The 72,089-nt window shown below is 47.5% G+C and overlaps 1 protein-coding gene across 1 annotated transcript; it reads left to right on the top strand.

The window, feature by feature from the left end:
• The first annotated feature begins 22,741 nt into the window (after positions 1-22,741).
• LOC140724170 (uncharacterized) lies at positions 22,742-39,577 on the top strand. The gene is made up of 8 exons (XM_073038655.1): positions 22,742-22,970; positions 23,658-23,729; positions 24,987-25,106; positions 28,905-29,021; positions 34,748-34,963; positions 38,585-38,729; positions 39,168-39,232; positions 39,508-39,577. The coding sequence occupies exons 1-6, from the start codon at positions 22,904-22,906 to the stop codon at positions 38,632-38,634; spliced, it is 642 nt and encodes a 213-aa protein (XP_072894756.1). The 5' UTR covers positions 22,742-22,903; the 3' UTR covers positions 38,635-38,729; positions 39,168-39,232; positions 39,508-39,577.
• The last annotated feature ends 32,512 nt before the right edge of the window (positions 39,578-72,089 follow it).

The following is a 72,089-nucleotide window of genomic DNA, read 5'->3' on the forward strand; positions in this document are numbered from 1 at the left end:
CCCTTCCCCGTTCATGTGGAATTCTGTGGAGGAAGGGGGAGAGTTGACGTCTGGTGATTCAACACCCAACCCCCTCCTCCGGATATAGATCTGTCGGTTCTGATCCTGTTCACTGCTCTGTGTGGACAGGTCGGTCTTGCGGTTCCATACCACTGTCTCAACACCACGTCCCTACTCCCTCCCCTTCAACCTCTCCCACTTCTCTGCCCTTCACTGCTCACCATCTGAAAACGAACACACACACAATCTCTGAAACAGACATATAATGAAGGACTACTGGAACGGCGGGGTGTTGGGGATGGGGAGAGGAAAGCAGCTTCTGAACCCCGAGTGTGTGAAGGAACCGGAGGGAGGGAGCTTCTATCTGTGCCTGATACTGGGTCTGGGTTATGGGGCGATGTGGCGTGAATTTATTCATTGTTTGAAATTCTGTATCAGTGTAATGAACCGGAGCAGAAGGTGCTTACCTCGGAGTAAAGAGGTGGCCAATCGCAGCGGACATTGTTCGAGTTAGAGGACTTATCCAATTTGATGTTGTAAGGAGAAGAGACTCGGGTGATCGAAGGCGCAAAACTATTGGTAGATTTGTTCTCAGTTAATTGATTGTTTCGTTTATAATTACAGTTAGAAAGAGCAGTGAGCATTCCTGCAGGAGAGTTGACTGCTTGCCTTATGGGTTGTGGGAGGGCATGGAGACCTCCAGAGTCTCTGCCAGCTTCACCTGTAAGAAGGTCATCCAGCTGCACCTTCTATCACACTGCGTTACAGAGTTCGAACTGGAACTGTATGAACTCGGGATCATTCGGGAAGCTGAGCGAGTGATAGGGAGGACATATAGAAATGTATTTACACTCAAGGTGTAGGATACAGGCATCTGGGTGACAGAAAGGAAGGTGAAAGGGGTTAAACAGCCAGAACCAGTGCAGGGACCCCTTTTGGTCAATAACAGGTACCACTTTGGATACTTCTGGAATGGAGGAGCGAGGTGCAAATGAACAAGCAGGGGAAAGTCTCACCGGTCAGGTCCCTGGCACTAAGTATGGTTCTGTGGATCAGCAGGGAGGCGGGTGTAATCTGACGAGTTGTAGCGATAGGGTTGTCTTTGTTAGGGGAACGGAAAAGAGGTAGTGTGGACGAGAACCAGATTCCTCGATGGTATGCGGTCCCCAAAATACCAGATTGTTGCTGGAATTGGGGAGCATGCCTGATGAGGTTGAATTAACTCGATCTTTTCTCCTTGGAGCGACGGAGGATGAGCGGTGAACAGATAGATATGAACAAGTTAATGAGAGGCATTTATTGTGTGGACAGTCAGACCCCTTTTGCCATGGCTAAAATGGCTAGTACAAAAGCGCATTGATTTATGGTGCTTGGGAGTATGTACAGAGGAGTTGTCAGGGAAAGTTTTTTTCATGTAGAGTGGTCAGTGCGTGGAATGGGCTGTCGGCGGCGCTGGTGGAGGCGGATACGATAGGTACTTTTGAGAGTCTCCAGCCTGGCTGCATGGAGCTTGGAAAAATAGAGGCCTATGGGTAAACCCTAGGTCGTTCTAAGTTAGGGACATTGTTCGGCACAATTTTCTGGGCCTAAGTACCTGCATTTTGCTGCAGATCTTTCTGTGTTTCTGTGTAGCCTATTTTATAGACACCAGTACATAGAAACGAAGAGGGAGCCGTTTCTGCAAACCTATGTATGTGCAGGTGTGGCCAAAATTAAAAAAAGAACTTGCAGTTTAACATTAGGTTTGGAATGAGAACTTCAGATATGTGTATCACTAGATTCTCTTCCACTGAAGATGCAAACTCCACAGAAGAAACGAATTTCAATTTAAGTTTCATTGTAATTCCATCACACGGGACTGCCCATGAATTACAGCCAGGACCTGGCTTTTAATTGCAATACCAACAGTCCCACATGGCACAAAGCACACACAATATGTATAAAATAGAAAGATAGCAGGCATATGTAGGATATCAAGAAAACTCTTTCACGCATTACGTACATGCGCGCGCGCGCACACACACACACACACGCACACATACACACACACGCTCACACACGTAACACACACACACACACACACACACACACACACACACACACACACACACACACACACACACACACACACACACACACACATTTATGCAGCTTGAAGCCCCTGGGCAATTTGAATACACGGTGATCTACAATTGTTCACAAAGAGATTGTCTTCTGCCGGGCAAACAGTAGGGGGCAGCACAGACTCCTGCCTGAGGGCAGCGCCTCACCGCCTCCATCTTGCGCAGCTCCTTCATTTACTCTCCCATGAGCAACCCTCTCACTTTACACCCGAACTTTATTGGAACTAATGTACGAAAGACCGATGAGTTCAGGGCAGGGATCGATGGCTGGAATTATGATATTGTAGACGTTAGTGAGACGCCGATCCAGGCCGGGCATGAGCGTCAGCTCAACATTCCCGGTTTCGGTTGAATTTGTCGTGATGAAGCGGGAAGCATTCAAATTTGTGGGGCATCTTTACTAGTCACATGGGATTCATTGACAAACTCAGAGAGAGAGGGGTTCATATGCCTCTTTGAAGGGATGTTAAAGTGCAGGGCATACAAATAGATGGTTGTTGTGCAGTGAGAAGTGATTTAGCTCAATTGGCATATCACAACATTGTGGGCCGAAGGGTCTGTTCTGTTCGGTGATTTACGTTCACTGCTCTGCGGGAGGGACAAAAAGACAGATTTAAACTCATCGAGTGGGCAGATAAGTGGCTGAGGTAGATCAAGGACTTTGACGATAGATTGCGAAACACAGAGAACAACCACTTCACAGACAGCATAGGCAGTGAGCGAGACACACAGCTGTCACTGTGACACCTACACACCCCTCACCATGACATGGACACAACCCCGACCGGACGCTAAACGACCCCATACAGTGACAACCACACGCATCTCGCCGTGACTCTCTGCGAAACAGCGTTGGAACTTGAACTGAATGAACTCGGGATCGTTCGGGAAGCTGAGGGGGTGGTAGGGAAGACATATAGAAAGGCATTTGCAACCACCGTGTAGGGTACAGGAAACTGGGTGACGGAAAGGAAGGGGTTAAACAGACAGAACCAGTGCAGTGACCCCTTGAGGCCAACCCGCTCAATAACAGGTAGACCTCTTTGGATATTTCTGGATGGGAGGAAAGAGGTGCAAATGACTAAGCAGGGGAAAGTCTCACCGGTCAGGTCTCTGGCACTGACTATGATTCTGTGGCTCAGCAGGGAAAGGAGTGAAATATGGCGAATTGTAGCGATAGGATTGTCTTTGTTAGGGGAACGAAAAAGAGGTAGTGTGGACGAGAACGAGATTCCTCGATGGTAAGCTGTCGTTACCGTCACCAGTATATAGGTAGAGAAAAGGGTCTCCAAACTTAATTACGTGCAGGTGTGGAGAAAATTAGAAAAAAGACATTCAGTTTATAATGTGGCTAAAGTGTTGTGGGTGGAGCGTACATATTATGTATAAAATATCAAGATAGCAAGCATATGCAGGATATCAGTGAATACATTCACGCATTATGTACACACACACACACACACACACACACACACACACACACACACACACACACACACACACACACACACACACACACACACATACATCACATTTATGCAGCTTAATGTCACTGGGCATTTTGAATGCCACGGTAATCTACAATTTTTCACAATAGAGACTGTTCTCTGCCAAACGAACACTGGGGGGCAGCACAGACTCCTGCCTGGAGGCCGCGCCACACCGCCTTCACCTTGCTCAGCTCCTTCATTTCATCTGCCATGAGCAACTCTCTCAGCTTACACCTGAACTGGACTCGAACTAATATCCCACTGGTAGGGTTTGCCATCGGAAGGGGAGAGTGGTGGTATAAACTAGAGTTGCAGGGATATGTAAACAAGAACGCCATTGCAGATAGTTGAGTGGTTATTCGGACAGATGTGAGGATTTCTGAAAAAGTCAGGAAGCAAAAGGTTGAGCCTGCTGGGACTCATGTTCTGAGCTGCGTACGTTTCAATGCAGGAAGTATTGTTTGAAGGGCAGATGCGCTCAGGTCAGGGTTCAACGCCTCTAAGCCTGACACGGCAGATATTAGTGAGACTAGATTGCAGGCGGGACAGTACCGTTTGCATAAGCTATGAACCAGACACACAACCCTCACTGTGACACGGAGATGTTCTTCAATTGGACACTGAAAGTGTTTCGGTGTCACTGCCACAAACCACATCTGACATGAACACGCCCCTCATCGTGACACTGACACACTGACAGGCTCTGCACCACAGCAGGAACTCACCACTCAAAGATACCAACACAGAGTCAGGCCCTGCACTGTAACTCGAATGCAGTCCTCCCCGCATGCATAAAACCCTCCCTCTCCAAAACCACTCCCCTACTCCTACACCATTCCCAGTCACCGTCGCACCGACTGCAGTACACCACTCCCGTCTCCGCCACCCATCCCTCGCCTACAAGTAACCCCGTCTCCGTGAGCAACAACCTCTCCTGCACAACACACACACAAAATGCTGGTGGAACACAGCAGGCCAGGCAGCATCGATAAGAAGCACTGTCGACGTTTCGGGCCGAGACCCTTCGTCAGGACTAACTGAAAGGAAAGTTAGTAAGAGATTTGAACGTAAGTGGGGGAGGGGGAAATGCGAAATGATAGAAGACCGGAGGGGGTGGGATGGAGCTAAGAGCTGGGAAGGTGATTGGCGAAAGTGATACATAGCTGGAGAAGGGAAAGGATGATGGGACGGGAGGCCTCGGGAGAAAGAAAGGGAGAGGTGGGGGAGCGCCAGAGGGAGATGGAAAGCAGGCAGTGTGATCGCAGACAGAGAAAAAAAAAACAAATTAATATGTCAGGGATGGGGTAAGAAGGGGAGGAGGGGCATTAACGGAAGTTAGAGTAGTCAATGTTTATGCCATCAGGTTGGAGGCTACCCAGCCGTTAATGCCCCTCCCCTGCTTACTCCATCCCTGATACATTTAGTTGTTTTTTTTCTCTCTCTGTATTACACCTCCCCCCGTTCCACGGGATATCGATCGCCAGGATCTGAACCTCTCCACAACTCTGCATGCAGAGGCCGGTCACGTGCTTCCACACCACTTGCATCAGTGCTTGCATTCTCACCACCCTTTCCTTGGCCTCCTCTCTCCTCCCCTTCCTTCCTCTAACGGCAGCACACAATCCTCTCACACACACACACACCATCTCCGAGAGACACACACCATTCAAGACTACTGGAAAGCCAAAAGGCTGGGTATTGGTGAGTGGGGAGAAAGGAGGAGCGAGAGGGCTGCGCACTTCTGGTGACTCCGGTAGGTTGTGTTGCTGTGGTGCGGGAGGTACTTCACATGTCTGAGTCCGGGAGTGTGATGGGATAATATTTAGGCAGCTTCGCTGGTTATCCGACCCAGGAACTGCGTGTTTGGACGGTGTGGACGAGCTTCACTCTGTGTGTGATCCCGGAGTGCGTGTTGAAACAATATGGAGAGAGTTGCACTCTGCGTATGATCCCGGAGTGTGTGTTGAAACAATATGGAGGGAGTTGCACTCTGTGTATGTTCCCGGGGGTGTGTGCTGGATCGTTGCGGAGGGAGCGTTACTCAGTGTATGTTTCCAGGAGTGTGTGATGGGATTTTATGGAAGGTTTCTCACTCTGTCTGTGTCTCCTGGCCAAGGGTCAGTGGATTTCGGCGTTTAAACAGACTCAGATCAGAGATAGGGAGCAAGAAAATGGTGCCTCACACGTTCTGCTCCAACGGCTGCAAACTGAACACCCTTTCTGTGGCCCCACTCTCCTCCCCTTCCTTCCTCTTTTCTCTATGATTCTTTTTTATTTGTAATATATGTTATATTGAAGAAAGGTCACTGTACAGAATAATAATGGATTACATTTTCCTCCATTTTGCTTTTGTATCTTACCCCTGAACAAACTTCCCCTCACCCGCCCTCCCCGAATATACAATGACAGCTAATGTATTTACAATACAACACTTCACAAATACAAGTACGGACATTTCACAGCCACACCCCCACACTACTTCAAGACGAAGCCCCACACACATCTACAACATCTCAGATGATCCAGAATACACTCATATTACAATTCATCAACCACCCTGTGAGGTAAACCATATGCGTGTTAAAAGGGAAGCAACTTCCCAAGTACAATCAAATGTCCTCAACTAGTAGGTAATTCCTTAAGACTCCCAAAGTAGGACAAGAAGGGCCCCCATTTCGAATAGAACTTTCCCACAGACGCCTTCAGTGTGAATTTAATCTTTTCTATTTTTTGAAAAAAAACATTCCGTCCTCTAACCAAGCAGCGGCAGATTGGGGAGTGGCAGATTTCCAGACCAGCAAGATTCTCCTACGGGCCAAAAGCGATGTAAGTGAAATGATATCCAACTGGTTTGCTTTTAAACACAAAACTTCATCTGCCAGATCAAATAAAGCTATAAGCGGGCAAGGTCTCAGTGTCAGCCCCAAAACCTCCCTGATAATTTTACAAACCAGTGCCCAGTAGCCATCAAACCGAGGGCAAGACCAAAATGCATGCACTAAACCAGCCGGAGAGCAGGAAAACCTGTCACAGCCAGCGTCTGTCCCAGGATATATGTCAGCACGCCTGGCTTTACTTAAGTGTACCCTGTGTAAAACTTTAAAATGTATGAGCCCGAGTCTAGCACATGAAGACGAGGAATGAACCCTATTCAGTACTTTTGCCCAATATCCCTCAGCCAGATCCACACCAAGGTCATCCTCCCACCTGGTCTTTGTAAGGTCAGGGATTTAGCTTCTAAATTAAAGGACAGGACCTCCACCCGTCCCAGTGTGCCCAGACCTAGGAAGACCATACAGTTTAGCACGTGGCTCAAGCTACGGTGCAGATGGGAGGGCGTCAAATTTCATTGTGTTTATTCCAAGGAACGTGAGATCTGTACAGAAGAGAACATAGTCAGTTTACGTATAAACTGGAGTGCAACTGATATCCTAGCCAGAAGGTTTGACAGCACTGTGCATGAGAGTTTTTGGGAGAGTTGCTGAAGTCGAATTGCAGGGAGGATGGGATTCAGAGTTCGAGAGCAGACAGCGGATATGTTTCTCAGCCCAGTTTTGCATCTATCAATGTCCCGGTGTAACTTCTGACAGCCCGCCACTCTATCCACAACACCTCCAAACCTTGTGTCATCAGCAATCTTAATAACCCATCCCTTCACTTCCTCACCCAGGTCATTTATAAAAGTCAGGAAGAGTGAAGGTCCCAGAACAGATCCCTGAGGCACACCGCTGATCTCCGTCCTCCATGCAGAATATGACCCGTCTACAGCCACGATGGGCGACCGCTTCTGTGGGCAAGCCAGTTCTGGATCCACAAAGTAAGTCCCCTTGGATCCCATGCTTCCTTAGTTTCTCAATATGCCTTGCTTGGAGTACTTTAACAAATGCTTTGCTGAAATCCATATACACTGCATCTACTGTTCTTCCTTCATCAATGGGAATGAGAAAATGAGGAATAAGAAATGCATTGGCATGACATTGGAGCTACATTGTAGACCTGCGAACAGTCTGCTGGAAGAGGAGGAACAGATCTTCAGAGAGATCGCAGTCTGTTAGAACCATAGAACCATAGAATATTACAGCAGAGAAACAGGCCTTTAGGCTCTTCCTGGCTGTGCTGAAACATTTCTCTGCCTAGTCCCACTGACCTGCAGCTGGACCATATCCCTCCATACACCTCTCATACATGTACCTGCCCAAGTTTTTCTTAAATGTTAAAAGTGAGCCCGCATTTAACAATTCATCTGGCAGCTCATTCCACACTCGCACCACTCTGTGTGAAGAAGCCCCCCCCCCATGTTCCATTTAAACTTTCCCCCCTTCACCCTTAAACCATGTCCTCTTTTTTTTCTCACCTAGCCTCAGTGGAAAAAAACCTGCTTGCATGCACTCTATCTATACCCATCATAATTTTATATACCTCTATCAAATCACCCCTCATTCTCCTAAGCTCCAGGGAATAAAGTAATAACCTATTCAACTTCCTCTGCAACTCAGATTCTCAAGTCCCGGCAACATCCTTGTAAACCTTGACAGCCTTTCACGCTTATTAATATCCTTCCTGTAAGCTGGTGATCAAAACTTTACATAATACACCGAATTCGGTCTCACCAATGTCTTATGCAACCTTCCAATACCACTCCAAATCTTATACTTAATACTTTAATTGATAAAGGCCAAGGTACCTAAAGCTCTCTTTACGACCCTGAGTACCAGTGAAGCCACTTTTACTGAATTTTGTATCTGTATTCCCAGATCCCTCTGTTCTACTGCACTCTTCAGTGCCCTACCATTTACCTGGTGTGTTCTACTTTGGTTTGTCCTTCCAAAATGCAATGCCTCACACTTGTCTGTATTAAGCTCCATCTGCCATTTTTCAGTCATGTTTTCCATCTGGCCGAAGTCCCTCTCCAATCATTGATGCATCAGCAAATTTGTTGAACCAATTTACGACATTTTCAACAAGATCATTGATATAGATGACAAGCAACAATGGCCCCAATACTGATCCATTTGGCACACCACTAGTCACAGGCCTCCGCGCAGAGAAGCAATCCTCCACGACCACTCCCTGGCTTCTCCCTCTCCGTCAATGCGTAATCCAATTAACCACCTCATCATGTATACCTAGCGACTGGATCTTCCTAACTTATTTCCCATGCGGGACCTTGTCAAAGGCCTTACTGAAGTCTATGTAGACAACATCCACTGCCTTCCCTTCATCTAATTTACTGGTAACCTCCTCGATAAAATCCAATAAACTTGTTAAACATGACTTATCACAAACAAAGCCACTGAGACTCTGCCTAATAATTCCCTCTATATCCAAAGACTTGTAGATGCTATCTCTTAGTACTCCATCCCATAATATACCTACACAGACGTCAGACTTTCCGGCCTATAATTTCCCGGATTACTTTTAGAGCCTTTTTAAACAATGGAACAACATGAGTTCTCCTCCAATCCTCCGGCACCTCAGCCGTAGATACCGACATTTTAAACTTATCTGCCAGGGCCCCTGCAATTTCAACACCAGTCTCCTTTAATGTCCGAGGGAATACCCTGTCAGATCCTGCGGATTTATCTACTCTGATTTGCCTCAAGATAGCAAGCACCTTCTCCTTTTCAACCTGCATATGTTCCATGACTTCACTACTTGCTTTCCTTAATTCAATTGATTCCATGCCAGCTTCCTTAGTAAATGCACATTAAAGAACATTTAAAATCTCCCCCATTTATTTTTTTTCCATACGTAGAGGACCACTATGATCTTTAAGAGGACCAATTTTATTCCTTTCTGTCCTTTTGCTCTTAACATAGCTGTAGAAGCTGTTTGGATTATCCTTTACCTTGATTGCCAAAGCAACCTCACGTCTTCTTTTAGCACACCTGATTTCTTTCTTAAAGAATGTTTTTTTTTTCACTTTTTGTACTCGTCAAGTACCTTATTTGCTCCCTGTTTCCTATACATGATTTATATCTCTCACTTCTTCTTTATCAGTGTACCAATATCCATTGAGTACCAGGGTTCCTTATTCGTATTCAATTTGATTTTATTCCTGACAGGAACATAGAAACTGAAAATTTCCCATTTGAAGGCCTCCCACATACCAATCACATTCTTGCCAGAGATCAACTTGTCCCAATCCACGGTTTTACATTCTTATTTCTTCAAATATGGCTTTTTTACAGTTTAGAACTTCAGCCCGAGGACCAGATCTGCCTTGTACATGATCAAGTTCAAACTAAAGGCGTTATAATCTCTTTAACCAAAGTGCGCCCCTATACACAATTTCGTCACCTGTCCAAACTTGTTTCCTAATAAGAGATCTAATATTGCATCCTCTCCAGTTGGTATCTCTATATAATGATTTGGGAAAATTTCCTGAACACATTTTACAAACTCTAACCCATCTGGACCTTTAACAGTATGGGAGCCCCAATGAGTATGTGGAAAATTAAAATCGCTTACTCTCACAACTTTTTATTTCCTGCTGTTGTCTGCTATCCCTCTGTAGATGTGCTCCTCTAATTCTCGCAGACGATCGGGTGGTCTATAATACAACCCATTTAATGCGGCCATACCTTTCCTGTTTCTCAGCACCACCCATATGGCCTCGGTAGACAAACCCTCGAATCTGTCCTGCCTGAGCACAGCATTAGCATGTTCCCTGACTGGCAATGCCACCGCCACACCCACCCTTCATTCCTCTGCCTCTATCACCTCTGAAACATCGGAACTCTGGAACGTTGAGCTGCCAGTCCTGCCCCTCCTGTAGCCAAGTTTCAGTAATGTCTATAATGTTGTAATTCCATGTGTCAATCCATGCCCTCAGTTCGTCATCCTTTCCCCCAATACTCCTAGCATTGAAATAGACACACCTCAGAAGATTATTACCACCACACACAACCCTTCTATTTGTGACTTTGCATGAACTTTTAACATCATATATTTTTACCGCAGCTCCGCTACCTACCCCGGCACACTATGTGCCAGCCCCTTGCAAATATGGTATAAACCTTCCCCAATAGCACTAAAAAACATTCCTGCAAGGATATTGATCCCCTTGTAGTGTAACCCGTCTCTCTTGTACAGGTCCCACCTGCCCCAGAAGAGGGCACAATGATCCTGAAATGTAATCCTGCCGCTGGACTAGTTCCTCATTCACGTGTTCATCCTCCAGAGCATCCTACTCTTACATTGATTGGCACGTGGCATTGGTAGCAATCCTATTACTACCCTCGAAGTCCTGCTTTGTCACTTCCTACCAAGCTCTCTATACTCAGTCCTCAGGGCCACGTCACTCTTTCTTCCATTTTCATTGGTACCGACGAGAACCATGACATCTGGCTGATCACCATCCCACTTCAGAATGCTGTGCACGCGATCGGAGACATCCCTGACCCTGGCACCCGGGAGGCAACAAACCATCCGGGAGTCTCTGTCACAACCACTGAACCCCTGTCTGTACCTCTAACTATCGAGTCCCTTATCACTACCGCTCTTCTCTTCGTCCACCCTCCCTTCTGCACTGCAGAGCCAGACTCAGTGCCGGGGATCCCGCTGCCGCAGCTCGTCCCAGGTAAATCACCCCCCACAACAGTATCCAAATCGGTATATTTGTTGTTGAGGGCAATGACCACAGGGGAACACTGCTCTGTCTCATCTTTCCTCTTCCCTCGCCTGACGGTATCCCGATTACCTGTGCCCTGCTCCTTTGGGGTAACAACCTCCCTGAAACTACTATCTATAAACTCCCCATTCTCCCGAATGATCCGGAAGTATTCTTGCTCCAGATCCGGAAAGCGGTTTGTGAAGAGCTGCAGCTGGATGCACTTCCTGCAGGTGTCGCTGTCAGGGACACCAGAGGTCTCCCTGACTTCCCACATCCTGCAAGACGAGCATTCCAAGATCCTGCCTGGCATTCCCTCTACTCTAAACGCACAAATCAAAAATTACCGGAACCTATCCTCACCTCGGGGTGTTCACGCCGGAGCCTGTGAGCCAATGCCATGCCACTCTGCTCCTTCTCATTCCATTGCCCGCTCTCAACGCTGCCCGCTGTATATGGCGGTCTTTTTTAAAAAAACCTTTGGCGCTCTACGTCACGCACCTACACAGTTTAGTCTCATTTCCCCGAGCAGTAAAAAACAAGATTTCTCTCCGAGATGCCTTTACTCCTTCACTCTCAGCCTCTTGTTTCGGTTTATAAAAGATGTTGGGCTTCATTGCTAGAGGGATTGAATTTAAGTATAGGGAGTTTATGCTGCAACTGTACAGGGTAGTGATGAGGACGCACCTGGAATACTGCATGCAGTTCGTGTCTCCTGACTTGAGAAAGCATGTGCTGATTTTGAAGGCGGTGCAGAGGAGTTTCACCAGGTTAATGACACAAATGAGGGGGTTAGAATAAGAGTAGAGATTGTATCTTCTGCTACTCTATTTGCTGGAATTCAGAATAGGAGAGGAGATCCTGTAGAAGCAGATAAAACAGGAAACGTGAGGGATAGGATAGAGGCAGGGAATGTTTTGCCTAATAGTAAAAACGAGCTGGATGAGTGGAGGGATGGATTAGCAAGTTTGCTTATGACACAAAGGTTGGATGTGTTGAGGATAGTGTGGAGGACTGTCAAAGGTTACAGCGGGACATTGATAGGATGCAAAACTTGGCTGAGAAGTGGAAAATGGAATTCAACACAGATAAATGTGACGTGGTTCATTTTGGTAGGTCAAATATTATGGCAGAATATAGTATTAATGGTAGACTATTGGCAGTGTCGAGGATCAGAACGATCTTGTGGTGCGGGTCCATAGGACGCTTAAAACAGGTTGACTCAGTGGTTAAGAATGCAGATGGTTTAGTAGCCTTCATGAATCGTGGAATTGAGTTTAGGAGCCGAGAGGTAATGTCACAGCTATTTAGGACTCGAGTCAGACCCCACTTGGAGTACTGTGCTCAATTTTGGGTCGCCTCACCACAGGTTGGATGTGGGAACCATAGAAAGACTACAGAGGAGATTTACAAGGACGTTGTCTGGATTGGGGATCCTGTCTTATGAGGATAGGTTAAGTGAACTCGGCCTTTTCCCCTTGGAGCAACGGAGGATGAGAGGTGACCTGATAGAGGTGTATAAGATGTTGAGAAGCAGTTACCGTGTGGGTAATCAGAGGGTTCTTTTTTTTTTCCCAGGGCAGAAATTGTTGCCAGAAGAGGACACGTTTTAAGGTGATGGGGGACAGGTACAGAGGAGATGTCATGGGTAAGTTTTTTTTTACTCAGAGAGTGGTCAGTGCGTGAAATAGGCTACCGGCAAAGGGGTTGGATGCAGATAATAACTGTTGCTGAATTTGGTGCTGTGGCTCCACAGGCTCCTGTACCTCATTTCCGATGTCTGAGGGATAATAACTGTTTCTGAACCTGGTGGTGTGGCTCCTGAGGCTCCTGCACCTCCTTCCCTGCAGTTGAGGTTGCTAAAATAGTCCTGAACATTTCGGTGTGGGTCTTGAGACTCTTGAGAGATTCCGCCCTGATGGTTGAGCGTTAGTAACTGTTCCTGAACCTGGTGATGTGGGTTCTGAGGCTCCTGCACCTACTTCACGGTGGATGAATGGTAATAACTGTTCCTGAACCTTGTGGTGTTGCTAACGACACTCCTGTAGCTGCCTCCAAGATGGTTCGGAGGCAATAACTATTCCGGAACCTGGTGGTGTGGGTCCTGAATCTCCTGTGCCTCCCTTCCGAAGGTTGAGGGGTAATAGTTTGTACTGATCCTGTGATCTGGGTCCTGATGCTCTTGTTACTACCTCCTGATGGTTGACTGTTTGTAACTGTTCCTGAACCTGGTGGTTCGGTTCCAGAGGCTCCTGGACCCCTTCCTGCCGGTTGAGGGGAAATAACACTTCCAGAACATGGGTCAGAGAGGCCTGTGGCTCCTTCGCCAATTTCCTGATAGTTGAAGTTTAATAACATGCCCTGAACCGGGTGGAGAGCGATTAGAGGCTCCTGTACCTTCTATCTGGTGGTTGAAGTATAATAACTGTTGCTTAACCTAGTGGTGAGGGTCCTGAAGGTCCTGTAACTCCGTCCTGATGATTGCAGTGTAGCAGCTTTTACTGAACATGATGGTGTGGGTCTTGAGGCTCCTGTACCCTCCTCCAGATTGTTGAGGGATAGTAACCGTACTTGAATCTGGTGGTGTGGGTCCTGAGGCGCCTGTAGTTCCTTTCCGATGGTTGAGCCGTAATGACTTTTTCTGATCCTTGTGGTGTAGGTCCTGAGGCTCCTGTAACTCCCTACTGATGGTTGACTATTTGTAACTGTTCCTGAACATAGTGGATTGGTTCCAGAGGCTCCTGGAGCTTCTACCCGATGGTTGAAGTGTAATAACAGTTCCTGATCCTGTGGCGTGGGTACTGATGATCGTCTTACCCTCTCCTGATGGTTGACTGTTTCTAACTGTTCCTGAACCTAGTGGTTTGGTTCCAGAGGCTGCTGGACCCCTTTCCTACTGTTTGAGGCGGTCTAACTCTACCGGAACATTCTGGTGATTGCTCTGGGGCTCCTGAAACTTCCTGATGGTTGCGAGTTAATATCTCTTGTTGGAGAGCGATCCGAGGATCCTGTACCTTCCTCTGAAAGTTGAGTGGTAATAGCTGTTCCTGAACCTGGTGGGGTGAATCCGGAACCTCCTGTACCTCCTTCCTGATGGTCAAGGGGTAGTAACCATTCCTGAACCTGGTACTATGAGCCCTGATGGTCGTGGAACTACTTCCCGATACTTAATTGTGAATAACTGTTCCTGAACCTGCTGGTGTGCCTCCTGAGGCTCCTCTACGTGCGTCCTGATGGTTGAAGGGAAATAACGGTTCCTCAGTTTGGACTGTGTGTCTTCAGGCCAGTTATCTACAGTGATCGATTCTGTTAAAAAAAATGGATGGTTGCAGGGTAATCTCACGTCAGTGATGGTACCCGTGACTATTTATATCAGCGATGACATGACGTCTTTCTGTGGGTTCAGAATTTCTCTGTCAGCAAATCTCAGATCGTCACTCACTGTTCTCTGCTCTCCATTTACAGAACAATCTTGTAGACAGGGATGGATCAACAGGAAAGGCGCTTGTTATCTCATCAAACCTCACGTTGAGGCGAAGAAAGAATGTTGAAACAATGGTTCAAAGCTGCTGGAAATGAGCTCAATCGAGGAAGAGGTTTGTGCCAGACCATGTGAGGATGGCTCCACACTGTCCGGGGCCTGACAAAGTGAATCTCCCTCCACACCTTCCCGTCACACACTCCCGGGGTCAGACACAGAGTAAATCTCCCTCCACACCGTCCCATCACACACTCCCGGGGTCAGACACAGAGTGAATCTCACTCCACACCGTCCCATCACACACTCCCGGGGTCAGACACAGAGTGAAGCTCCCTCCACACCGTCCCATCACACACTCCCGGGGTCAGATACAGAGTGAATCTCCCTCCACACCGTCCCATCGCACACTCCCGGGGCCGGAAACAGAGTGAATCTTACTCCACACCGTCCCATCACACAATCGCGGGAGTAAAGACAGAGTGAAGCTCCCTCCATATGGCCCAGTCAGACGCTTCCCTGGTCGGACACAGAGCGAGGTCCCTATATAATGTCCCATCACAGACTGCTGAGGCCAGATTAGGAGAGATGCTCACTGCACACCTTCCGATCACACTCTCCCGGAATCACACATTGCCTGAATATCCATCCACATCATCCCAACAAACACATCCGGTGTCAGACACAATGTGAAGCATTGTACACACCGTCCCAGCACTGACTCCCGAAGCAGGCAATGAACGAAGATCCCACCACATCGTGCAATCACACACTCCCGGGGTCTTACTGACTGAAGCTCCCTGCACACCGTCACATTCACACACTTCCCGGGTAAGACACAGAGAGTAGCTCCCTCTGCACCGTCCCATCAAACACGCTCGGGGTCTTACTGAGTGAAGCTCTCAACGCACCGTGCCATCACACACTTCCGAGTTCATACAGAGTGAAACTCCTTCCACAACGTCACATTCACACACACTCGTGATCAGACAGTGAACGAAGCTTCCTCCGCACCGACCCATCACACACACCCGGAGTCATGCACGAACGAACGCCCCTACACAACATCCCATCACACTTCTCATCGCACTTTAATGGGATCAGACAGAGTGTGAAACTCCCTCTGCACTGTCCAATCACACCCACCCGGGGTCCGACAAGAGTGAATCTTCCTCCACACTGTCCCATCACTAAAGTAGAATTGTTGGGAGGTGGAAAACGAACTGAAGTGACTAGGGAAGAGGAGGTTGTTTTACAGATAGAGAAAGCTTGGAGACAGTGCGAGATGGAGGACAGGCAGGTGATAGAGAAGTGACGCGCTCGGACCGAAGGTTTGAGATGCGTCTGTTTTAACGCAAGGAGTGTTGTGAACAAAGCGGATGAGCATAGAGCGTGGATACGTACTTGGAAATATGATGCAGTGGCCATTACGGAGACTTTGATAGCTCAGGGACAGGATTTGTTAATTCAAGTGCCAGGGTTGAGATGTTTCAGAAAGGACAGGGAAGGAGAGAAAAGAGGTGGGGGGCGTGGCACTATTGAGCAGAGTTAGTGTCACGGCTGCAGAAATGGTGGACACCATGGAAGGATTGTTTACGGAGTCTCTGCAGGTACAGGTTAGGAAAACGAAGGGATCATTAACTACACTGAGTGTTTATTTTCTGGCCGCCTAATAGTAAAAGGGATATCAAAGAGCAGAGAGGGGAACAAATCCCGGAAAGCTGTAATAATAACAGAGTTGTCGTGATGGGAGATTTTAATTTCCCAAATATCGATTGGCATCTCCCTAGAGCGAGGGGTTTAGATGGGGTGGAGTTTGTTAGGTGTGTTCAGGAAGGATTCTTGATACAATATGTCGATAAGCCAACAAGAGGAGAAGCTGTACTTGATTTCATATCGGGAAATGAACCTGGACAGGTGTCAGATCTCTCAGTGGGAGACAATTTTGGATATAGTGATCATAATTCCATCTTCTTTATAATGCCATTGGAGAGAGATACGAACAGACAAGTTAGAAAAGCGTTTAATTGGATTATGGGAAATTATGAGGTTATCAGGCAGGACATTGGAGGCTTAAATTGGAAACAGATTTTCTCAAGAAAAAGTACGGATGAAATGTGGCAAATATTCAGTGGATATTTGTGTAGAGTTCAGTACTGGTACGTTGGAATGAGAGACATGGAAGTTATGGTAGGCTACTAGAACCATCGTGTACAAAGGCTGTATTAAATCTAATCAAGAAAGTAACGGAAAGCTTACAAGAGGTCTTCACATTCCCACATTCACAGTCACATTCGGATATGTTTATGCATGGCCTCCTCTACTGCCACGAGGAGGCCAAAGTCAGGTTGAAGGAGCAACACCTGATATTCCGTCTGGTTAGTCTCCAGCCCCTTGGTATGAGCATCGAATTCTCCAATTTCCGGTAATTCCCTCCCTCTCCCGTCCACCATGCCACTTTCACTCTGCCTGCTCTTCCAGCTGCCTGTCACCTCTCTCATGGTTCTGCCTTCTTCTACTACCCATAGTGTTTCCCCCTTTCATTCATTCTTCACATCTCCGGCCTATCCCCTCTCTGCTTCCACTCCCCCAACACTTGATCTTTCCTCTGATTGGATTTTCACCTGGCACCTTCCACACTCTCCCCACCACCTTTATAGGGTCCCTGTCCCCTCCTTCTTCAGTCCTGACGAATGGTCTCGACCCGAAACGTTGACTGCTCATTTCAACGGATGCTGCCCGACCTGCTGAGTACATCCAGCCGGTATGTACATCTTACAAAATGTCTTATAATCTAGAAGATTATAAGGCTAACACGAAGAAGCTCTAAGAGAAAATTAGGACAGACAGAAGTGGCCATGCGAAGGCCTTGGCGAGCAGGATTGAGGAAAACCCTAAGGCATTCTTCGAGTGTGTCAGTGGAAGGGGATAAAACGTTCACCATTGGGAAAGTTTTTATGGAACCGGAGGAAATAGCAGAGGTACTGAATGAATACTGTACTTCAGCATTCACTATGGAAAAGCATCTTAGTGATTGTAGTGATGGCTTGCAGCAGACTGAAAAGCTTGATCATGTAGATGTTATGACAGAGAATGTGCTGGAGCTTTTGGAAAGCTTTAAGTTCTATCGGTCGCCGGAACCGCACGAATTGCACCCCAGTCTACTGTGGAAGGCGAGGAAGGAGACTGGTGAGCCTCTGGCGATGATCTTTGTATCATCAATGGGGACGGGGGAGGTTCGGGGGGATTGGACGGTTGCAGATGGTGTTCCTTTATTCAAGAAAGGTTTAGAGATAGCACAGGAAATTATGGACCAGTGAGTCTTAACTCAGTGGTCGGTAAGTTGATCGAGAAGATCCTGAAAGGCAGTATTTATGAACATTTGGAGAGGCAAAATATGGTTAGGAATAATCAGCAAGCCTTTGTCAAAGGCAGGTTGTGCCTTACAGATCCTGTGCTGCGCTGTAGATTTTTTTTCTTTTAATGTTTTCTTTTCTTTCCTGTTTAATGAAACAATAACTGGGGGGCAATGCAAAACGTCTTACCATTAATACTATATTCTGCCATCATATTTGACCTGACAAAATCAACTACTTCACACTTATCTGGGTTGGACTTCTTCTGTCACTTCTCAGCCCTGTTTTCTACGATGTTAACATCCCGCGGTGACCTCTGGGAGCCCAACACACTATCGAAAACACCTCCAACCTTAGTGTTATCAGCAAAATAGATAATCCATCCCTCCGCCTGCTCTTCCAGGTCATATTTAATAGGGCAAACAAATTTACTGCCTCTATCTTATCTATCCCTTTTCATGGAGATAGAGGGCTTTATGTAAACTTAGTAGTATCTGATGTACGGTCATGTGGGGCACAACTTCCTGAGCTGAAGTTGCTGCTGGTTTTCTATTTTTTCTATATTTCTAAAGGAACTTATAAGCCAGTTAGACTAAGGTCAGTGATTGGGAAAGTTTTGGAGTCTATTAATAAAGTTGAGTTAAAAGTTGGGATGCACTTGGTGACTCATATATGTTATTCAGATTGGTTTCTGTCAAGAACTATTGCTGGCAAATCTGTAGGAGTTATTTGAGGAAGTAACCAGCAGCTGGACAAAGGACAGGCAGTTGATGTCATTTACTGGACTTCCAGAAGGCGTTTGGTAAAGAGCCATGAATGAGTTTGTTTCACAAGATAAAATCCTCTGACGTTACAGGAAAGACGCTGGCATGGAGAGAGGAATGTCTGAGCACATATCTGTAACTGAGTGAGTGGAATAGATGGCTTTTTGGCAAAGTTTGCCGATGAAACGAAAATAGGGGTCAATACCATTAACAGCATCATAGTACAAAATTCCTATCTAACGGTCTGTTAAAAAACCCCATTGAATCCGCCTCGACCACCACCACTGGAAGTGCATTCTCGCTCTGTAGCAACCCACCACTCACTGTGTAAAAAAACATTTCTCCGACACCCCTTCTACCATCATCCAATCACCTTCAAACGATGACCCTACACCTCCAGAAAAGATTTATTATCAGTCGCAAACAATGTGAAGCAACGGGAGGACGTCGAGGGAGTTTCACTCTGTGACTGACCCCAAGAATGTGTGATGGGACGGTGTGGAGGGAAATTCACTCTGTGTCTGACCCCGGGAGTGTGTGATGGGACGGTGTGGAGGGAAATTCACTCTGTGTCTGACCCCGGGAGTGTGTGATGGGACGGTGTGGAGGGAGATTCACTTTGTGTCTGACCCCGGGAGTGTGTGATGGGACGGTGTGGAGGGAGATTCACTCTGTGTCTGACCCCGGGAGTGTGTGATGGAAGGGTGTGGAGGAAGCTTCACTGTGTGTCTGACCCCGGGTGTGTGTGATGGGACGGTGTGGAGAGAGATTCACTCCGTGTCTGACACCGGGGGTGGGTGATGGGACGGTTTGGAAGGAGATACAATCTGTATCTCACCCTGGGAATTTGTGTCGCTGGACGGTGTGGAGGGAGGTTCACTCTGTGTCTCACCCCGGGAATGTCTGTGATGGGACGGTGATGTTGCAGCTATAGTGTAACCTTGTCAGCCACAACTTGCAGTACTCTGCTCAGTTCTGGTCACCTCACTACAGGAAGGATGTCGATACCATGCAAAGTGTGTAGAGGAGATTTACGAGGATGTTTCCTGGATTGGGAAGCATGCCTTAAGACATAGCTTGAGTGAACTAGGCCTTTTCTCCTTGGAGCGACAGATGATGAGAGGTGACCTGATAGAGGTGTACCAGATGATGAAAGACATTGATCATATGGATATTTTTTTCTCCCAGGGCTGAAATGGCTGACAGTAGATGGCACAGTTTTAATCTGCTGGGAAGCAGGTACAGATGAGATGACAGAGGTAAGCTGCAATTTTACACAGAGAGCTGTGAGTGTGTGGATTGGGCTGCCGGCAGCTGTTGTAGAGACGGATTCGATAGAATTCTTTGAGAGACTCCTGTGCATGTACATGGAGCTCAGAAAAATAGAGCGCTACGTGTCACCCTACATAATTTCTAAGGTAGGAATACGTTCTGAACAGCATTCTGGTCCGACATTCCTGTACTACGCTGTCGGTTTTTTTTTTCTTTTAATGTTTTCTGGTTTTGTTTTTCTGTTTATTGAAACTATAACTGGGGGAGAATGCCAAAAGTCGTTCCATTAATACTATATTCTGCCATGATATTTTATCTGCCAAAATGAACCACTTCACCCTTATCTGGGTTGATCTTCATCTGCCACTTCTCAGCCCTGTTTTCTACCCTATCAACGTCATGCAGTAACCTCTGGGAGCCCTACACAATATCGAAAACACCTCCAACCTTAGTGTTGTCAGCAAACTTGCTAATCCTTCCAGGTCATCTTTAATTGGGCAAACAACTTTCCTGCCTCTGTCTTATCTATCCCCCTCCATGGTGATAGAGTGCTTTATGGAAACATAGTAGTTTCTGATGTAGGGACATGTCGGCATAACTTTCTGAGCTGAAAGTATTTTGCTGTAGGTTTTCTATTTTTTCTATATTTTTAAAGGAACTTATAAGCCAGTTAAACTAACGTCGATGATTGGGAAAGTTTTGGAGTCTATTAATAAAGTTAAGTGAGGTTGCGAGAAATTTGGTGACTCATGAGGAAATATGTCAGTCAGATTGGTTTCTGTCAAGTTGGCAGAATCAGTTATAGTTCTTTGAGGAAGTAACCAGCAGCTGGACAAAGGACAGTCAGTTGATGTCATTTACTGGACTTCCAGTAGGCGTTTGGTAAAGAGCCATGAATGAGTTTGTTTAACAAGATAAAATCCTATGACGTTACAGGAAAGACGCTGGCATGGAGAGAGGAATGTCTGAGCACCTATCTGTAACTGAGTGAGTGGAATAGAAGGCTTTTTGTCAAAGTTTGCCGATGGAACGAAAATAGACGTAGTGGTCAATACGATTAACAACATCATAGAACAAAATCCCTATCTAAGGGTCTCTTAAAGGGCCGCATTGAATCCGCCTCGACCACCATCACTGGAAAGGGCCATAAGGATTAAGGAAACTTAACGAATACTTTGCGTCAGTATTCACTATGGAAAATAATCTTGGTGATTGTGGCGAATACTTGCAGCTGACTGAAAAGCTTCAGCGTGTAGGTATTAAGAAAGACGATTAGCTGGAGATTTCGGAAAGCATCAAGTTTGGGCGTCGCCGGGACCGGAAGTGATGTACTCCAGGCTACTGTGGGAGGCGAGGGAGGAGATTGCTGAGCCTCTGGCGATGATCTTTGCATCATGAAGGGGGACGGGAAAGGTCCCGGAGTATTGGAGGGTTGCAGATGTTGTTCCTTTATTCAAGAAAGGGTTAGACATAGCTCAGGAAATTATTGACCAGTGGATGCCGAAGATCCTGAGAAGCAGGATTTATGAACATTTGGATAGGTATAATATGATTAGGGATAGTCAGCATCGCATTGTTAAGGACAGGTCTTACTTTACAAGCCTGATTGAATTTTTTTGAGAATGTGACTAGACACATTGATGAAGGGACGCCGGTAGATGTAGTGCATATGAAGTTCAGCAAGGCATTTGATAAGGTATCCCATGGGAGGATTATTGAGACAGTAAGGAAGCACGGGATCCAAGAGGGCTAGTGAAGGGGTAAGTGAAGCGGGTGTGGAAATATGAGGGAAGAGGAGGAAAGAAAGCGGTTAAATCGTTAAAACAGTGATAGTGTAGAGGGGAGAGGAAGGGGAGCGGGAAGCTGCGTGATAGGGAAGCCGTGGAGGGGGGTGTGGTGAAGCCTGTGGGCGGCGATGGTGGAAGAAGGAAGTTAGCTACTGAGGGAGACGAAAGGAAGAGGAGGAGTTGGAAAGGAAAGGAGTAAGGTGTGGTGGGAGAGAACCGGAAGCCCGGAGGGAGGATGGGAGGAGGGGTGAAGACGGGGCGGGGAAGATGGGCCGAAGGAGAGGAAGGTGGACATTGGAAAGGGTCGGGGGAATACAGAAAGCACCTGTGAGTGTATAAGCACATCTGCGTGTCAGGGCGACAGGAGTGTTGGGGGAAGAATAATAAGAGAGGAGCAGATGGGGGAGAGTGTTGAATAAGATAATGCGGAAGAGGAGACAGTGGGGCAAAGGTGGGCGAGAGGAGGTAGAGATAAAAGACAGGGTAGAGGACGGGAGGAAGATGGGATAGAAAGTGAGAGAGAGAATGTTGGGAGGGAAAGTGCTGCCTTGTTCCATCCTGATCTCACTCTCTTGGCTCCGTTCACCGACCCTCTCTCCCCAATCACTCTCCAACTCTCCGGCCTTCATTTCTCCAAATCTCACCCTCTCCGCTCACTTTTCCCCATCTCCATCACTCCTTTCTCCCTGTTCTCTCCACATGCAACTTCTCTCGCTCCCTTCTCCCGAATCTGTCTATTGGCACCCACCTCTCTATCTCTACCCGACCCTGAATCCTCCCCGCTTTCTCCCCACTCTCATTACTCTTCTCCTCAACCACTCTCATTTCTCACGACCACCCTCTGCAACACCCTCAATCTCTCTGCTCCCCGCACTTCCTCCCCCTGCTCTCGGTTCCTCAATTCACAGCTCTTCATCCGGCGTTGGTTGGTACCGGTCCAACCCACTTGCTAACACAGGCTTCCTCTGACAACGGTTGCTTCCCCTATCTGAGTTCAGAGACGCAGAGAATCCTCGGCAGGATGGACCGGAACGAGAGTCACATGAATGTGAAGTTGGGAAAAACGGACTCACGGTCTCCTTCCCGAGGTGAGTGCGGCAGAGAGACAGGAGACAGCTCTATTCTGCAGCTTATTCCCGGTGTGTGTGATCGGACGGGTGGAGGGAGTTTCACATTATGTCGGCCCGGGAGTGTATGATGAGTGAGTGTGGAGGGCACTTCACTCTGTGTCTGACTCTAAGAGTGTGTGACGTGACAGTGTGGACGGAGTTTCACACAATGTCTGACCACAGGAGTGCGTGGTGGGATGGTGTGGAGGGAGCTTCACTCTGTGGCTTACCCCGGGAGTGTGTGATGGGACGGTGTGGAGGGAGATTCACTCTGTGTCTGACCCCGGGAGTCTGTGATGGGACGGTGTGGAGGGAGATTCACTCTGTGTCTGACCCCGGGAGTCTGTGATGGGACGGTGTGGAGGGAGATTCACTCTGTGTCTGATCCCGGGATTGTGTGATGGGACGGTGTGGAAGCTGATTCACTCTGTATCTGACCCCGGGAGTGTGTGATGGGACGGTGTGGAAGCTGATTCACTCTGTGTCTGACCCCCGGAGTGTGTGAAGGGACGGTGTGGAGGGAGATTCACACTGTGTCTGACCCCGGGAGTGTGTGATTGGACAGTGTGGAGGGAGATTCACTCTGTATCTGACCCCGGGAGTGTGTGATTGGACTGTGTGGAGGGAACTTCAGTCTGTCTCTGACCCTCCCTGTTCTGTCCCCAGCTGAACCTGATGTATCGTACGCGGAACTTAATTTCAAAACCCTCTCGGCGCCCCGGGTCCGGACAGATGGAGGTCAGTTTCATCTTTGTTAGTTTGACCCTGTTTAGCTGACGTGTCCAATCCTGTCGAGAGATCTCAGGGAAAACGTACAGTCACACTAATGATTACTTGTTTGAGCATAAGACGCGGAGGGAACGCGAGGGAGAGACGATGGGTGGGTATACTTTGTGGGAGGGACGGTGGGGAGTGTGCCGTTAGGTGTGAGCGCCCAGGGAGGGACAGTATAGAGGGAGCGCCGTAGGATGTTTTGAGGAGGGTGTGCTGAAGGGTCGGTGAGGAGAGCTAGCATTGGGTGTGCCGTGTGGGGGAAGGGGCGCTGAGGAGCGAGTGTTAAGGGGAAGGGTGTGCGGAGATGAGTCAGCGCCGCGTCCGTGTGGTGAGGAGGGACGCAGTGGGAGAAACGTTGAGGAGGCGCTGTATAAATCCATAATCGCTCTCTCACTTTCCTTATCCCCACACTCTTTCCCCTCTTTCCCCTTCTCTCCGCTCCCTCACCTTCTCACATACTCTCCGCTCTCCGTTTCTCCCCTCTTCTCTCCCCGTTTTCCCTACTCTCTCTCACTGTCCCCATCTCTTCGCCCTCTCTCATTGGCCCCCTCCCTCCCGTCCCTCCTCTATCACAGTCACTGTCTCTACCACTCTCGGTCTCCCTCGCGTCCTTTCCATCTCTCTCCGCTCCCTCTCATCCTTCCCCGTCCGCCCCTCCGGTCTTCCAACCTGGCTCTGTCCCTAAGTTTGCCCCTGAAATCCCCTCACGCCCTCTCCTCCTGACTATCCATGGGTCATGCCCTTTCTCCTACGCTGCCTCCCCTCGCTCTTCGCTCTCTCTCTCAAGTTTTCTTCTTCTCGCTTCTCTATCCCTCTCCCACTTTTCTTCTCTCCTCACACTCTCTTCTCAATCCCCCTCTTTCTCCCTCTCTCACACCTCTCCCTGCCCTCTCACTGTTCCCGACTCTCTCCCCTGCCCCTCCCACTATTTTTCCGCCTCTCTCACCCCGTTCTCCCTTCCCATTCTTTCTCTTACATCTTCTCGTCCAGCACCCCTGTCGCTACCTCCCCCTCTCTGTCCATCGCTCTCCTCTGCTGCCCCCGTGAGCCTCTCGACTCTCTACCACTCTCCCTGACCCTCTCGAAATCTCACCCATTCTCTCTCCCTCACTTGCTTCTCTCTCTCTTCTCTCACCCTTCTCCTCTCTCTTCCAGACAACCTCCCCCACTCTCTACCGCTCTCACTCTCTTGCTTATCTGCTCTCTCTCTCTCTCCCCCAGACGGTCTGAACTCCACCTACTCAGATCTGAAATTTCGGAAAGAGGAACCCAGCATTGATGAGGATGTAAATCCTCCCATTGCCTCGGGACCAGGCGGGTTGTCAACCACTGCACAAACAGGTCAGTGATGACGTCAGCCTGGAGGGATCACGTGTCATACTCGCAATTGTCCACGTTTCTAATGCATCTGCTCTCGACCACTTCCTCTGTCTCTCATAGACTGACCACCATCTGGGTAATAAAACGTTGTCACTCGGCACCCCAATTAATCCCTGTCTGTGAGGTATATCAATGATCTGGATGAAATTGTAGATGGGTTTGTTAGAAACATAGAAACATAGAACACATACGTCACAATACAGGCCCTTCGGCCCACAAAACTGACCGCTCATGTCCCTACCTTAGAACAACCTAGGCTTTACCCTTAGCCCTCTATTATCCATGCAGCCATTAGGAAGGCTCTTTAAAGACCCTTTCGTTTCCGCTTCCACCACCGCCTCCGGCAGCCCATTCCACACTCTCACCACTCGCTGCGTAAAAAACTTACCCCTGACATCTCCTCTGCATTTACTTCCAAGCACCTTAAAACCATGCCCTCTCTTGCTAGCCATTTCAGCCCTGGGGAACGCCTCTGACTATCCACACAATCAATGTCTCTCATAATATTATACTGCTCTATCAGGTCACCTCTCATCCTCCGTCGCTCCAAAGAGTAAAGGCGAGATTCACTCAAACCTCCTGATGAAGGGTTTCGGCCCGAAACGTCGTCACTACCTCCTCCCATAGATGTTGTCTGTCCTGCTGAGTTCTGCTAGCATTTTGTGTTTTTATTCACTCAACCTATTCTCATCAGGCATTCTGTCCAATCCAGGAAACATTCTTCTAAATGTCCTCTGAACCCTTTCTATGGTTTCGACGTCTTTCCAAGGCGAGCAGAACTGAGCATAGTACTCCAAATGGGCTCAGAACAGGATCGTATAGAACTGCAAAATTACCACTCGGCTCTTAAATGTATATAAATACTCTGCAAGAAATTGCAGATGGGTGGGTTAGTCGCTTTGCTGATGATACGGCCAGAGCGGAGAAGACCGGCAAAGTATTCAGTGTGACACAGATCAGTTACAGATATGGTTTGGAGACCGGGAGTTGGATGGAGTTTAACAGGGACAAGCCTAAAATGTTGCACCTTGCTAACTCAAATGAAAGAAATGACACACTATCAAAGCCAAGACCCTGAACAATGCTGCAACATAGAAACATAGAGAACCGGCCCTTCAGAGTACAATGCTGTGCTGAACATGTCCTTACTTTAGATGGGCAGAGGATCTTGGGGTCCATGTTCACAGCTCAGTGAACGTGGCTGCACAGTTTGATGGGATGGTTAAGAAGTCCGATGGCATTCTTGCGTTTATTAGTCGGGACATTGAGTACAAATGTCAGGGAGTTACGTTGCAACTTTATAAAAATCACCATCTCGGATGAATCAGGGGTATTGTATACAGTTCTGGTCTCCCCATTATCGGAAGGATGTCAGGGCGTTGGGGAGCTTCCGGAGATGTTTAACAGGACTCTGCCGGGATTCGGTGGCATGTGTTACAACGAGAGGTCGGACACCTGGGTTGCTTCCTCTGGAGCGGAGGAGGCTCAGGGGAGATCTGTCTGATCTCCAGAATCCGTTAGACACCTGTCAGACTTTACCAAGTTAAGGAATTTGAAATTTGTTGAGGTACCAAAAGGCACTCGTGAGAACACACTTAGAGTATTGTGTTCAGTTCTGGGTTCCTCATATATTCTGACATTAGAGAGGGTTTAGAGAAGATTCATGAGAATGATTCCAGGAATGAGAGGTTTGCTGTATGAGGAACATCCGGCAGCTCTTGGTCTGTACTCCCTGGGGTTCAGTAGGATAAGCGAAGATCTCACAGAAAGTTACGAATGCTGAAAGGCTTGAACAGACTAGATATGGAAAAATTCCTTCCGTTGGTAAGGAATTCTAGGACAAGAGGGCAAACCTTTAGGATTGAAGGACGTTCTGCTAGAACTGAGCTGCGGAGAAATTACATCAGTCAGAGGGTGGTGACTTTGTTGCCACGAGAAGCTGTGGAACCCAAGTCATCGAGTGCATTTAAGGCCGAGAAAGATAGGTTCTTGATTACCCAGCGTTTCAGAGGGTCAGGGCAGAAGGCAATGGAGTGGGGATGACAGAAACAATTAGGTTAGCCCATGATTGAATAGTGGTGCGGTGCCGATGGGCCGAACGGACTACTTCGGCGACTATCTCTTATGAAACATAGAAAACCTACAGCGCAATGCAAGCCTCTTAAAATACCTTGTCTTATCCGGCCTCATCACAGTTGCCGACCGCTAATTCCACGCACTGACCACTCTCTGAGTAAAATACTTACCCCTAACATCTCCTCTGTACTTATTCCCCAGCACCTTAAACCTGTGCCCTCTTGTGGCAACCGTTTCAGCCCTGGGCGAAAAGCCTCTGATTATCCACACGATCATTGCCTCTCATCATCTGGTATACCTCTATCAGGTCACCTCTCATCATCCGTCGCTCCAAGGAGAAAAGGCCGAGTTCAGTCAGCCTATTCTCAGAAGGCATGCTCCCCAATCTAGGAGACACCCTTGTAAATCTCCTCTGCACCCTTTCGATGGCTCCCACGTCATTCCTGTAGTGAGGCGACCAGAACAGAGCACAGTACTCCAAGTGGGATCTGACCAAGGTCATATATAGTTGCAACATTACTCTGTGCTCCTAAATTCAATTTCACGATTGAAGAAGTCCAATACACCATATACCTTCTTAACCACAGAGTCAATCTATGCAGCTACTTTGAGCTTCATATGGACTCGGACCCAAAGATCCCTCTGATCCTCCACACTGCCGAGTCTTATCATTAATGCTATATTCTGCCATGATATTTGATCTACCAAAATGAACCTCTCACACTTATTGGGTTGAACTTCATCTGCCACTTCTGAGAACTGTTTTACATCCTATCAATATCCCGCTGCAACCTCCGACAACCCTCCACACTATCCACATCATCTCCAAACTATGTGTCATCAGAAAACATACCAACCCATCCCTCAACTTCCTCATCCAGGTCATTTATAAAAATCGCGAAGGATAAGGGTCACAGAACAGATCCCTGAGGTACTCCACTGAGGACCACCATGTACAATGTGATCCGTCTACAACCACTCTTTGTCTTCAGTATGCAAGCCAGTTCTGGATCCATTAAGCAATATCCCATTGGATCCCATGCCTCCTTATTTTCTCAATTGGCCTTGCATGGGGTACCTGATCAAAAGCCTTGCTGAAATCCATATACACTAGATCTACTGTTCTTCCTTCATCAAAGACTTTAGCCACATCCTCACAGAAATTTAAACAGGGACGTATGGCCCGACCTGGCCTTGACAAAGCCATGCAGACTACTCCTAAATATTTTATACCTCTCCAAACGTTCATTAGTCTTGTCTCTCAGGATCTTCTCCATCAACTTACCAACCACTAAGGTAAGACTCACTGGTCTATAATTTCCTGCGCTATCTCTACTCACTTTGTGTAATAATGGAAGAACATTTGCAACCCTCAAATCCTCCGAAACCTCTCCCGTCCCTATTGATGATGCAGATATCATCTCCAGAGGCTCAGCAATCTCCTCCCTCGCCTCCCACAGTAGCCTCCTTTATATTTCGTCCGTTTCAAGCGACTTATCCAACTTGAAGTTCTCCTAAAGCTCCAGCACATCCTCTTTCTGAATAGCTACATCGTCATGCTTTTCAGTCTGCAGCAAGTATCACTACAGTCACTAGGTTACTGAAGTGAAGTATTCATTAAGTATCTCCTATGGATTTATAAAGTATATATTATGGTCTTATGGTTGTATGGTCTCTCCGCAGCAGCACAAGAGCAGGAGTCGAAAGTGAAGATCGGAAATAGATCGCAATGTCTGATCTGGCTACTCTGCCTAGTTACGTCCGCCCTCATCGTGATAGTGGCCGGTCTCTCGATCCATGGTGAGTGGAACGGTCTACTGATGGAGTCAGACCGTAAATAAAGAGAGTGGAATAATTCGTTATTTGTAAAACACCACAGTGACATCAACACATCGCTTACCGTAACACCGCCTAAAAACCGCTCACAATAGGGAAGAAGGATGAGGTCCTGAATTGTGAGTTTCGGGTACTAGGCAGAAGGGTGAAGAACAGGATCTCAGGGGTAGTGTTCTCTGGATTGCTGCCTCTGCTACGTGATACTGATGAGAAAAACTGGAGGAGATGGCAGTTGAATGTGTGACTGTGGGTTTGGTGCAGGGGGAAAGGTTTTTGATTTTTGGATCATTGGGATATCTTCTGGGGAACGTGGGACCTCTACAGATTGGATGGGTTGCTCCTGAACTCGAGGGAGAGCAATATCCTTGAAGGTAGGTTGGCTATAATGTTTCAAGAGGGTTTAAACTAATTATCGAGGAAGATGGGACCCGGAGCGATAGAACAGTGGAAGAAATGCATGGAGTAAAGGATAGAATCAGAGAGGACAGGAAAGTTTTTAATTGGAGAAGGGCAAATGTGAGGCTCTAAGACTAGACCTTGCGGGTGTCAATTGGGATGATGTTTTTGCAGTGAAATGTACTGTGGACATAGAACCATAGAACCACCGAACATTACAGCACAGAAACAGGCCATTTACCCCTCCCCCCCCACCCCTTGGCTGTGACGAACCATTTTTATGCCTAGTCCCTTTGGCCTGCACCTGGACCATATCTCTCCATACACTTCTCACCCATGAGCCCGCATTTACCACTTCACCTGGCAGCTCATACCAACTCCCACCACTCTGTGTGTGAACAAGCCCCCCCCCCACCATGTTTCCTTTAAACTTTCCCCCTTCACACTTAACCCATGTACTCTGGTTTTTTTCTCCCCTGGCCTCAGTGGAAAAAGCCTACTTGCATTCACGCTCTCTCTACCCATCATAATTTTATATAACTCTATCGAATCTCCTCTCATTCTTCTACCCTCCAGGGAATAAAGTCCTACTCTAAACCATATAACCATAAAACAATTACAGCACGGAAGCAGGCCATCACGGCCGTTCTAGCCAGTGCGGAACGCTTTTCTCACCTAGTTCCACCGACCTGCACTCAACACATAACCCTCCATTCCTTTCCTGTCCATATATCTATCCAACTTTATTAAATTACAATATCGAACCCGCCTCTGCCACTTTTCCTGGAAGCTCGTTCCACACAGCTACGACTCTCTGAGTAAAGAAATTCCCCCTCGTGTTTCCCCTAAACTTTTGTCACCTAACTCTCAACTCATGTCCTCTTGTTTGAATCTCCCCTACTCTCAATGGAAAAAGCCTTTCCAATTCAATTCTTTGTATCCCCTCATAATGTTGAATACCTCTATCAAGTAACCCCCCCCCCCAGCCTTATACCTTCCAAAGAATAAAGACCTAACTGTTCAACTTTTCTCTGTAACTTAGGTGCTGAAACCCAGGTAACATTCTAGTAAATCTTCTCTGTACTCTCGCTATTTTGTTGACATCTTTCCTATAATTCAGTGACCAGAACTATACGCAATACAAATTTGGCCTTATTAATGCCTTGACAATTTTAACCATACATCTCAACTGCTATACTCAATACCCTGATTTATAAAGGCCAGCATACCAAAAGCTTTCTTCACCAACCTATCCACATGAGATTCCACCTTTAAGGAACTATGCACCATTATACCTTGATCACTCTGCTCTACTGCATTCCACAATGCCCTACAATTTACCATGTATGTCCTATTTTGATTATTCCTCCCAAAATGTAGTACCTCACACTTATCAACATTAAACTCCATCTGCCATCATTCAGCCCACTCTTCCAGCTGGCCTAAATCTCTCTGCAAGCTTTGAAAACCTACTTCATTATCCACAACGTCACCTATCTTCGTATCATCTGCATACTTACTAATTCAGTTTTCCACCCCATCATCCAGATCATTTGTTGCAAAATTGTACCCAGTACAGATCCCTGAGGCACACCACTGGTCACCGGCCTCCAACCTGACAAACATTTATCTATTACTATGGTCTGGCATCGCCCATCCCGCCACTGTTGAATCCATTTTACTACTTCAATGTTAATACCTAACGATTGAACATTCCTAACTAACCTTCCGTGTGGAGACTTGTCAAATCTATTCAACCTTTCTTTGTAACTCAGCTTCTCAAGTCCTGGCAACATCCATGTAAACCTTCTCAGCATTCTTACCTTATTAATATCTTTCCTGTAATTCGGTGACCAAAACGTCACGCAATACTCCGAATTCTTCCTCACCAATGTCTTATATAACCTCATCATAATGTTCCAATTCTTATACTGGATAATTTGATATATAAAGGCCAATGATTCAAAAGCTCTCTTTACAACCCTATCTACCTGTGCCGCCGCTTTTAAGGGAATTATTGTATCTGTATTCCAATATCCCTCTGTTCTACTGCTTTACTCAATGCCCTACAATTTACTTTGTATGTTCTACCTTGGTTTGTCCTTCAAAGGTACAATACTTCACTCTTGTCTGTATTGAACTCCATGTGCCATTTTTATCAGCCCATTCTTTCAACTGGTCCAAATCCCTCAGCAAGCTTTGTAAACCTTCCTCACTGTCCACTGCACCTCCAGGCTTTGTATCATCAGCAAATCTGATGACCCAATTTGCCACATTATCATCCATATCATTGATGACAAATAAAAATGGACCCAGAACTGATTCTTGTGGCACAGCACTAGTCATACGAAATGTGGTCGATGTTTAGGAATCTCTTGCAGGATTTTAGTGATAAATTTGTCTCGGTGAGGAAGATAACGAATGGCAGGGTGAAGGAACCATGGGTGACAAGTGAAGTGGAAAATCTAGTCAGGTGGAAGAAGGCAGCATTTTGAGGTTTAGAAAGCAAGGAACAGATGGGTCTATTGAAAAACAATGGGTAACAAGAAAGGCGCTTAAGACGTGGGTTAGGAGAACAAGAAGGGGGGCATGAGATGGCCTTGGCGAGTAGGGTAAGACATTCTTCCGTTATGTGAAGAACAAATGGAAGACAGGAGTGAAGGTAGGACCCATTAGAGATAAAGTTGGGGAGATGTGCCTGAAGACTGTGGAAGTGAGCGAGGTCCTTAATGAATACTTATCTTCGGTATTCACTAATGAGAGGGAACTTGATCACGGCGAGGACAATATCAGGGACGTTGATGGTCTGGAACATATTGATAGTAAGGGAAACGAGGTGTTGGAGTTGTTAAAATTTATTAGTACGGATAAGCCTACGGGGCCTGTCGGAGTATTCCCCAGGCTGCTCCACGACGCGAGGGAAGAGATTGCTGAGCCTTTGGCTGGGATCTTTATGTCCTAGTTGTCCACGGGAATGGTAAAGGAGGATTGGAGTGAGGCGAATGTTGTCCCTTCGTTCAATAAAGTTAGTAGGGATAGACCGGTTAATTATACACCAGCAAGCCTTATGTCTGTGGTGACATAGCCTTATGTCTATGGACATTTAGAGAATCATGGTCTGGGTATTGACAGTCAGAATAGCTTTGTGAAGGGTAGACCGTGTGTAACAAGCCTGATGGATTTATTTGAGAAGGTAACCACGCAATAGGTGAGGGTAGTACAGTGGATCTGATATACATGGAATTTGGTAAGGCATTTCACAATGTTCCACACGGTAGGCTTATTCAGAAAATCAGAAGGCATGGAATACAGGGATGTTTAGTCAGGTGGATGCAGTATTGCCTGCAGAAAGCAGAGGGTCGTGGTGGAGGGACTACATTCAGATTGTAGGGTTGTGACTAGTGGCGTCCCACAATGATATGTTCTGGGACCTCTACTTTTCGTGATTTTCATTATTGCCCTCGATGTGTTTAGAAAGGTGGGTCGGCAAGTTTGCAGCCGACACAGAGGTTGGTAGTGTTGTGAATAGATTAGATGATTGTCGAAAATTGCAGAGAGACATTGATTGGATGCAGAAGTGGGCTGAGAAGTGGCAGATGGAGTTCAACCCGGAGAAGTGTGAGGTGGTACACTTTGGAAGGACAAACTCCAAGGTAGAGTACAAAGTAAATAGCAAGACACTTGGTAGTGTGGAGGAGCAGAGGGATCAGGGTGTACTTGTTGCCTCAAAGGTTGCCTCAAACTTATAGGGTGTTAGATTTCATAAGTCGAGGGATAGAGTTTAAGAGAGGCGATGTGATGATGCAGCTCTATTAACACTGGTTAGGCCCCTCTTGGAGAACTGTGTCCAGTTCTGGTCGCCTCACTACAGGATCACATACAGCATGCATTGTGATCAGAGATTAAGGGAGCCAGGGCTTTACTCTTTGGAGAGAAGGAGGATGAGAGGAAACATGATAGATGCATACAAGATATTAAGAGGATTAGATAGAATGGACAGCCAGCGCCTCTTCCCCAGGGCCACACAGCTGACTACAAGAGGACATGGCTTTAAGGTAATGGGTAGGAAGTTGAAGGGGATATTAGAGGAATTTCTTTTAATTCAGAGAGTGATTGGTGCGTGGAATGCACTGCCTGAGTCGGTGGTGGAGGCAGATACACTAGTGGAAACATAACAGACTACTAGATAGGTATAAAGAGGAATTTAAGGTAGGGGGTTATATAGGAGGCAGGGTTTAAGGGTCTGCACAACATTGCGGGCCGAAAGGCCTGCACTGTGCTGTAGTATCCTTTGGTATATGTTCAATAATATGGACATAGGTCCCTTACCGTAACACCGATTAAAACCCAGCACCATAACTCGGACACACAGTAACCGTGATAAAAACACGGCCTTTACCGTAACACAATCAAGACTCGTCCTGACAGCGACACACCATTCACCATAACATCAACAATGCTGTCAACGAGACACAGATACACTCCTGACCGCGACACTGACACGACCATCGCCGTGACACACACATGGCAGTCACACTGATCGCAACGTGCCCTCATTAACCTTGACATGCCCCTGACGCTCTTACGTATAAACTCCTCAAGGAGACACCGAAACACACCTTACAGTGACACCGACACGCTCTTCACCGTGTCTCTGAGGTATCGTACACCGTGACATCTTTATGCTGCTCAACGTGGTCCGCTCCGCCCCACATCGTGACAAAGACTCCCTCAACATAACACCGATGCACCGCTCACTGAGGCAATTACCCGCACCTCACCCTGACACAGGCAAACCCCTGAACGTGGGTACCGACACCTAAATTCACAATGACACCGACATAGTTCTCTCCGTGACACCGTCACACAGTGTAGCGTGACACTCTCACACACACCGTGGCCATGACATATTTCTCACCGTGACACAGACATACCCCACTCTGTGAGAGCAGAGCACGGTGACACCACAAGGCCACTTCACGGTGACATTTTCCTCGTCTTGACATCGAGATATACTTCATTGTGACCCGGTACTCCTCTCGCCGTGCCACGTCCCTCACAGCAATTCTCGATACTGACGCTGACCCCCATGGCAACAACGACAAAACCTTCAGTGAGTCATTGATATACCCCTCAGAGTGACACAGACACGCCCTTCAAGGTGGCGCCGACGCCTCTCACTGTGACACCCTTCACCGTGACACTGACACAACACTCTCTGTGACCCTTTCGGTAGAGTGACGCTGACTCACGTGTCACTGCAAACGCTAAACATCCTTCACCATCTTTCTCAGTATCACAGATTCGTCAGTCAGAGTTCACCACCGACCGAAACTGCCCTGAGATAAACTCAAGCGTTAAATCCAAGCTTTCTGCGCTCAATTCGAATCTGTCCGATCTTAAACGAGTGCACAGCGATCTCCGTCACCAGTTCACTGAGATGGAAACGAAGTACAGATCTGTCAACGAAACCAAGGCTCAAATTTGTGAATTTTTGACCAGCAGAAGAGGTGAGGCATCATCTCCCTCTTTCACCCACTCCTCATCACAGGGCAGGCATGGAGAGAGAAAGCGTCACTCTGTGCTTGACATCGGGAGTGTGTGATGAGATGGTATGGAGGGTGATTCCACTCTGTGTTTGACCCGGTGAGTATGTGATTGACCCGGTGAGTATGTGATGGGGCTGCGTGGAGGAAGTTTCACTCTGTCACTGAATCCAGGACAGTGTGATAGGACATTGTGGAGGTGGATTCACTCTGTGTCTGACCCCAGGAGTGTGTGATGGGACGGTGTGGAGGGAGATTCACTCTGTGTCTGACCCCGGGAGTGTGCGATGGGACGGTGAGGAGGGAGATTCACTCTGTGTCTGACCCCGGGAGAGTGTGATGGGACGTTGTGGAGGTGGATTCACTCTGTGTCTGACCACGGGATTGTGAGACGTAACATTACAGCTTCACTCTATGTCTCACTCCGGGAATGTCTGATGGGACAGTATGGATCCAGATTCACTCTGTGTCTGACAGCGGCAGTCTGTGATGGGACACTGCCCAGAGAGATGCACTCCCTGTCTGACTCCTGAAGTGTGTTATGGCATCGCGGAATGAGAGTTTAACTGTGAATCCTGGAGTGTGTGACGGGACGGTGCAATGAGGTTTTCGCTCTCCGTCTGAATCCCGGAGTGTGTGATGGGATCTTGGAGAAACAGCTTCAGTCTGTGAATGATTTGGGGAGTGTGTGATGGGACAGTGTAGAGGCACTTTATTCTATGTGACACAGGATTGTGTGATTGGATAATGTGGAGGGAGTCTGACCCCGTGAATGTGCCATGGGAGGGTGTGAGCGTACCGTCGCTTTGTGTGAGAACGCAGGGAGTTGATGGGAAGGTTCAGAGAGAGCTTCACTCTGTGACACGCCAGGAAGTGTGTGATGGGACGTGTGGAGGCAACTTCCCTCTGTGTCTGACACTTTGCTGTCTGGTGCTTTGAGAAGCTTTAGAAGGAGAATCACTCTCCCTCTGACATTTGCTGAGGATGTTTCTTTCCGTGTCTCACCGTTGGAGTGTGTGATGGTGCCGTGGAGAGAGAGATTCACACTGTGTCTTATCAAGGCTGCGTGTGATTGGACTTTGTTTCGGGATCTAAATTCTGTTCCCTGATCCAGGGCTGCAGTGAGGGGATGTGTGGAGGGAGCTTCATTCTGTGCCTGACGCTGGGAATGTGTCATGAGACGCTGTGGAAAGAGAAACACCCAGAATCTGACCCCTGGAAGAGTGTGAGAGGACGGACGGAGTGCAGGATACTTCACTCCACGTCTGACCTCCGTAATGAGTGACGAGGCCATGGAGAGAGAGCTTCACTGTATCTTTGCCTCAGCATTGCGTGACGAGGCTTTGTAGAGGGAACAAAACTCTGTGTCTGACACCGGGAGTATGTGATGGGACAGTGTGGACGGGAGCCTTACTCCACGTCTGACCCTGGGGGCCTGTGCTGAGTCCGTGGAGAGAGTCAATCTGCGTCTGACCTTGTTAGTGTGTGATCTGACAGTTTGCAGGGAGTTTAAATCTGTGTCTCACCCCGTTTGTGTATGATGGGTCCTTGTGGTTGACACAGTGTGCGTGTGATGGGAAGCAATGACGGGAAGTGGGGTGTGTGAGTGCGTTTTTGGGGGGGGCGTGTGTCATGTGCGTGACTGAAACCGAGAACGGTAACGCGTGCCTTCATGGTGTTCCGCTCTGTGTCTGAAACCAGTGGTGTGTGACAGGACGGTGCGGAGGGAGCTTCTCTCGTTTCCTGACCCCTGTGTTGTGTGATGACACTGGGCAGAAGGAGCTTCATACTGTGGCTGACCATGGGAGAATGCGGTGGGTTAATGCCGAGAGTGTTTCATTTCCTATCTGTTCACGGGCGTATGTAATGGGGTCGTGTGGAGGGAGGTCCACACTGTGTTTGTCTGTAGGACAGTGTGATGGGAGAGTGTGCAGGGAGCTTCACACCATGTCTGACCCAAGGAGTGTGTGATACTGTGATGGAGTGAAAGCTTCAGTCTGAGACTGACCCCGGTCGTGTGTGATGGGACAGTACGGAAGGAGCATCGCTCTGTGTCTTACAACAGGAGAGTATAATGAGACCGTGAGACAAGAGCTTCATTCTTCGGCTGTCTCCGAGAGTGTGTGACGGGACATCGTAGATGGAACGCTAACTTGTGTTTGCCCCGTCAGGAAGTGTGTGATTGAATGGCCTGCAGGGATCTTCACTCTACAACTGACACCGGGATCCTGTGAAAGGAGGGTGCCGACGTAGTTTCATTGTGTATCTGATTTCGGGAATGTGTGATGGGACTGTGGGAGGGAGTTTCAGTCTGTGTCTGTCCGCAAGAGTCTGTGAGTTGACAGTGAGCAGCGTGCAGTCTGAACCCATGTGAGTGATGGGGGCCGTGAGGAGAGAGAGAGAGAGGGAGAGAGAGAGAGAGAGAGAGAGAGAGAGAGGAGAGAGAGAGAGAGAGAGAGAGAGAGAGAGAGAGAGAGAGGAGAGAGAGAGAGAGAGAGAGAGAGAGGACAGAGAGAGAGAGACAGAGAGAGAGAGGGAGGGGAGGAGAGACTGGGAGAGAGAGACAAACAGAGACAAGACGGAGAGAGAGGGAGGGAGAGGGACAGAGTGGGAGGGAGAGAGACAGAGAGAGACAGACAGACAGACAGAAAGCGAGAGAGAGAGACTGAGAGAGAGAGTGAGAGTGAGAGAGAGAGAGAGAGAGAGAGAGAGAGAAAGAGAGGCAGACAGAGAGTGGGAGGGAGAGAGACAGAGACAGAGACAGACAGGGAGAGAGAAGCGAGAGAGAGAGAGAGAGAGGAGAGAGAGAGAGAGGAGGAGAGAGAGAGAGAGAGAGAGAGAGAGAGAGAGAGAGGGGGAGAGAGAGACAGGGAGAGAGAGAGAGAGGGAGAGAGAGACAGACAGAGGGAGGGAGAGAAAGACTGGGAGAGAGAGACAAACAGAGACAGACGGAGAGAGAGGGAGGGAGAGGGACAGAGTGGGAGGGGAGAGAGACAGAGACAGAGATAGACAGAGAGAGAAAGCGAGAGACAGAGGAGAGAGAGAGAGAGAGAGGAGAGAGAGAGAGAGAGAGAGAGAGGAGAGAGAGAGAGAGAGAGATGAGAGAGAGAGAGAAGAGAGAGAGAGAGAGAGACAGAGAGAGAGCTTTTATTCAGTGTCTGACCACTATGTTGTGCGATAGGAGAGTATGAAGGCGACTTCAGTCTGTGTCCGACCCAGAGGCGCAGTAGTGGGATGGTGTGGAGCGAGCAACATCATCATCTGTGATGGATGATGTGGGGGAACTTCATTCTGTTTCTCTACCAGGGCGTGTGGATAGGACAGCATGGTACGAGATTCACTCTGTATCCTGACCCCCGGAGTGTGTGATGGATGATTTCGAGGGACCATCACCGTGCCTGGTCCCTGTTAATGTGCGATGGCTCGGTGTGGGGAGAGATTCACAGTGTTCATGACCTCAGGTGTGCGTGATACGACTGCATGCCGTGAAAGTCAGGTCTGTGTGTCACCCCGGGTGGTGTCTGAAGGGAAAGTATGAAGGGAAATTCAGTCTGTGTGTCACAGTTCCTTGTCACTGATTTCCAGAGCAAGCTTGTTCCGAAGACTGGATCAGAAAGAAAGGCCGGTGTGTATAACGTATCCACATTTGAAACAACTTTCCCCCAGAGCGGAGAAAGAATGTTCAACGCGTGATTCAAGGCTGTTCGAAATCAATTCAAGGGATGAAGTGGTATGTGTCACAGCACGAGAAGATTACACAGTAACACAGGAATCATCAACACACCTCGTGTCAGACACAGAGCGAATCTCCCTCCACACCGTCCCATCACACACTCCCGTGGTCAGACACAGAGTGAATTTTCCCTCCACCACCGTCCCATCACACACTACCCGGGGTCAGACACAGAGGGAATCTCCCTCCACACGTCCCATCACACACTCCCGCGGTCAGACACAGAGTGAAGTTTCCTCTCTCTCTCTCTCTCTCTCTCTCTCTCTCTCTCTCTCTCTCTCTCTCTCTCTCTCTCCTCTCTCTCTCTCCTCTCTCTCTCTCTCTCTCTCTCTCTCACTCTCTTTCTGTTTCTCGACCATCCCATCCCACGCTCCTCGTTTCAAACATTGGGAGAGGCTCCTTCTTAACATTAAATGATGAAGTTTAATTTCGCAGAATGTTTTTTCCAACGCTATCGGCCTTCAATACGGATCATACTGGATTGGAAAATGCGAAGCCGGGTGAGATTCGGATTTTTACTGGATTGTGGCTTGGGACGAGGACAGGGGGATTAGTTTGGAGACACAACATGGCTGTGAGAAGTGTGGGGGTCACGATCGTAGATTAGATTACGACACAGGGCCTCTGCGGAATGAAACGGGTCTGGGGGAGTAGTTTAGGCAGAGACACGTGCCCTGTGGAAAGAGCACTGAGGTGGAATGAGATTAGTGACGTCTCGGGTTTCCGACTGGAGCTTTTTTGTCTCTGCTAAATTTGTTTTAACGTTCTTTGATAGGGAATCGGCTTCTAGTGTTATGTTCAAACATGACACTGGAACGTCAAGATGCGGTAACTGCGACACGCCCCGGATGGAGGGGACCATTGCAATCGGTCAACACCGTTTCATCTGCGAGAAGTCAGCACATTTTCGCACAGATATTCCTGAAAAGATCCAGGATCTCTGCCCAACAGTCCGTTGGGCCAACTTGAATCACATTACAATCCGTTTTCCCTCCCGTCTCTCTTCCCCACTGTTAACCACCTCATCCCTCAAATTCCCTCTTCACGAAACTCTGTCCTTCCCCAAATACTCTCCTCCACATCTCTCATCCCATTCCCCCAATACTCTCCTACATTCCTCTTTTCCCATCATACGCTTCTTTCCCCGCCATCTCTCGCAGTCTTCTCCCCCCGCATCGTTCTCCACCCCTCCTTCTCTGTTATCTCTTCCTCCTTTCCACCCAGTCTCACCTCACTCCTGTGCACTCTGGTTTACAGATTCCTCACGCTGGGGTAAAAAAAAAACCAAAACTGTGCGTATTCACTTCTATCTATGCCCTTCGGGGTTTTATACTCCTCTTTAATGTCACCCCGTGCTTCCCAATGAATAGACTCCCTCACACCAGCCCGGTCTCCATGACTCAGCCACTCGAATCCCGGCAACATCCTCGTAAATCTCCCTCTGCACACTTTCCAGCTCATCTTTCCTACAGCAGGGGCGACCAGAACCGAACACAGTACTCCAAGTGTGGCCTCACCGATGTCTTGTACAACTGCAATGTGACCTCCCGACCCCTGTACTCAGTGAAGACCAGCGTGCCACATGTCCTGTCTATCTGTATCGCGTGTTTGCCACCGTATTCACCATCTAATTTATTGTCTGTGACTTATACCACCCGAGAGTTGATCATGTGCACAATCAGTACTGCGAAAAGATGTAAATTTAATGTATGTTCCAAAAATTAATAAATACAGCAAATAGGGGAACATCGAGAGCGCTGATGGAATCAGGAAGCGTTTAGTAATCTGAAGGTAGAAGGGAGAGTAACTTGTTTTAAATCGTTGAGTGTGGGTCGTCAGGCTCCTGTACCTCCTCCCCACTGGTACCAATGATGACAGGGCATCTCCCGGGTGGTGAGGGTCCTCAGTGATGGATGCGGTCCCTCTTGAACATGTCATCGTTGGTGGGGAGGTTTTTGCCTGCGATGGAGTTGGCTGAGTCTGGAACCCTCTTCACCCCTCTGACAACCCTGTGCGTTGCAGCCTCCACACCAGGCGGCGATGCGACAAACCAGAATGTTCTCCGCCGTACATCCGGAGAAACTCGCGAGTTTTCAATGACAGTCCACATCTCCCCAAACTCCTGACGTTGTAATCCCTTCTGTAAAGAGAGAGATATGGACGGTGGTGAAGGTACCGGCAGAGTCAGGTCTAGAATAAACTCAGACTCAGATTAGAAATAACCAAGACTAAGTTAAATACAACCAAAGAGGACATGAAACTCTTACAGTTGAACACTGAGTGCTCAACACGAGACTGTTAACTACAGGCATTCCACGAAGGAATATGGCAGGCAATAATTGTCTGTCTGACTCTCAAATGAAAAGGTTACAGCTCTCCATACTCCGGGGAATGGGAATGGCGAAATAGGATCATGTTCCATTGTTGGTAAAACAACATGCTGTTCCAGAAAGCCATCAAGTTTGCCGACTATGAATTTCTCAAGAGAGCCTCGAGCAAATTGTTGTAGTTTGTAGTTTTTGTAGATATAGTTTGTAGATATAAACTGCAACAATATACAATATATAATGGTGTGTGTGTGTGTGTTGTGTGTGCGCGCGCGCGCCTATGCATGTGTACCCGTATACATAATGTGTGAATGTATTTTACTGATAACCTACATATTCTTGCTAACTTTCTCAAAATTCCTGGATTTCCTGGATTTCAGTGCTTTAAAAGAGATAGTGGGGGGGGGGGGAATGGGAGGAGGGATGTCATTACTAGTCAGGGATACTATTACAGCTACAGAGAGGGTGGGTAATGTAGCAGGATCTCCTTTTGAGTCAGTATGGGTGGAAGTCAGGAGCAGGAATGAGCAGTTACTCTACTGGGGATATTTTATCGGCCCCCTGGTAGCAGCAGAGATACTGAGGAGTAGATTGTGAGGCAGATTTTGGAATGGTGCAAAAATAACAAGGTTGTTATCATGGGTTACTTTAATTTCCCTAATATTGATTGGCACTTGATTAGTTCCAAGGGTTTAGAAGGGGCAGAGTCTGTTAAATGTGCTCAGGATGGATTCCGTCACAGTATGTTGAAAGGCCGACGAGGGTGAATGCCGTACTAGATCTAGTATTAGGTAACGAACCGGGGTCAGGTCACAGATCTGTCAGTGGGTGAGCATCTGGGGGAGAGTGATCACCGCTCCCTGACCTTAGCATTATCATGGAAAAGGATAGAATCAGAGAGGACAGGAACATTTTTAATTGGGGCAGGGCAAATTATGAGGCTATAAGGCTAGAACTTTCGGGTGTGAATTGGGATGATGTTTTTTGCAGTGAAATGTACTAAGGACATGTGGTCGATGTTTAGGGATATCTTGCAGGATGTTAGGGATAAATTTGACCGGTGAAGAAGATAAAGAATGATAGGGTGAAGGAACCATGGGTGACAAGTGAAGTGGAAAATCTAGTCAGGTGGAAGAAGGAAGCATACATGAGGTTTAGGAAGCAAGGATCAGATGGGTCTATTGAGGAATATAGGGTCGCAATAAAGAAAGCTTAAGAAGGGGGCTGAGAAGAGCAAGAAGGGGTCATGAGAAGGCCTTGGCGAGTAGGGTAAAGAAAACCACAAGACATTCCTCAATTATGTGAAGAACAAAATGATAACATAAGTAATGGTAGGACCAATTTAAGATAAAAGTGGGAAGATGCGCCCCGAGGCTGTGGAAGCGAGCGAGGTCCACAATGAATACTTCTCGTCGGTATTAATCAATGAGAGGGAACTTGATGACGGTAAGGTCAATATGAGTGAGGTCGATGTTCTGCAGCACGTTGATATTAACGGAGAGGAGGTGTTGGAGTTGCTAAAATACATTATGACGGTTAAGTCCCCGGGGCCTGACAGAATAGTCCCCAGGCTGCTCACGAGCTGAGGGAAGAGATTGGTGAGCCTCTGGCTAGGAAATCTATGTCCTCGTTGTCCACAGGAATGATACCAGAGGATTGGAGGGAGGCGAATGTTGTCCCCTTGTTTCAAGAAAGGCAGTAGGGATTGTCCGGTAATGATAGACCAGTGAGCCTTAGGTCTGAAGTGGGAAAGCTGTTGAAAAGATTCTTAGAGAGAGGATCTATCTGCATTTAGAGAATCCTGGTCTGATCAAGGACAATCAGCATGGCTTTGTGAAGGGCAGATCGTGCCTACCAAGCCTGATAGAGTTGTTTGAGGAGGTGACCAGGCATATAGATGAGGGTAGTGCAGTGGATGTGATCTACATGGATTTTAGTAAGGCATTTGACAAGGTTTCACACGGTAGGCTTTTTTCAGAAAGTCAGAAGGCATGGGATCCAAGGAAGCTTGGCCATGTCGAATCAGAATTGGCTTGCCTGCAGATGGCAGAGGGTTTTGGTGGAGGGAATACATTCTGATTGGAGGGTTGTGACTAGTGGTGTCCCACAAGGATCTGTTATGGGACCTCTACTTTTCGTGATTTTTATTAACGAACTGCATGTGGCGGTAAAAGGGTGGGTTGGCAAATTTGCAGACAGCACAAAGGTTGGTGGTTGATAGTGTAGAGGATTGTCGAATATTGCAGAGAGACATTGATAGGATACAGAAGTGGGCTGAGCAGTGGCAGATGGAGTTCAACCCGCAGAGGTGTGAGGTGGTACACTTTGGAAAGACAAACTCCAATGCAGAGTACAAAGTAAATGGCAGGATACTTGGTAGTGTGGAGGTGCAGAGGAATCTCGGGGTACACGTCCACAGATCCCTGAAAGTTGCCTCACAGGTTAGCTTTCATAAGTCGAGGGATAGAGTTTAAGAGACGCGATTTAATGATGCAGCTCTTTAAAACTCCGGTTAGGCCACACTTGGAATACTGTGTCCAGTTCTGGTCGCCTCACTGCAGGACGGATGTGGAAGCATTGGAAAGGGTACAGAGGAGATTTGCCAGGATGCTGCCTTGTTTAGAGAGTATGTATTATGATCAGGGATTAAGGGAGCTAGGGCTTTACTCTGTGGAGAGAAGGAGGATTACAGGAAACATGATAGAGGTGTACAACATATTAAGAGGAATAGATAGAGTGGATAGCCAGCGCCTCTTCCCCGGGGCACCACTGCTCAGTACAAGAGGACGTGGCTTTAATTTAAGGCGTGGGGAAGTTCAAGGTGGATATCAGAGGAAGGTTCTTCACTCAGTGAGTGGTTGGTGCGTGGAATGCACTGCCTGAGTCAGTGGTGGAGGCAGATGCACTAGTGAACTTTAAGAGACTACGAGACTGGTATATGGAGTAATCTAAGGTGGGGCGTTATATGTGAAGCAGGGTTTGAGGGTCAGCACAACATTGTGGGCCGAAGGGCCTGTAATGTGCGGTACTATTCTGTGTTCTATGTTTCTATTTTATACATATTATGTGTATTGTGTGCCGTTTGGACTGTTGGTTTTGTGTTTAGTAGCTTGGTCCTGGCTGTCTTCATGGGCATTCATGTGTGATGAATTGTAATTAAACTTAAATTGAATTCAATTGAAATGAAATGAAACCGTCTCGTCTGTAGGGGTCGCACCTTCCGAGGAAGAGAGCCCAGTAATAAACATATCTGAATACTTCGTTTCAAACCTAACTCTTCAGGCACATTTTAAACTGAATGTCCTTTCTAATTTTGGCGACACATTCACCTACATAAGTTTGGAGAACCGGCTCCCTTTTACTAACTATATACAGGCGACTATAAAGAAAGAAAACCATCGAGGAATCTCGATCTCGTCCACAGAACATATTTCCCATTCCCCCTAACAAAGACAAATCTATCGATACAGCTCGCCACATCTCACTCCCTTCCCTGCTGAGCCACAGAACCATAGTCAGTGCCAGAGACCTGACCGGTGAGACTTTCCCCTGCTTGGTCATTTGCACCTCTCTCCTCCCATCCAGAAGTATCCAAAGTGATCTACCTGTTATTGAGCGGTTTGGTCACAGGGGGTTTTGGCTATTTAACCACTTTCAATTTCCTGTCTGTCACCCAGATTCCTGTATCTTACATCTGCAGATACCTCTCTGTATATCCTCCCCTGGCACCCCCGCAGCTTCCCGAATGATCCCGAGTTCATCCAGTTCCAGTTCCAACTCTGTAACGCAGAGTGTAAGAAGGTGCAGCTGGATTACCTTCTTACAGGTGGAGTTGTCAGGAACTCTTGAGCTCTCCCTGCCTTCCCACATCTCGCAAGAGGTGCATGCAACTCTCCTGCCAGACATTGCTACTGCTCTGATTTTGCGATTATAAATAAAGAAACAATAATTAAACTGAAAACAAATCAACCAACAGTTCTGTGCCGTCTCTCTCCCAAGAATCTCCTTCTTGAAGATTGAAAGAGATAAACCTCTAAATTCCACTCTGATCCGATTTCTCGCCTCTCTTTCCTTCAGTTCCGGCTCATCGCCGACACACACACATCACACCACACACACACCACACACACACACACACACACACACACACACACACACACACACACGCACGCACACACGCACGCACACACGCACGCACACATACACACACACACACACACACACACACACACACACACACACACACACACACACACACACACACATTCAAACATTGAGTGAAAAGCTCCCTCCACACATCCTACATTCCCCAATCTTCCAATCTTGCTCTGTTCCCTTTCTGTCCTTCAGTGTTTCGTACAGTATGTATAGCTTCTCCCTCTTGGACAACATACTTTTGAACTGCTGTTTTGCCAATCACTAGTCACTATGAACCCAATCGCGCATCCATGGATCAGACACAAAATGAATCTCCCTCCAGACCGTCCCATCATATACTCCCGGGGGTCAGACACAGAGTGAATCTCACTGCACACCATCCCATCACAGACTCCCGTTGTCAGACAAGTACTGAAGCTCCCTCCATACCGTTTCATCACACACACTCGTGGTCTGTCAGAGTGTGAAGCTCCCTACACACCATCCCATCAAACACTCCCGAGTTCAGAAACAGAGTGGAGCTCCTTCAACACTGACCCATTACACACTCCTGGGGTCAGACACAGAGCGAAACTCCCTCCATACCGACGCATCACAAACCCCTGAACTTAGACACTGGGTGACACTTTCCGTGGATCGTCGGTGCGGGCAGCGGAGCGGGAGTAAGGAGTGCTCGAGACGGCTGGAGGTCGGAGGATCGGAGGATCAGCCGTTTGTAGGTAGGCCGAGACCCTCGGACCTTCCTGGAGGAGTACCTGTAGAGGAAGGTAACATTCCGCAGGCGCGGATGACGTCAGCGGCGAGCGCCGGGAGCAGAGTCCTGGGCTTTGGCTCAGCGGGCTTCGGCACAAGAGGACTTCGGCAAGAAGCCTGCTTTTCATTTATTCTGAATAATCTGGGATCAGGTAATGGGAGAGACGGTTAGAGCAGTGCTGTGCTCCGTATGCAGTATGTGGGAGGTCAAGGTCAACACAGTTGTCCCTGATGACCACACCTGCAAAAGGTGCATCCAGCTGCAGCTCCTATCAGACCGAGTTAGGGAATTGGAGCAGGAGCTGGATGAACTACGGATCATTCGGGAGGCAGAGGCAGAGATGGATAAGAGTTATCAGGAGGCACACACAGAAAAGACAGGAGGTACGCAAATGAGTGACGGTCAAGAGAGGCAGGGGGAGCAGACAGAGACAGCATAGCACCCCTGTGGCCGTTCCCATCAAAAATAAGTATACGTTTTGGATACTGTTGGTGGGGATGACCTACCAGGAACAAGTTGCAGTGGTCCTGTCTCAGGCACTGAGGTTGGACCCTTGACTAGGAAGGGGAGGAGGGAAGAGAAGAGAGCGGTATTGATAGGGGATTCTATAGTCAGGGGGGCGGATAGGAGATTTTGTGGGGAAGATTGGGAGTCCCGGTTGGAATGTTGCTTCCCTGGTGCCGGGGTCCGAGACATCTCAGATAGGGTGCAGGTTATTCTCGAGAGGGGAGGGCAAGAATCCAGATGTTGTGGTCCATGTAGGGACCAATGACGTGGGTAGGATGAGTGAGGGGGTCCTGCGTATTGAGTTCAGGGAGTTAGGTGCGAAGCTGAAGGGCAGGACCTCCAGGGTAACAATCTCAGGATTGCTACCTGTGCCACGTGCGAGTGAGGCAAGGAACAGAAGGATTATACAGATTAATACGTGGCTGAGAGGATGGTGCAGGAGGAGGGGCTTCATGTTTGTAGACAATTGGGCTTTGTTTCAGGGAAGGTGGGATCTGTTCCGACCGGACGGTTTATACACCTGAAACTGGAGGCGGTACTAACATTCTTGCAGGAAAGTTTGCTCGTGCTTCCTGGGGGTGGGGGGGGGGGGGGGGAGAGGGTTTAAACTAAATTTGCCGGGCGCCGGGATCCAGAATGTGAGAGAGGTTAGCGAGATGAAGAATAAACGACAGGTGGGGGACTTACATGGTTCCGGAATACTAAGTGTTTAGCAGAGAAAGGTGAGGCGGAACAAGTGATAAGGAGGACACAAGTATAGAGGGATGATCTGACGGAACATGGAGATAAATGTGCAGAAAGAATAAGTAAATTTAAGAAGGACAACAAAATTCTAGGGGCGTATAGCCCCGATGGGAGCTCGGGGAGCTTTGTTAAGCACAATAGGCAGATATTCAAACAGTGAGAGGAGAAATGGGCTAAAAATTCTATATCCGAATGCAGGAAGTGTCAGAAATAAGGCGGATGAGCTTGAAGCTCAGGTGCGAATGGGTAACTATGATCCTGTTGGGATAACGGAGACATGGCTGCTGGGAGATCAGACCAGGGAAATTAATGTACAAGGGTATACGTGCTATCGTAAGGACAGAAATATGGGCAGAGGGGGTGGGGTGGCCCTGTTGGTGAGAATGAAATTCAGTCCTTTGTAAGGGGAGGACATAGGATCAGGAGAAGTGGAGTCTGTGTGGATAGAATTGAGGAACAGTAAGGGCAAAATGACTCTAATGGGTGTTGTCTATAGGCAACCAAACAGTAGCATGGATATTGGGTGCAAGTTGAATAGGGAGTTAACATTGGCATGTGGCATTGGTAATGTCGCAGTAGTTATGGGGGATTTCAACATGCAGGTGAACTGGAGAATCACGTTGGTGCTGGGCCCCCAGGATAGGGAGTTTGTAGAGTGCCTACGGATGCATTCTTGGAACAGCTTGTACGAGAGCCGACCAGGGACAAGGCTATTCTGGATTTAGTGTTATGTTATGTTATGAACAGGATTTGATAAGCGATCTTGAAGTAAAGGAGCCATTAGGAGGTAGTGATCGTAATATGATAAGTTTGTATCTGCAATTTGTGAAGGATAAGGGCAGCTCGGGAGGTGACAGTGTTGCAGTTGAACAAAGGAGACTATGGAGCCATGAGGGAGGAGCTGGTGCAAAGTTAACTGGACGGATATACTAGCAGAAAAGACAGTGGAACAGAAATGGCAGGAGGAATAATGCACAAGGTGCAAAATCAGTTCATCCCCCCGGAGAAGGAAGGATTCAAAGGGAGGGGGGGAAGGGGCCCACAGTATTGACAAAGGAAGTCAGAGATTGCATAGCATTAAAAAAAAAAGGAAGTATGTCAGAGCTAAGGTGAGTGGGAGGACAGATGATTGGAAATTTTTAAGGGAACAAACCGAACTTAACTAAATATCCAATACGGGGGAGAAAGAATGAGGTACGAACGCAAGCTAGCCAGGAATATAAAGGAGGATAGCAAAAGCTTTTTTTAGGTATGTAAAGAGACAGAAGATAGTTACGAACAATGTTGGACCCTTGAAGAATGAATTGTGTGAAATTGTTCTGGGAAACAGAGAAATGGCAGAATAATTTAATAAGTACTTTTGATCTGTCTTCACTAGGGAAGACACAAGCAATCTCCCAGATTTATGGATGCGCCAAGGACTTAGGGTAACAGGGGAAATGAAACATTGACATTAGGAAGGAAACGGTGCTGAGTAGACTGATGGGACTGAAAACTGATAAATCTCCAGGTCCAGATGATCTGCATCCTAGGGCACTAAAGGAGGTGGCCCTGGAAATTGCGGATGCATTGGTAATCATTTTCCAATGTTCCTCAGATTCAGAATCAGTTCCTGAGGATTGGAAAATGGCTATTGTTATCCCACTTTTTAAGAAAGGAGGGAGGGAGAAAACAGAGAACTATCGACCTGTCAACCTAATATCAGTAGTGGGGAAGGTGCTGGAGTCCATTATTAAAGATGAAATAGTGGCATATCTAGATAGCAGTGATAGGAATGGGCCAAGCAAGCATGGATTGACCAAGGGCAAATCATGCTTGACTAATCTATTGGAGTTTTTGGAGGATGTAACCAGAAGTTAGACAAGGGAGATCCAGTGGCTGTAGTGTATCTCGATTTCAGAAGGCATTTGATAAGGTCCCACATAGGAGATTGGTGGGTAAATTGAAAGCTCATGGCATTGGGGGGAAGACATAGACATGGATAGAAAACTGGTTGACAGATAGAAAGCAAAGGGTAGCGGTGAATGGGTGTTTCTCGGAATGGCAGGTGGTGACTAGTGGGATGCCACAGGGCTCGGTATTGGGACCACATCTGATTACGATATAGATGAAGGCATTGAGAATAACTTCAGCAAGTTTGCTGATGCTACTAAGCTGGGCGTCAGTGTGACATGTGATGAGGATGTTAGGAGAATTCAGTGTGTCTTGGATAGGCTGGGTGAGTGGGCAGATACTTGGCAGATGACGTTTAATGTGAATAAGTGTGAGGTTATCCACTTTGGGAGTTTGAACAGGAAGACAAATTATTATCTGAACGGTGTAGAGTTAGGTAAGGGAGAAATACAAAGAGATCTAGGAGTCCTTGTTCATCAGTCACTGAAGGGTGAATGAGCAAGTGCAGCAGGCAGTGAAGAAGGCTTATGGAATGTTGGCCTTTATTGCAAAGGGAATTGTGTACAAGAGCAAGGAAATCCTCTTGCATTTGTACAGGGCCCTGCTGAGATCACTCCTGGAGTATTGGAGACAGACGCTGGAATTAAGGAGATTGAGAGGGGATCTGATTGTAACATATAAGATTATTAAGGGATTGGACAAAATAGAGGCAGGAAATATGTTCCAGATGCTGGGAGAGCCCAGTACCAGAGGGCATGGTTTGAGAATAAGGGGTAGGTCATTTAGGACAGAGTTAAGGAAAAATTTCTTCTGCTAGAGATTTGTGGGTGTCTGGAATGCACTGCATCGGAAGGCAGTGGAGGCCAATTCTCTGGATGCATTCAAGAAGGAGCTAGATAGGTATCTTATGGATAGGGGTATCAAGGGATATGGGGTCAAGGCAGGAACCGGGAATTGATAGCAGATGATCAGCCATGATCTCAGAATGGCGGTGCAGGCTCGAAGGGCCGAATGGTCTACTTCTGCACCTATTGTCTATTGGCACACACAGATATTCAGAGAGAAATTGAAGATTCCTCCTGGGCCCCTTCAGAAACTCCCATCTTCAGAAGCTCCTTCCCTCTCACAATCCGCAGAACTCCGCCGGTCCGGTAGTCTCAATTTGTGAGTCCGGCTCGGAGAACGTGCGTGTGTTTGTGTTCAGAAGGTGTGCAGGAAACAGCAGAGAATTGGAAGAGGGGTAGTTTTGGTGGGAGCGCGGACGTGGTGATGTGTTAGCAATCACTGGTATGAACTGTATCGAACCAAACGATCGGCCTGTTGATAACCGAGACATCGATGTACGGTGGAAGAGGCCTGGATGGTGAAACAAACGACATCACCTCTCCTCTTCCACCCAAGAAACCCATATAAACAGAGAGGGGGAGACGTGAGGAGGAGGGAGAGGAATAATGCAACCTCGGAGGAAGAGCAGGGATGGAGAGGGTCAGGGAGACGGGGAGAGGAGTTGGGGAAGGAGGAGATAACGGAGCCGGCATGGAGTGTAGCGGACAGAGGGTTGATGGAGATAGGATGTGTAGAAGAAGATGGCGGTGGCGGAAACGGGGAGGGCTGTAGGGGAAGTCGCGGCTGACGGTGACGAGGATGGTCGACTCGGAGGGAGGGCTGACGACGAAGTGGATCGTAGGGGAGGAAGGAAGACAAGGAAGGGTGCAGGGACTGCTGGTGTTGACAGAGACTGGCTAAGTGTGGAACAGCGAGGGGAACATGGAGACGGGCAAGAGGTGAATGGACGGGACTGGGTAACTGGACCGCGGAGTTGTGGAGAAGATGGAGACAGTCATGGAGACGGGGAGGATTTTAGTGGAAGGATGGTTGACGTAAAAGAATAAGGGTGAAGTGGAGGGAGGACACGGTGGACTCGTGGTGTTTGAGTAAGTACACGAGTTGGGAAGTCATGTTGCAGTTGAAGAAGACGTTGGAGAGGGGCGCATTGTTCGGCTCTGCTCGACCCTTTCTCTTCTGTGACACACACCGATATCTCCCCACCGGTCACCCCTTTGGCCACACTGTGAGCAAAAAACCCCACCCTTGTCGTGGGCAACACAAAGACAGACAGACAGAAATACTTTATTGATCCCGAAGGAAATTCGGTTTCGTTACATTCGCACCAACCAAAAATAGTGTAGAAATATAGCAATATAAAACCATAAATAAGTAAATAATTAGAAGTAAGTTACTCAAAGTATAAATATCCAGGATCAGCCTATTGGCTCAGAGTGTCTGACACTCTGAGGGAGGTGTTGCAAAGTTTGATGACCACAGGCAGGACAAAATTCCTATGACGCTCTGTGTTGCATCTCGGTGGAATGAGTCTCTGGCTGAATGTACTCCTGTGCCTAAACAGTATATTATGGAGGGGATAGGAGACATTGCCCAAGATGGCATGCAACTTGGACAGCATCCTCTTTTCAGACACCACCGTCAAAGAGTCCAGCTCCACCCTCACAACATTACTGGCCTTACGAATGAGTTTGTTGATTCTGTTGGTGTCTGCTACCCTCAGCCTGCTGCCTCAGCACACAACAGCAAACATGATAGCACTGGCCACCACAGACTCGTTGAACATCCTCAGCATCGTCCGGCAGATGTTAAAGGACCTCAGTCTCCTCAGGAAATAGAGACGGCGCTGATCCTTCTTGTAGACAGCCTCAGTGTTCTTTGACCAGTCCAGTTTATTGTCAATTCGTATCCGCAGGTATTTGTAATACCACACCGTCCCGGGTAATACACACTCCCGGGGGTCAGACACAGAGTGAAGTTCCCTCCACACCGTACAATTACCCACATCCCGATTTGTAAAGAGATTGAAACTCCCTTCCTCCGTCTCTGCCCCACTCACCTTCCGATGGAGACGGTGAGTCCGGTTTTACGAGCTGCACATTCATGTAAGTCTCGGTCTGTCCTCCTGTCGAGGATCCTCTGCGTCTCTGAGCTCAGCAAGGAGAAGTACCCGTTGTCAGAGGAAGCCCGTGTTGACAAGGGGTTCAGACCGACACAAACATACAAAAGATGAGCGGCTGATAAAGCCAGGAGCCGAGAGCAGTGGAAGGAAGTGCTGGGCAGGAGGCAGATTAAGGGTATGAGAGGGGGTGCTCTGGAGAGATGAGAGTGGCGGAGAAACGAGTAGTGGGGAGTCAGGAGTTAGAACATAGAATAGTAAAGCATATTACTGGCCCTTCGGCCCACAATGTCGTACAGACCCGCAAACCCTGCCAACCCCTATAATCTCAAAATTCAATTCCGCCATATACCTGTCTGGTAGTCTCTTAAACTTCACTAGTGTATCTGCCTCCACCACTGACTCAGGCAGTGCATTCCACGCACCAACCACTCTCTGAGTGAAAAACCTTCCTCTAATATCCACTTGAAATTCCATCCCATTACCTTAAAACCATGTCCTCTTGTACTGAGCAGTGGTGCCCTGGGGAAGAGGCGCTGACTGTCCACTCTGTCTATACCTCTTAATATATTGTACACCTCTATCATGTCTCCTCTCATCCTCCCTTCTCTCCAAAGAGTAAAGCCCTAGCTCCCTTAATCTCTGATCATAATCCATACTCTCTAAACCAGGCAACACCCTGGTAAATCTCCTCTGTACCCTTTCCAATGCTTCCACATCCTTCCTATAGAGAAGCGTTGGGACACTGCTGCAAGTGTGGCCTAACTAGTGTTTTATAGAGCTGCATCATTACATCGAGTCTCTCTAAACTATATCCCTCGACTATTCAAGCTAACACCCCATAAATGTTCTTAACCACTCTATCTACCTGTGAGGGAATTTTCAGGGATCTTTCGACATGTACCCCCAGATCCCTCTGCTTCTCCACACTACCAAGTATCCTGCCATTTACTTTGTACTCTGCCTTGGAGTTTGTCCTTCCAACGTGTACCACCTCAAACTTCTCCGGTTGAACTCCATCTGACACTTCTCAACCCACTTCTGCATCCTATCAATGTCTCTCTGCAATCGTCGACAATCCTCTACACCGTCTACAATACCACCAAATTTTGTGGTGTTAGCAAACTTGCCAACCCACCCTCTCTACCCCCACATCCATGTCGTTAATAAAAATCACGAAAAGTGTAGGTCACGGAACAGATCTTTGTGGGACGCCACTAGTCAGAACTCACCAATCTGAATGTACTCCCTCCACCACGACCCTCTGCCTTCTGCAGGCAAGCCAATTCTGAATCCACCTGGCCAATCTTCCCGGGATGTCATGCCTTCTGACGTTGGAAGATTGAACTTTGTCAAAAGCCGTGTAAAAATCCCTGTTGATCACATCTACTGCACGACTCTCATCTGTATGCCTGGTCACCTCCTCAAAGAACCCTATTAGGCTCGTTAAGCACGATTTGCCGTTCACAAAGCCATGCTGACTGTCCCTGATCAGACCATGATTTTCTAAATGCCGACAGATCCTATCTCTAATAATCTTTTCGAACAGCTTTCCCATTACAGATGTAAGGTTCACAGGTCTATAATCACCTGGACTATACCTACTACATTTTTTGAACAAGGGGACAACATTCGCCTCCCTCCAATCCTTCGGTACCATTCCCGTGGACAACGAGGACATACAGATCCTAGCCAGAGTCTCAGCAATCTCTTCCGTCGCCTCGTGGAGCAGCCTGGGGAGTATTCCATCAGGCCCCGGGGACATATCCGTCCTAATGTATTTTAACAACTCCAACACCTCCTCTCCGTTAATACCAACATGCTCCAGAACATCAACCTCAGTCATATTGTTCTAAACGGCACCAAGTTCACTCTCAGTGGTGAATACTGAAGAGAAGTTTCATTGAGGACCTCACTGACTTCCACAGCTTCCAGGCACATATTTCTAATCGGTCCTACCTTCCCTCCTGTCATTCTTTTGTTCTTCAAATAATTGAAAAAACACCTTGTTTTCTTTTTCTTTACACTACTCGCCAAGGCCTTCTCATGCCCCCTTCTTGCTCTTCTCAGCAACTTTTTAAGCTCCTTTCTTGCAACCCTATATTCCTCAATAGGCCCTCCTGATCCTTGTTTCCTAAACCTCATATATGCTGTCTTCTTCCACGTGACAAGATTTTCCCACTTCACTTGTCACCCATGATTCCTTCACGCTAACATACTTTATCTTCCTCACCGGGACAAATTTATCCCCAACATCCTGCGAGAGATCCTTAAACATCGACCACATGTCCATAGTACATTTGTCTGCAAAAGCATCATCCAATTTACACCCGCAGTTCTGGACTTATAACTCTTAATTTGCCCTTCCACAATTTAAAATTTTCCTGTCTTCTTTGATTCTATCCTTTTCCATGATAATGCTAAAGGCCAGAGAGCCGGTGATCACTGTCCCCCAGATGCTCACCCACTGACAGATCTGTGATCTGACCCGGTTCGTTACCTAATTCTAGATCTAGAATGGCATTCCCCCTAGTCGCCTAGTCGGCCTGTCAACATACTGTGACAGGAATCCATCCTGGACACAGTTAACAAACTCTGCCCCATCTAAACCCTTGGAAATAATCAAGTACCAATCAATATTAGGGAAGTTAAAGTCACCCATGATAACAACCCTGTTATTTCTGCACGTTTCCAAAATCTGCCTCCCTAATCTGCTCCTCGGTATCTCTGCTGCTACCAGGGGGCCTATAGATTACCGCCAATAGAATATCTGCTCCGTTCCTGTTCCTGACTTTCATTCATACGACTCAAAAAAGGATCCTGCTACATTACCCACCCTTCCTGCAACTGTAATTGTATCCCTGACCAGTAATGTCACCCCTCTTACCCTTTCTCCCCTCTCTATCCCCTTTAAAATACTGAAATCCAGAATATTGAAAATCCATTCCGGCTCTGGTTCCAGCCAAGTCTCGGTAAATGCCACTACATCATAATTCCATGTATGTTCCTGATGCTTCTTTCATTGAAGTACTGAGAGAGAGGAGAGTGAGGGGTAGGTTAGGTTTTGGCGGAAAGAGAGTCGTGGGAGATACTGGGGTCAGAAAGGTGGAGGCGAATGAAAGAAGGGTATGTCGAGAAGTGGGAGAGAATGGAGAGAGAGGGTGTTAGAAATAGAGAGGGTGGATTCTTGGAGAGAAACTAGAAGAAAGAGTGAGAAAAGAGACGGCGATCTAACCAGGGAAAGCAGGAGAGAGAGAGAGAGAGGAGAGAGAGAGGAGAGAGAGAGAGGAGAGAGAGAGAGAGAGAGGAGAGAGAGAGAGGAGGAGAGAGAGAGAGGAGAGAGAGAGAGAGAGAGAGAGAGGAGAGAGAGAGAGAGGGGGGGTGGAGGGAGGGAGGGAGAGAGAGAGAGACCGACAGGGACGGGCGAAGGAAGAGATGAAGGAGGAGAATGCACTACAGAGTGGAGGAAGATGCAGGGAAGGGACGATTGAGGGCGAAGGAATATGGAAATTGGAAGGGCCATAGGAAGAGAGACGGGAGAGAGAAAGGCATGGAAGAAGGGGAAGAGTAAGGATAACGAGTGAACAGGAAGTTAAAAACGGATTGAGATGTTGCCTTTACTATTCAAAATTATTTGCTACCAACCCCCCATCCCCCTACCCCGAACTCCAGTTGATTCAGACACTTTCTGAACTTGAAACCACGGCCCTGGGACAAACACGCAACACCCAGCGAATTAAGCGAGCCCCCTCCCATCGTTAAGACGTCAGGTCAACAAATTGCCCTTTTAAGACAGCAGCACCTATCAAAGAAAACATATATTTAGATATTGAAGTTCACAGAAACCAACACACGCGCCTGCGCGGTGTCTGAGGTTAGACTCTCTTCACCCATTGGCCCATAATCTGGCGTTTTTTCAGTATCGCAGAGGAGTATCGAACGCGTGCGAACTACACTGACTGGGCCGTCAAACAGACAGCAAAATATAAAAATAGCAGGTGACGTCAGCCCAGCAGACACAGTTCATCAGTTCCTTCAAAGAGCTCCATCACCTTCTGTCTATCATTTTCTCTCTCTGCATCCCTATTTCTCTCCCACGAATGCCTCGAAACTGCTTCAATTTTACCCCTCTCTCCAGCTCACTCCTTGTCCCTCCACTTCCTCTCTCTGATCTGCCTTTCTATCTCACTGCCCACCTCACTGAACATCTTTTTGTCTCCCCACCCTCTCGACCCCACTTTCACTCCTCCCACTCTCCCCCGCTCACAGTAAACGTTTACCGGACTGAAATGTGATTGGGCTGTCTGTTCCGTTCCCGGGAAAGCCGCCGTCCAAGGGACAGTGGGGATTATGTACATCCTCCACGGTAGGTAACTACGGAGGTGAGAGCGTTGTGCTGGAGCTGGTGTGTGTGTGTGTGTGTGTGTGTGTGTGTGTGTGTGTGTGTGTGTGTGTGTGTGTGTGTGTGTGTGTGTGTGTGTGTGTGTGTGTGTGTGTGTGTGTGAGAGAGAGAGAGAGAGAGAGAGAGAGAGAGAGAGAGAGAGAGAGAGAGAGAGAGAGAGAGAGAGAGAGAGAGAGAGAGAGAGATGGTGAGAGAGCCTCGGCACCGTCCGGCCAAACACACCCCGGGTCAATCTTAATGCAGCTCCCTCCACACCGTCACATTGCCCACTCGTGGGGTAAGACACAGTGTGAATCTTCACCCACAGCGCCCCATCGCACATAACCTGGGTCTAACACAGAGCGAATCTCCCTCCACACCGTCCCAGCACACTCCCCTGAGGTCAGATACGGTTTGACGATCCCTACATACAGTCCCATCACACTATCCCATGGTCAGACACAGAGTGAATGTACCGCCTCACAGTCCGATGACACAGTAACGGATTCAGAAGCAGAGTGAATCTCGCTCTTCACTCCTTCTCTCCCCTCTCACCAATCAGCTGCTCTTCAATATCCCTGTAATCTCCAACAATGTCTGGGAGATTAAAAGTTTGTGTGAGACCAGAAGTACAGCACAGGAGGAGAGGGGGAGGCGAGAGAGGGCAGTGGACAGGTGGTGAGTTGCAGTTACTGGGAGGAAGAGGTTTGAAACCACACGACTGGCCTGAACTCGCAGAGACGCAGAGAAGCAGAGAACCGAGAGATCGATATCCGGTGGAAGTGAGCAGATGTGACACCAAAGCTGTGGTGGGAGTTTCACTCTGTGTCTGACCACAGGTGTGTGTGATGGAACGGTGTGGAGGGAGATTCACTCTGTGTTTGACCCCGGGAGTGTGTGATTTGACGGTATGGAGGGAGATACACTCTGTGTCTGACCCCGGCCATGTGTTATGGGACGGTGTGGAGGGAGCTTCACTCTGTGTCTGTCCCCGGGAGTGTGTGATCGGACGGTACGGAGGGAGATTCACTCTGTGTTTGACCCCGGGAGTGTGTGATTTGACGGTATGGAGGGAGATACACTCTGTGTCTGACCCCGGCCATGTGTGATGGGACGGTGTGGAGGGAGATTCACTCTGTGTCTGACCCCGGCAGTGTGTGATGGGACGGAGTGGAGGGAGCTTAACTGCGTGTCTGACCCCGGAAGTGTGTGAATGGACGGTGTGGAGATAGATTCACTCTGTGTCTGACCCCGGGAGAGTGTGATGGGACGGTGTGGAAGGAAATGCACTGTGTGTCTGACCCCGGGAGTGTGAGATGGGACGGGATGGAGGGAGATTCACTCTGTGTCTGACCCCGGGAGTGTGTGATGGGACGGTATGGAGGGAGATTCACTCTGTGTCTGACCCCTGGACTGTGTGATGGGACGGTATGGAGGGAGATTCACTCTGTCTCTGAACTCGGGAGTGAGTGATGGGACGGTGTGGAGGGAGATTCACTCTGTGTCTGAACTCGGGAGTGTGTGATGGGACCGTGTGGAGGGAGCTTCACTCTGTGTCTGACCCCGGGAGTGTGTGATGGGACGGTATGGAGGGAGATTCACTCTGTATCTGACCCCTGGAGTGAGTGATTGGACGGTATGGTGGGTGATTAACTCTGTGTCTGAACTCGGGAGTGTTTGATGGTACGGTGTGGAGGGAGCTTCAATCTGTGTCTGTCCCCGGGAGTGTGTGATGGGACGGTATGGAGGGAGATTCACTCTGTGTCTGAACTCGGGGGTGTGTGATGGGACAGTATGGAGGGGGATTCACTCTGTGTCTGTCCCCGGGAGTGTGTGATCGGACGGTATAGAGGGAGATTCACTCTGTGTTTGACCCCGGGAGTGTGTGATTTGACGGTATGGAGGGAGATACACTCTGTGTCTGACCCCGGCCATGTGTGATGGGACGGTGTGGAGGGAGCTTCACTCTGTGTCTGTCCCCGGGAGTGTGTGATCGGATGGTACGGAGGGAGATTCACTCTGTGTTTCAACTCGGGATTGTGTGATGGGACGGTATAGAGTGAGATTCACTCTGTGTTTGACCCCCGGGAGTGTGTGATTTGACGGTATGGAGGGAGATACACTCTGTGTCTGACCCCGGCCATGTGTGATGGGACGGTGTGGAGGGAGATTCACTCTGTGTCTGACCTCGGCAGTGTGTGATGGGACGGAGTGGAGGGAGCTTAACTGCGTGTCTGACCCCGGGAGTGTGTGAATGGACGGTGTGGAGATAGATTCACTCTGTGTCTGACCCCGGGAGAGTGTGATGGGACGGTGTGGAAGGAGATGCACTGTGTGTCTGACCCCGGGAGTGTGAGATGGGACGGGATGGAGGGAGATTCACTCTGTGTCTGACCCCGGGAGAGTGTGATTGGACGGTGTTTACGGAGATTCACTCTGTGTCTGACTCCGGGAGTGTGTGATGGGACGGTATGGAGGGAGATTCACTCTGTGTCTGACCCCTGGACTGTGTGATGGGAAGGTATGGAGGGAGATTCACTCTGTCTCTGAACTCGGGAGTGAGTGATGGGACGGTGTGGAGGGAGATTCACTCTGTGTCTGAACTCGGGAGTGTGTGATGGGACCGTGTGGAGGGAGCTTCACTCTGTGTCTGACCCCGGGAGTGTGTGATGGGACGGTATGGAGGGAGATTCACTCTGTGTCTGAACTCGGGAGTTTGTGATGGGACGGTATGGAGGGGCATTCACTCTGTGTCTGAACTCGGGAGTGTTTGATGGGACGGTATGGAGGGAGATTCACTCTGTGTCTGAACTCGGGAGTGTGTGATGGGACAGTATAGAGGGAGATTCACTCTGTGTTTGACCCCGGGAGTGTGTGATTAGACGGTATGGAGGGAGATGCACTCTGTGTCTGACCCCGGCCATGTGTGATGGGACGGTGTGGAGGGAGCTTCACTCTGTGTCTGTCCCCGGGAGTGTGTGATCGGACGGTACGGAGGGAGATTCACTCTGTGTTTCACCTCGGGATTGTGTGATGGGACGGTATAGAGGGAGATTCACTCTGCGTCTGACCCCGGGTGTGTGTGATGGGTCGGAGTGGAGGGAGCTTAACTGCGTGTCTGACCCCGGGAGAGTGTGAATGGACGGTGTGGAGGGAGATTCACTCTGTTTTTGTCCCCGGGAGTGAGTGATGGGACGGTGTGGAGTGAGATTCACTCTGTGTCTGACCCCAGGAGAGTGTGATGGGACGGTGTTGAAGCATCGTACTCTATTTCTAACGTAGTTTGTACGTTCTGGGACTGTGTTTTGGGATCCAATGGGGTGTTGCAGAGTCTAAAAAGGGCAATCTGTTGCTCTGACGTCTTATCGATGGGACGGGGCTCGGTTACTTCGGTTAGTGTCGCGGGTTTGTCCCGGGGTCGTGGTTTCTAGAGCACGGAGGGTTTGAATGAACTGAAGGTTGGGGTCGGGGGTTGGGGAGGGGGGTTGGTTGCAAATCTCTCGGACTGTAAAGGCACTGCATGAGTAACAACTTATCCGTCGGTCTGCTCCTCACTGCTTACTCATCATCTTTCACTCTCCCCCTTCTTCCATTCCTTTCTTTCTCCCACCTTCTCTTCCTATGTCCCTCCATCTTCCATATTCCGTCTCCCTCAATTGTCCCTTCGCTGCTTCCCTCCTCCCTCTGTGCAACACTTTCTCTCCTCCCTCTCTTCCTTCGCCACTCCCTTTCCGATTCTCTCTCTCTCCTTCTTAGCTTTCCTCCGTTAGCTCGCCATTCTTTCTCAGTCTCTCCCCTAACTTCTCTCCAAGAATCCACCCTGTCTATTTCTACACCTCTCTCTCTCTCTCTCCATTCTCTGCCACTACTCGTCCTCCCCTTCTTTAATTCCGCTCTCTCTTTCTGATTCCTGTAACCCACGCCTGTCTTTCCGCCAAACCCTAACCTTCCCCTCAGTCACCCCGCGCTCTGTACCTCCCCACTCGCACTACTCCCCCACCCCGCCGCTTACATCGCTCCATACCACCCCCTCTCACACCCTCCATCTCCCTCCTGCCTGGCGCTTCCGTCCCCTGCTCTCGGGTCCTCTCTTTGTCAGCAGCCCATCCGATGTTTGTCTGAGTCGGTCTGATCCGCTTGTCAACACAGGCTTCCTCTGACAACGGTTACTTCCCCTCGCTGAGCTCAGAGACGCAGAGGATCCTCGACAGGATGGACGACAGCGAGACTTACATGAATGTGCAGCTGGTAAAACCGGACCCACCGTCCCCATCGAGAGGTGAGTGCAGCAGAGACGGAGGGAAGGAGTTTCACTCTTTCTATCTCGGGGAGTGGGTAATGTGACGGTGTGGAGGGAGATTCACTCTGTGCCTTACCACGGAAGTTTGTGATGGGATGGTGTGGAAGCAGCTTTGCTCTGTGTCTAACACAGTTTGTATGTTCTGGGACTGTGTTTTGGGATCTTGACACTGTGTCTGATCCCGGGAATGTATTTTGAAAAAATGTGTTGGGAATTTCTCTGTATGTCTGACAACAGGATAATTTGCTGGGACAGTGAAGAGGGAACTTCACTCTGTCTCTGACCCGGTGCGTCTGTATATTCGGACGTTTCGGAGGGATGTTCACCTTACAACAGACGACGGGAATCTGTGATAAGCCAGTGTAAAAGGATACTTCTGTGTCTGACTACGGCGGATGTAGTGGTCGGTGTGGAGAGAGATACACCGTTCATTGATCCTATTTTCCAGAGCAGACGAGGGGGCGAAGCAACATTGTTCTCACTCTGTTTCAAAGCGTCCTGAAATAATTACAAAAGAGGAAGAGGTATGTGTGATATATCCGCACCAGTGTGAATCTCCATACACTCCATCCCATCACATTCTTCGGGGTTCAGTCACACTGAGAAGCTCCCTCCACACCGTCCAACACACACTACTGGGGTCAAGCACAGAGTGAATCTCCCTCCACACCGTTGTATCACACAATTCCGGGTTCAGACAAAAAGTTTAACTCCCTCCACACCGTCCCATCACACAAACCCGGGTTCAGACACAGAGTGAATCTCAATAGACATTATTTGCAGGAATAGGCCTGCACCGCCATTCAATGTCCTCAGGTTCTGGACTCCCTCAACATCGTTAACATGTTTCCTGCCTCCAGTGTGTCCAATCCCTTAATAATATTATCTGCTTCAATCAGATCCCCTCTCATCCTTCTAAATTCCAGTGTATACAAGCCTAGTTGCTCCAATCTTTCAACATATGACAGTCCCGCCATCCCGGGAATCAACCTCCTGAAACTATGCTGCACTCCCTCAATAGCAAGAATGTCCTTCCTCAAATTTGGAAACCAAAACTGCACACAATACTCCAGGTGCGGTCTCACCAGGGCCATGTGCAGCTGCAGAAGGACCTGTTTACTCCTATACTCAATTCCTCTTGTTATAAATGCCAGCATGCCATTAGCTTTCTTCACTACCTGCTGTACCTGCATGCTTACTTTCAGTGACTAATAAACAAGGACACCTAGATCTCGTTGTACTTCCCATTTTCCTAACTTTACACCATTCAGATAGTAATCTGCCTTCCTGTTCTTGCCACAAAAGTGGGTAACCTCACATTTATCCACATTAAACTGCATCTGTCATGCATCTGCCCACTCACCCAACCTGTCCAAGCCACGTCCTAATATCTCATATTTCACACAGCAACCCAGCTTTGTGTCATCTGCAAATTTGCTAATGTTACTTTTCATTTCTTCATCGAAATCATTAATATATGTTATAAATAGCTGAGGTCCCAGCACCGAGCCTTGCGGTGCCCCACTAGTCACTGCCTGCCATTCTGAAAAAGGACCCGTTTATCCCTACTCTTTGCTTCCTGTTTGACACTAGTTTTCTATCCACGTTAGTACCCTACCCCCAATACCATGTTCTCTAATTTTGCCCACTGATCTCCTATGTGGGACCTTATCAAAGGCTTTCTGAAAGTCCAGGTACACTACATCCACTGGCTCTCCCTTGCCCATTCTCATAGTTACATTCTCAAAAAATTCCAGAACATTAGTCAAGCATGATTTCCCCTTCGTATATCCATGCTGACTCGGACCGATCCTGTTACTGCTATCCAAATGTCCCGTTATTTCATCTTTTTATAACTGACTCAAGCATGTTCCACACCTCTGACGTCAGGCTAACTTTTCTATAATTCCCTGTTTTCTCTCTCCCTCCTTTCTTCAAAAAGTTGTATAACATATGCTATCCTCCAATGCTCAGGAACTGATCCTGGATTCACAGAACATTGGAAAATGATTAACAATGCGTCCACGATTTCTAGAGTCACCTCCTTAAGTACCCTGTGATGCAGACCATCAGGCCCTGGGGATTTATCAGCCTTCAGTCCCATCAGTCTACCCAACACAATTCTCTGCCTAATATGATTATCTTTTCATTTCCTTCATTACCCTAGGTCCTCTGGCCACTATTACATCTGGGAAATTGTCTGTGTCTTCCCTAGTGAAGACAGATCCAAAGTATCTGTTCAACTCATCTGCCATTTCCTTGTTCCCCATAATAAATTCACCGGTTTCTGCCTTCAAGAGTCCAACGTTGGTCTTAACTATTTTTTTTTCCTCTTCAAAAACCTAAAGAAGCTTTTTTACTATCCTCCTCTATATTATTGGCTCGCTTGCCTTCGTACCTCATCTTTTCTCCAGTACTTCTTTTTAATAATCTTCTGCTGTTCTTTAAATGTTTCCCAATGTTCTGGCCTCCCGCTCATGTTTACGATGTTATACTTCGCTTTTATTGTTATACTGTCCTTGTCTTCCCTTGTCAGCCAAGGTCGCCCCTACTCCCGTTATAATATTTCTTCCTCTTTGGAATGAACTGATCCGACACCTTGTGTATTACTCCCAGAAATACCTGCCAAAGTTGTTCCACTGCCATCGCTGCTGGGGTATCATTCCAGTCAACTTTGGCTAGTTCCTCCCTCATGGCTTCATTGTCCGTGTTGTTCAACTGTAATACTGACACTTCCGATTTTCCCTCTTCCTTTTCAAATTTTAGATTACAACATCATATTATGGTCACAACCTCCTAATGGCTCCTTTACCTCGAGTTCCCTCATCAAATCCGGTTCATTACACGACACTAAATCTAGAATTGCCTTCTCCATGGTAGGCTACAGTACAATCTCCTCAAATAATCCATCTCGGAGGCACACAAAAAACTCAATTTCTTGGGGTCCAGTACCAACTGGATCAACATCCTACTGAGAATCTTCCTCCACACGGTCCTATCACACACCCATGTGGTCAGAAATTGTGTGATCTTCCCTCCACACCGTCCCATCACACACTCCCGGGGTCAGACACACTGTGTAGCTCCCTCCACACCGTCCCATCACACACTCCCGGGTTCAGACACACTGTGTAGGTCCCTCCACACTGTTCCATCACACACTCCCGGGATCAGACACAGAGTGAATATCCCTCCACACAGTCCCAAGACACACTTCCGGGATCAGACATAAGTAGAAGCTCCCTGCACACCGTCCCAACACACACTCCCGGGATCGGACTCAGAGTGAATCACCCTCCACACCGTCCCATCAGACACTCCCGGGGTAGAACACACTGTGTAGCTCCCTCCACACAGTCCCACCACACACTCCCGGGATCGGACACAGAGTGAATCTCCCTCCACACAGTCCTACCACACACTCCCGGGATCAGACATAGAGAGAAGCTTCCTCCACACAGACCGATCACACATTCCCGAGGGCAGGCACAGAATGAAGCTCATTCCACACCGTCCCATCACACACTTCCGTGATCAGACACAGAGTGAGTCTCCCTCCACATCGTCCCATCACAGACTACCGGGGTCAGACGCATAGTGAATCTCCCTCCACACCATTGCATCTGATACTCCCGGGGTCAGACAGAGAGTTAAACACACTTCATTTCCTTTATTGGACAGGATAGAATCGGAGAGGACAGGAACATTTTTAATTGGGGAAGGTCAGATTATGAGTCTATAAGGCTAGAACTTGCGGGTGTGCATTGGGATGATGTATTTTCTGGGGAATGTACTGTGGACATGTGGTCAATATTGGCTGATATCTTGCAGGATGTTAGAGATATGTTTGTCCCGGTGAGGAAGATTATGAGTGGTAGTTTCAAGGAACCATGAGTGACAAGTGAGGTGGAGCATCTATTCAGGTTTAGGAAGGCAGCATAAATAACGTTTAGGAAGCAAGGGTCATATGTTTCTATTGAAGAATACATTGTAACAAGAAAGGAGCTTAAGAAGGGGCTGAGAGGGCAAGAAGGGGGCATGAGAAGACCTTGGCGATTAGGGTAAAGGAAAACCCCAAGGAATTCTTCAAATATGTGAAAAACAAAAGGATGACAGGACTGAAGATTGGACCGCCTAAAGGTAAAGTTGGGAAGATATTCCTGGAGGCTGTGGAAGTGAGCGAGGTCCTCAATGAGGTCCTTCTCTTCGGTATTCAACAATGAGAGGAAACTTGATGTCGGGGAGGACAATATGAGTGAGGTTGATGTTCTGGGGCATGTTGATATTAAGGGAGAGGAGTTGTTGGAGTTGTTAAAATACATCAGGACGGATAAGGCCCTGGCGCCCGACGGAATATTCCTCAGACAGCTCCATGATGCGAAGGAAGAGATTGCTGAGCGTCCGGCTGGGGTCTTTATGCCTTCGTTGTCCACGGGAACAGTACTGGAGGTTTTGGAGGGAGGCGAATGTGGTCCACTTGTTCGCAAAAGATAGTAGGGAGAGTCCGAGAAATTATAGACCAGTGAGCCTTACGTCTGTGGTGGGAAAGTTGTTGGAAAAGATCCTTAGAGATAGAATCTACGGGCTTTTAGAGAATATTGATCTGAACAGAGACACTCAGCATGGATTTGTGATGGGAAGATCGTGTCTTACAAGCCGACTAGAGTGCTTTGAAGAGGTGACCACGCTTAAAGATGAGGGTAGTCTAGTGGATATGATCTATGTGGATTTTAGTAAGACATTTGGCAAAGTTGCACACGGAAGGATTATTCAGTAAGCCAGAAGGCATGGGATGCAGGGATGTTTGGCCAGATGGATTCGGAATTGGCTTGCCTTTTGAAAGTGATGGGTCATGGTGGAGGGTGTAGATTCGGTTTGGAGGGTTATGACTGGAGATGTCCCTCAAGGATCCGTTCTGGGACCTCTACTTTTCGTGATTTCTTTAACTACCTCGATGTGGAGGTGGAAGGGTGGGCTGACAAGTTGGCAGACGACACAAAGGTGGATGCTGTTGTGGATAGTGCAGAGAATAGCCGAACATTGCAGAGAGACATTGATAAGATGCGGAAGTGGGCTGAAAAGTGACAGTTGGAGTTCAGCTCGGAAAAGTGTGAGGTGGTACACTTTGGAAGGACAAACTCCAAGGCAGAGTACAAAGTAAATGGCAGGATACTTGGTAGTGTGGAGGAGCAGATGCATCTGGATGTGCATGTCCCCAGATACTGGAAAGTTGCCTGACAGGTAAATAGGGTAGTTAAGAAAAGTTATGAAGTGTTAGCTTTCATAAGTCGAGAGATAGAGTTTAATAGTCGCGGTGTAATGATGATGCTCTTCAACACTCTGGTTAAGCCACAGTAGCAGCGTCCATTATCCTGTCGCCTCACTATAGAAAGGATGTTGAAGCATTGGAAAGGGTACAGAGGAGATTCACCAGGATTCTGCCTAGGAATTCTCTGTCACAGGAAAAGCGGCCAGTTCATTTGCTATATTTAAGAGAGAGTTAGATATGACTCTTCTGGTTAAAGGGATCAGGGGATATGGAGAAAAGGCAGAGACAGGGATCTGAGTTGGATTATCAGCCATGATCATACTGAATGGTGGTGTAGGCTCGAAGGGCCGAACGGCCTACTGCTGCACCTATTTTCTATGATTAGAGAGTATGGATTCTGATCAGAGATTAAGGGAGCTAGGGTTTTACTGACTGGAAAGAAGGAGGATGAGAGGAGACATGATAGAGGTATACAAGTTATTAATAGGAATAGATACAATGGGCAGCCAGCTCTTCCTCCGCAGGGCAGCTCTGCTCAACACAAGAGGGCATGGCTTTAAGGCAAGCGGGGGGTAGGGGGAGTAAGATCAAGAAGGATACTACTGGAAGATTTTTCTTTTAACTCAGATAGAGTTTAGTGCGTGGACTGCACTATCTCAATCAGTGATAGAGTCAGATATTCCAGGGAAATTTAAGAGAATATTAGACAGGTATATGGAGGAATTTAAGATGGGGGTTATACGGGTGAAGGTTTTGAGGATCGGCATTATTGTGGGCCGAAAAGCCTGTACTGTGCGGTACTGTTCTATGCTCTATGTTCTATACTGACCCATCACACACTCCCGGGATCAGACACAGAGTGAGACACACTCCACACTGTCCCATCACACACTCACGGGGTCAGACACAGTGTGAGACTCACTCCACACCGTCCCATCACACACTCCCGGGGTCAGACACAGAGTGAATCTCCCTCCACACCGTCCCATCACACACTCCCGGGGTCAGACACAGAGTGAATCTCCCTCCACACTGTCCCAACACACACTCCCGGGGTCACACACAGAGTGAATCTCGCTCCGCACTGTCCCATCACACACTTCCGGGGTCAGACACAGAGTGAATCTCCCTCCCAACCGCACCATCACAAACTACCGGGGTCAGACACAGAGTGAATCTCCCTTCACAGCGTCCCATCACACACTCCCGGGGTCTGACCCAGAGTGAATCTCCCTCCACACCGTCCCATCATACACTCCCGGGGTCAGACACAGCGTGAATCTCTCTCCACACCGTCCCATCACACGCTTCCGGGGCCAGATACGGAGTTAGTAGCCGACTCACAGACTGATAACACTGTAATGCACAGAGAAACAGAACGAAAATCCCACTTCACTCCATCTCTCGCCTTTCACCAATCACCAGTTTTTCAGGGTTCCTGTAGTCTCCAACAGTGTGTCTGTCTCGGAGATAATAAATGTGTGTGAGACCAGAGGTAGAACAGATGAGGGACGGGAGGGGAGAGCGGGCTGTCGACAGATGTTGAGTTTGCAGTTACTGGGAGGAAATGTTGTGAAACCACACGACCGGCCTGTCCACACAGAAACGTAGAGAAGCTGAGAAACGAGAAATCGATTTCCTGTGGAAGTGAGCAGAAATAACTCCAACGTTGTGCAAGGAGCTTGACCCTGTGTCTGACCCCGAGAGTGTGTGATTGGACGGTATAGAACATAGAACAGAAAACAACACTGCACATTGCAGGCCCTACGGCCCACAATGTTGTGCTGACACTTATACACTGCCTACCATATAAACCAACAATGTAAATTCCTGCATATAGCTGTCTATTAGACTCTTAAATTTCATTAGTGTATTTGCCTCCACCACTGACTCATGCAGTGCAGTCCAAGCACCAAGCAATCTCTGAGTAAAATACCTTCCTCTAATACCCCCTTGATATTTGCTCCCCTTACCTTAAAGCTATGTCCTCTTGCATTGAATAGTGGTGCCCTGTCCACTCTATCCATTTCTCTTAATATCTTGTATACCTCTAGCAGATCTCCTCTCATCCTCCATCTCTCCAGAGAGTAAATCCCTAGCTCCCTTAATCTCTGATCATACTGCGTACATTCTAAACAAGTCAGCAGACCAGTACATCTCCTCTGTACCCTTTCCAACGCTTCCACATCCTCCCTATAGGGAAGCGACGAGAACTGGAATAACCCGCGACTCTTAAACTCAATCCCTCGACTTATGAAAGCTAACTTTCCACTGGATTTCGTAACTGCCCTGTCTACTGTGAGGCAACTTTCAGGGATCTCTGGAGATGTACTCCCAAAACCCTCTGCTCCTCCACACTCCCAAGTATCCTGCCATTTACTTTGTACTCTGCCTTGGGGTTTGTCCTTCCGAAAGTGTACTGTTACGTACCCGTGACACGTGACAGTGGTACCCTTGTCACGTGACTGGGGTTGAAGTTATACTGGACATGAGGTAATGGTGGAGTGATGTCATTTTCCCGCCAGTAGAGGTCATGTGACAGGTTTTTTCTACAGGGTATAAAAGGAAGACCCACCCTGTCAGGTGGGGCAGTTCGTGGCTGGATTTGCCAAGATGACTTCATATCACTGTGTGATTTAATGTGATGACGCAGTTTAGTTAAAAATGAAGTTTTGTTAATGCCAAAAGTTTAAAAGGTCAGAGCCAACGGTTTCTTTGCTAATGGAGAGTGAAGTTTGGAGATCAAGAAAAATCGATTTTCGATGGATTGACTTCGACCTTGTGTAATCCTCATTCGGAAGGATTTCGTTGACTATTCTCGCTGTTGACCCCTGGGATGACCAGAAAGGGTTTGAGAATAGTGTGGAAGAGAGGTCAGTCACTTTAAGTTGTTATATTTAATAAAATTCGACGTGGGAGTTCGACGCTGGGAATCGAAGGACATCGACGTGGAAGAGAATTTAAATCGCTTTAAAAAGTCTCTCCTTTTAAAAGTACCGTGAGCTTTTGAACTGTCGGCATATCGTTCTTTGAACTGTTTTCATTCGGCAATTTGCTTTGGAGAACTGTCTTTTTCAATACTACTTTAAAGACTGTTTGAGACTGCAAAGCTATTAAGAACTGTCTGACCAGCTGCCAGCAGCTGAGCTCGGACCATTGTTTGGGTTTGTTTACATTTGAAGGGGGTTTGTTATCAGTGTTTAATAAACGTGTTATTCGTTATAAAACCTCTTGCCTAACTCATCTATATTATTGTTGCCTGAATACGTAACATAATTATGGGGGCTACGTTCGGAATTGAATTATTTGGGTTTAATAAGCTTTTTGAATTTTGAATCGGTGTTTTGGTAACGGGGATTGCTCGATTTTTTTTGTTTGATTGGCTTGTGAGTGGTATTCGGCAACGATGAATATTGATGAGTTTCTGGATTCGCCAGTCGCGGATTTGTTAGCGAAGGCGAAAAAAACTGAAGTCTCTGAACTTGCTAATCGGTTGCATCTTAAAGGGATCTTGCCAACTACTTCAAAAGCTGTAATACAGAGAAAGATCGCATCACATTTTGTGGCTTCGGGTCATTTTGAAGAATCGATTTTAGAATCGTTTCCAATAAGTAATCTGGAGATGCAGTTGCAAATTGAACAAATGATGTTAGAAAGGTGTAAATTGGAAGCTGAGCAAAAGCAGAGAGATTTTGAATATGCAATGGAGAAATTAAGGTCTGTAGAAAAGTCTGCTGATTCTAAAAAACCGTTTGTTGCTAGCCAAGAAATTAAATTGGTCCCTCCATTTAGTGAAACAGAAGTGGAGAGATATTTTCAACATTTTGAAACTATTGCTCGGATGTTAGAGTGGCCGAAAGATAAATGGTCAGTGTTATTACAGAGTGTAATCAAAGGAAAGGCACAACAGGTTTACACAGCTTTGACTGCTGCACAAGCATTAGATTATGATATTGTGAAAGAAAATATTCTCAAATCATATGAGTTGGTCCCAGAAGCGTATAGGGAAAGATTCAGGAGTTTGAAAAAGTCTGTGGAAAAGACTTATGTGGAATTTGCCTATGATAAAGCTATGTGTTTTGAGAGATGGGTTTCTTCTAAAAATGTAAATGGGGACTATGATACATTGAGAGAGCTGATTTTAATGGAGGAATTTAAAAGAAGCATTCCTGTTGAAGTAAGGACCTACTTAAATGAGAGGGATACTGATAAATTGCAGGACTGTGCTAGATTAGCTGATGAGTATGTTTTAATCCATAAGAATAAATTTCCTCAGGGTAGAATTTTCAAGAGGAAAAATAATATGGAGACTCAAGGTAAATCAGAAATTAAATCAGAGGTTAATGAGAGAGGTAAGGAGGAAGGAAAGCCTGTGAAGGAAAGACAGTTTGGTCTTATTTGTAACTATTGTAAGAAGCCTGGCCATGTAATAGCTAACTGTTTCAAATTGAAAAAGAAAGAAAAGGAAGCAGTTCCGGATGTTTGTGTGCAACATACTAAAGCACCTGTAAAGTTACAGGGTTTGGTAAACACAAATGAGGATTTGTTAGAGTCTGACAAAGTTAGAAAGGGATATGATCATTTTATAACTGAAGGGTTTGTATCCTTGAAAGAAGGATCTACTCTGGTGCCAATAAAAATTCTTAGGGATACTGGAGCTTCTCAATCACTGATGTTAGATAGTGTGTTGAAGTTTAATGAAGAGAGTGATACTGGTGAGGTAAATTACATAAGAGGTGTTGGAAGTGATTTTATGCCTGTACATTTACATGAAGTAAATTTGAAGTCAGGGTTAGTTACAGGATTTGTTAAGGTAGGATTACAGCATAGCTTACCTGTGAAGGGTATTTCTTTATTGTTAGGTAATGACTTGGCAGGTGGACAAGTTTTTCCTGAAGTGCATTTGACAATGGAATCAGAGGAACCAGAGGTGAATTCTAACACAGATTTTTCCTGTGTTGTGACTAGAGCTATGGCTAAAAAGATTGATGTGCAGAATGAGGTTGTTACTCATGACTGTTCAACTCAGGATTTGAGTTTTGAGGATGTGTCAGAAACTTTCTTACCTTCGTTGTTTGAACAAGATTCTGGGAGTAAGTCTGACTATGAAGATTTATCTTTGTCTCGGAAGGAGATGATAGCAGAGCAGAATAGAGATCCTGAGATTGTAAAATTAAGGGAACAAGCTTTACTAGGTAGTGAAATTGAGAAGGTGTCAGTAGGATATTACTTGGAAAAAGGAGTGTTGATGAGGAAGTGGAGGTCGCCTACAATTCCTGCAAGTGAGGAATGGAATGTTGTTTATCAGGTGGTTGTTCCTAAAGTTTATCGGAATGAGATTTTGACTTTAGCTCATAGTGTGCCTTTAGGTGGACATCAAGGGGTAAGGAAAACTGTGGACAAGATTTTAAAACATTTTTACTGGCCTGGTTTAAGAAAAGATGTGGCGATGTTTTGTAAGACGTGCCATACTTGTCAAATTGTGGGTAAACCAAATCAGGTTACACCAGTAGCTCCATTACAACCTATTCCAGCATTCGGTGAACCGTTTTCTAAAGTTATTGTAGATTGTGTTGGTCCATTACCAAAGACAAAAACTGGTTATCAGTATTTGTTGACTATCATGTGTACTTCGTCTAGGTTTCCAGAGGCAGTACCACTTAGGAATATAAAAGCTAAAACTGTGACGAAGGCTCTTATAAAATTCTTTACTTATTTTGGATTGCCTAAGGAAATACAAACTGATCAAGGTAGTAATTTTATGTCTGGATTGTTTCAACAGATAGTTTATAAATTGGGAGCTAAGCAAATCACTTCGTCTGCGTACCATCCAGAATCGCAAGGTGCCTTGGAGAGGTTTCATTCTACTCTCAAGAATATGATTAGGACATATTGTGTGGAGAATGAAAGTGACTGGGATGAGAGTATAAACTTACTTTTATTTGCAGTAAGGGAATCGGTACAGGAATCTTTAGGGTTTAGTCCATTTGAACTTGTGTTTGGACATAGAGTTAGAGGACCTTTAGCTTTATTGAAGGAACAGTGGATTAGTAAGGAAGTGC

Source organism: Hemitrygon akajei, unplaced genomic scaffold (genome assembly GCF_048418815.1).
Source record: "Hemitrygon akajei unplaced genomic scaffold, sHemAka1.3 Scf000169, whole genome shotgun sequence".
Lineage (NCBI taxonomy): Eukaryota > Metazoa > Chordata > Chondrichthyes > Myliobatiformes > Dasyatidae > Hemitrygon > Hemitrygon akajei.

Coding starts and splice junctions, on each gene's coding strand:
- LOC140724170 (XM_073038655.1), top strand. CDS start 22,904: ATGGACCGGAACGAGAGTCACATGAATGTGAAGTTGGGAAAAACGGAC. Junction 22,971..23,657: donor CTCACGGTCTCCTTCCCGAG/GTGAGTGCGGCA, acceptor TTCTGTCCCCAG/CTGAACCTGATGTATCGTAC. Junction 34,964..38,584: donor ATTTTTGACCAGCAGAAGAG/GTGAGGCATCAT, acceptor ACTGATTTCCAG/AGCAAGCTTGTTCCGAAGAC.